At 33.9% G+C, this 72,089-nt stretch overlaps 4 protein-coding genes across 5 annotated transcripts; 2 read left to right on the plus strand and 2 right to left on the minus strand.

The window, feature by feature from the left end:
• Positions 1–19,673: 19,673 nt before the first annotated feature.
• On the minus strand, positions 19,674–35,737 carry LOC135845269 (protein fem-1 homolog B-like). Of its 2 annotated transcripts, XM_065363737.1 has the most exons (15): positions 35,284–35,737; positions 31,110–31,178; positions 27,142–27,273; positions 26,788–26,965; positions 26,510–26,713; positions 26,228–26,389; positions 25,911–26,103; positions 22,357–22,503; positions 22,019–22,193; positions 21,625–21,768; positions 21,320–21,537; positions 20,593–20,709; positions 20,401–20,507; positions 20,180–20,320; positions 19,674–20,099 (listed from the first exon to the last, which is right to left on the minus strand). In XM_065363737.1, the coding sequence occupies exons 1-15, from the start codon at positions 35,317–35,319 to the stop codon at positions 20,038–20,040; spliced, it is 2,085 nt and encodes a 694-aa protein (XP_065219809.1). In that variant the 5' UTR covers positions 35,320–35,737; the 3' UTR covers positions 19,674–20,037. The 2 variants fall into 2 exon arrangements, with proteins under 2 accessions (XP_065219809.1, XP_065219810.1); XM_065363738.1 differs by lacking the exon at positions 31,110–31,178 and having other exon boundaries at positions 35,284–35,735.
• On the plus strand, positions 27,609–34,207 carry LOC135845270 (uncharacterized). Its single transcript, XM_065363739.1, has 3 exons — positions 27,609–28,326; positions 28,975–30,228; positions 33,927–34,207. The coding sequence occupies exons 1-3, from the start codon at positions 28,212–28,214 to the stop codon at positions 33,938–33,940; spliced, it is 1,383 nt and encodes a 460-aa protein (XP_065219811.1). The 5' UTR covers positions 27,609–28,211; the 3' UTR covers positions 33,941–34,207.
• Positions 35,738–36,477: 740 nt separating the features above from the next.
• Positions 36,478–45,749, minus strand: LOC135845271 (uncharacterized). Its single transcript, XM_065363741.1, has 6 exons — positions 45,336–45,749; positions 39,260–39,396; positions 38,860–39,124; positions 38,369–38,766; positions 37,215–37,358; positions 36,478–36,996 (listed from the first exon to the last, which is right to left on the minus strand). The coding sequence occupies exons 1-6, from the start codon at positions 45,346–45,348 to the stop codon at positions 36,913–36,915; spliced, it is 1,041 nt and encodes a 346-aa protein (XP_065219813.1). The 5' UTR covers positions 45,349–45,749; the 3' UTR covers positions 36,478–36,912.
• Positions 45,750–57,514: 11,765 nt separating this feature from the next.
• LOC135842728 (uncharacterized MFS-type transporter C09D4.1-like) lies at positions 57,515–69,843 on the plus strand. Its single transcript, XM_065360322.1, has 10 exons — positions 57,515–58,021; positions 59,403–59,642; positions 63,353–63,609; positions 64,058–64,282; positions 64,530–64,671; positions 68,328–68,542; positions 68,792–68,895; positions 68,987–69,097; positions 69,185–69,342; positions 69,422–69,843. Exons 2-10 carry the CDS (start codon positions 59,606–59,608, stop codon positions 69,553–69,555), a joined length of 1,383 nt encoding a protein of 460 aa, XP_065216394.1. The 5' UTR covers positions 57,515–58,021; positions 59,403–59,605; the 3' UTR covers positions 69,556–69,843.
• The last annotated feature ends 2,246 nt before the right edge of the window (positions 69,844–72,089 follow it).

Here is a 72,089-nt window from a genome sequence, read left to right on the forward strand (position 1 = left end):
CTACACCGTGCTTCAAAACTCGTTGAAAAAATTAAGGTCCTCTTACGAGGTCAAATTCGCCAACCTGCCAGCTAAGCAATTCTTTCAAAATCAACAAATTGCCAATTTACGAGTAATCCCTCAAAATTGCAAACTTCAACATCAGCTGTCAAAGTTGATGAGTCCATTAACCCAGTTGCCGCACCTCTGGTTACATATCTGAACAAACTGATCCATCCAAACAGGCACCTACCAGATGCAATCAACCTATTTATATTCATTACTTAGAACACATTTTTTAAAAGTTCATTTGAAAAATTTGCAAACCGAGTTTCATAAAAATCGGTCTGGAGGCGGAACAAAGCACTCTACGGAAAAATGAAGTCGAGGAAAATTGTAGAGAATTAAATTTCCAATCGACATAATGTCATTAGTTATTTTCTAGAATACTTATAGTTTTTGAGTTTTTTTTTTTTTTACAAAAAACTAAAACTTTTTGAAATTTGAAAATCGAAATACTAACTTTTGGGCCACTCTGTATACGAGTACCTATATCAAATATAGAAGAGTATTTTAAGTAGGTAGCTCATGTTTATGTTACGTTCTACAGTTACATTTCAGTTACATAATGTTTGGTTCATTATTATTTATTTTTGAAAATATTTCCATTACTTATAAAATTTTAGAAAACGGTCTGGGCCTCTAGACCTTCTGATGGGCACCCACCCATCCCAAATCAAGTGCCACTGGAATAAAATAACATTATTGGCGAACTTCGTAGGAAGAAGTAGGAATTTTTTTTTTTTTTTTTTTTTGGGTGTTTATAATTACAAGATTATTACATCCGTAAGGTAACGATTCAGTGATCGAAAAGTATACTTCTCTAATTTTTTGAATTATGTAATAATCGAATAGAACCCCATATTTTTTTACAAGAGGTTACGATCTCACCTACCTATTTATTTTTGGCCTGTGATAGGTTCTTCCTATCTCTGTAAATAGTCCCCTTTCTATCTCTTCTGATCATGGTTCAATCTCTCTTCAATTAGACCAGATTGATAAGGTTTTCTTATGTATTTTTCTGTTTCAGTAACCTCACCTTCCCCCTGTATCTGATTTATGTAAGTAAATTTTTTAATTCAGAAGATTTAATTATTAGAAAATAAATTCTTCAATTGACATTGAATATATGCACTTAATTGATAGAAAATAAATGTTTCAATTGACCTTGAAATGTATTAGCATCAACTGGACTTTGCCAAATGTAAACCAATCCATGTAACCTACCACGAAATAATATAATTCAATTAAAGCCAATTGTTTTGAAGCAAAGGATATGAGCCCATTTCCTGGTATCATCAAAATCAAACCATAAAGCAAGCAATGCGAAAATTCTCTATTAATTTGTTGGCAAAAGAATTGGAGATGGATTTGTTCATTAACAACAAAAAATACCCTCGATTTTTTTCGTTCCAAAAACCAAAAATTTCATTTTCAACCCCACTCCCTCACCGTGCTTCAAAACTCGTTGAAAAAATCAAGATCCTCTTACAAAAATTCTTCCGATACCTACTTTATTTCTATACATCAACTCTAACCATTTAATTCCTTGTCAAAAAATCTTTATCATTTTTAAATCCTTAAAGCACACACAATGAGATCGAACTTTGTGAAAAATTCAAGCTAAAGAATAAGTAAGTGTATCTTTACGAGATTCTTATTTTAAATAGGTGTCTATGAAAGCAATCATTTGAATGTTTTTCAAATAAAAATTATTTCTAATGTGAGGAGCCAATTTTAGTCAAAATTTTGCTCTCTGGAAGATGGAGATCCCCCCCCCCCTATTCGGCATACCTAAGTACAGATAAAACAAATTTTTAGTCAAATTCGTCAATCGGCCAGCATAAGTAATTCTTTCAAAATCACCAAGTTGTCAATTATTACGAGTAATCCTCAAAATTGTCAAATTTAATATCTCAGCGTGTGTACAGGAATTTGTTGACTGAAAATCACTACCTTTTCACTATCTTAAAAAAAATCATCACTTTCCAAAATATTTTCAACCTCCCCCCCTCCCCCGAAATCATCGATTTTTTCCTTTTTTTCCCCAGGGTGTCTACAACACAATTTCAAAATAAAAAAATGAAGAATTGAAGCAGGGCTTATACGTAGCAGGACGTTTTTAAAATTTTTGGCATTTTTCAAGAGGGAAAGGGGAGTGGGCGAGGCAAAATTTTACATTCTTCGCTTTTCTAATGTCTTTAAACATGCCAAGATTTTTTTCGAGCAAACGGATGTCGAAAATATAATTGTGTTATTTCAATTTTTCATTTTATTTTTACATTCAAGTTAATGATTCATAGCTGAATGCAATGAAATTGGGCGAAAAAAAAACTTTTTGCAACATAACAAATTTTTAAAAAAATATACAAAAATTTAATGCAAAATTCAAACGATTTTTGTGCATAAAAAATTCACAATTTTTTTGAAATAAAACGCCGTTTTAAATTAAAATATAAGTAAGAGATACGTAAAACAACAATTTTGTCATTCGAAAGGTATAATTCTGCCCAATAATCATATAACGTGCAAAAATTTTGATTTCTCCTCTAAGTCTGGAATTTTTAGTATGGAAAAGAGAAACAAACATGGCCCTGGTGAAGCGAGGGTAAATATTCTCGAAAATCAGTACTTCGAGATGCATAAAAAATTACGTTTTTTTGTATGTTGAGTTACTTATAAGAAGTTCATTATTTTCTTCAAAATTTTAAAATTCAAATGATGATTTTTAGTTTGAAAAATTCGAATTCAACGAGCCCGAGCGAAACGAGGACAAAAGTGCTTGCAAATTAGTGTTTTGAGTGATACATATAAATAAAAGATGATTTTTTGTGTAATAAAAATGAGGAAGTTCATTAGGTATGCTTACTTAATTTCAAAATTTAAATGATCGATTTCAGTAAGTAACCAAGTATTTTTCAAAAAAAGAAAAAATGAATCTAGTAAGTAATCTTTTTTGCCTATTTAAACACGTCGGGATTTCCATTTTAAATTTTAATGCTTAGATATAAACTTTTTTTTATGGTTCTGGCTTTAAAGTTGATAAATGAGCCCTTTTCTACAAAATATTTTTCATGTATGGAAAATTGGATTTTCCACTTTTTTTCATTTTTTTCAAGCAAAATTGCTGAAAATCATTACTTTTTCACTACTTTCACTACTGACTTTCAAAATCACTACCTTTTTAATACTTTCAATACCCAGTCGGTTGTCGCACCTCTGGTTACATGCTTGAACAAACTGATCCATCCAAACATTTTTGTATGTTGAGTTACTTATAAGAAGTTCATTATTTTTCTTCAAAATTTTAAAATTCAAATGATGATTTTTATTTTGAAAAATTCGAAACAAACGAGCCCGAGCGAAGCGAGGACAAAAGTGCTCGAAAATTAGTGTTTCGAGTGGTATAAAAAAAAAAGATGTTTTCTTGTGTAATAAATGAAGAAGTTCATTATTTTTGCTTCAAAATTTCAAAATTTAAATAATGATTTGAAAAAAAAATTCAAACTTGAAAAAGAAAAGCAAACGAGGCCGACCAAAAGCTTTCAAAAATTCATGTTTTGAGAAGTGAAAAAAAACTTTCATTATGCAGGGAGGAGTATACTTTTCTGATTCAAGCTGTGAACATCGTAAATTCGCTAACAAAATGACAAAGTTTCGCGACAACAGTAAGTATGTATCAAAGTACATGCTAATATTATGTAGTCACGTTTTAAAAAATAATAATGGTATTTTATCCTACTAGTAAAATAAAGTGATTTTTGACGATGTTTGAGGTTTATTTCCCGAGCAAAGCGAGGGAAGTAATTAAAAACCGTCGAAAATCACTTTATTTGACTAGTTGAATAACATATTTTATCCAAACGTGGGAAGAAAACGCATATTTGATCACTCGAGCGACTAGCGAGAGTGAATAAAGTAGCGTTTTATTGTACTAGTAGGATAAAAAGATAATATTTTTCAAAAAAAAAAATTTAATCAAGTAAGTAATCTTTTTTGCCTATTTAGACACGTCGGGATATTCATTTTAAATTTTAATGCTTAGATATAAACTTTTTTCTTATGGTTCTGGCTTTATAACTTGAAAGTTGATAAATGAGCCCTTTCTTACAAGATATTTTTCATGTATGGAAAATTGGATTTTCCACTTTTTTTTCATTTTTCTCCAGCAAAATTGCTGAAAATCACTACTTTTTCACTACTTTCACCACTGACTTACAAAATCACTACCATTTTCAATACTATCACCACCCAGTAGACAAACACTCTGTATGCAAATGGAAAACAGGGCGAAAGCTTTTGAATATTTATATCTCAAAAAGTAAACAACTGTGGTTTTTGGTAATTTTTTGATTTTCCAAACTTACACAAATTCTTCCCAATTTTTACCAAAATTTCTCAACTTTTTGCCAAAACTTTGCTCTCTGGGGGAGCATTCGGCAAACCTAAGTACAGATAAAACAATATTTTTGGTCAAATTCGTCAATCTGTCAGCATAAGTAATTCTTTCAAAATCACTCAATTACGAGTAATTCTCAAAATTGTCAACTGTAATGTCTCAGGGTGTCTACAGGAATTTGTTGAATGAAAATCACTACCTTTCACTGCCTACCTTTCAAAAAAAAAAAAAAATTCATCACCTTCCAAAATATGTTCACCCTCGCCCTCCCTATGGTATTCGGCTCAAGTGATGCCTCCGGAAAGGGAGGGGAGGGGTTCTAAATTTGATAATCCACAACCTAAAAAATTCTCAGGTCGTGGCTGGTTGGATTTTAAAAAAAAAATCAAAATTAGAGGTAAATTCCTAAAAACCTTTTTCGTGATGTGTGATAATGTTACGAAAACAAAAGTAAACAATTATTCCTTGAGCGAAGCCAGAGCAAATATTTTTCGAAGAAATACGTAGGTCCAAAACATGAAAAACGTTCAGTTTTGCATGTTTTATCTTGAAATTTTCACTTCGAAGGGGGAGGGGGCATGGCCAGTTGGCCACCTTCGCCACCCTTGGATCACCACTGTAAACATGACGTAATTTATTCTTCAAATGCGATTTGAAAGTGTTTTTAGGATTGAATTCTCAGACCGTGGCTGCAAAAAAATTAATGTGGGGCACAAGAAAAAACCAGCCAACCACGGCCTAAGAGAATTTGTCAACAATTGGCGTTTAAATGCCATAACGATTACTTTATGTAAGTTTTGAATAGTGAAATAAATAATGATGCATGCTACCTAATCTTTCATTTTTGCGTTTGTTCTTTTCTATAATATTCACTATGAGCGAGATTCAGTTACCCATAGACATACGACTACGAGTAATTAATAATTATTAGAAACAAAAATTTTTAAAAATGAATTAAGTATGTAATCAGTAAGTTATCAATTATTATCTATTTTGTTTGTTAATTTAGACAGAATGTATCTGATCCATGTACGTAATTTTTTTATTCAGGAGATTTAAATATTAGAAAATAAATTCTTTAATCAACATCGAATGTATGCACCTATTGATAGAAAATAAATGTATTAGTATCAACTGGACTTTGCCAAATGTAAACCAATCCATAAAACCTGCTACGAAATATGTATAATTCAATTAAAGCCAATTGTTTTGAAACAAAGGATATGAGCCCATTTACTCGTATCATCAAAGTCAAACCATAAAGCAAGCAATCCGAAAATTCTCTAATTTGTTGACAAGAATTGGAGATGGATAACTCGTAGAAAAAATTTAAGTCCTCATTCGAGGTCGTTTGGAAAGCATCCTACCAAGTTTCAAAACTTTTCATCAATTTTTTAAATTTCCACCCAAAAAGCACTGGGATGTTTTTTTTTTTAGAAATTCAAAATTACGAAATTTGCCTGAAAGTACAAAATTTGGCACGATTGTACATAGAAGGTATAATATACCTATTGTAGTGTACATAGCTTTAGCACAATCGTTCTGGATCTCTTCAACTATATCACCCAGATACCCACATATTCACAAAATACATCAAAACATTTCCTAATGAATAATGATACGTTGATATTTTTCAGATTTCAATCATTTTTCCTCCTTTTAAGAGTAAAAACATGTTGTTGGCTCATTCCGGAGATCAGTAAATGAATTTCGTGTTTATCTGACTTTGTTTGCCACCTGATTCGTTACGAATAATTTGAAACGATATAATTAAAACGGCTCTAATCAACTTTCTGATAGGTGATGTCTTTTATGTCTGTTCCGAGGTATGTACAATCACACCAGTATTCAGTAACCGTATGCCCAAATATTTTGAACAGGTAGTTTGAAGTTTGTAGTTGTGAAACTCTCTTCAAAAAAGGTAATTGACCCTTTGTTCTTAAGCAATACTCTTTTTTTGTAGGCTAGGAAGTAGGAACTATCAGGGGAGTTATCAGTACGGAAAAATAGAATAGTAGAAAATATTAGACGTTGAAATAGGTTAGGCACTTAAATACCTTGGTCGAGAGGCATCCTATTTGAAATCAAGCAAAAATCACTATCGTGAATGTTAAATTAAATCATAATTTTCAACAATATTCGGATAATAAAATTAAAATATTAGCACTTTTCAAGCAGGTGTAGATGCCCTTTCACTATATGGGCCTACATTAGTTTAAAAATTTAATCAAGTAGATTCATAAAACTCGCACCAGACTTCTGAAATTCATAGTGACCAACTCACAAAGAATTTTTGGTCAAGAGAGGACTAACTATTATTCATGCAGATGAATTTCCAACTGCTGCTTTGATAATGTTTTCCTTCAAATGTGATGGTAAATTAATGAAAATTTCATTCACAGAGGAATGATAAACTCATGTCATTAACTTTGTGAAAAATTCAATCTAAAGAATAAGTAAGTATATCTTTACCAGATTCTTATTTTAAACATGTGTCTATGAAAGCAATCATTTAAATGTTTTTCAAATAAAAATGATTTCTAATGTGAGGAGCCAATCTTTCTACTCTCTATCTTATAGTCTCAGTCAGAGAATGCAAATGGAAAATAGGATAAAAACTTTTGAAAATTTATAATTCTGATTTTCTCAACGTACACAAAATTCTTCCCAATTTTTACCAAATTTCACAACTTTTTGCCAAAACTTTGCTCTCTGGAGGAGCATTCGGCAAACCTAAGTGCAGATAAAACATTATTTTTGGTCAAATACGTCAATCTGCGAGCATAAGTAATTCTTTCAAAATCGCTCATCAATCACGAGTAATTCTTAAAATTGTCAACTTTAATATCTCAGGGTGTCTACAGGAATTTGTTGACTGAAAATCACTACCTTTTCACTACCTATACCTTTCAAAAAAAAAATCATCACCTTCCAAAATATTTTCAACCTCCCCCTCCCTATGGTATTCGGCTCAAGTGATGCCCCCGGAAAGGGAGGGGAGGGGTTCTAAATTTGATTATCCACAACCTAAGAAATTCTCAGGTCGCGGCTGGTTGGGCATAAAAAAAAATCAAAATTAGAGGTAAATTCCTAAAAACCTTTTTCGTGATGTGTGATAATGTTACGAAAACAAAAGTAAAATTACTCCTCTTTCGAGGACGTTTGGAAAGCATCTACCAAGTTACAAAACTTTCCATCAATTTTTTAAATTTCCACCCAAAAAGCACTGAGATGTTTTTTTTAGAAATTCAAAATTATAAGAAATTTGCCTGTAAGTACAAAATTTGGCACGATTGTAGTAGGTATGTAGCGTACATAACCCTAGAAAATAAAAGGAATGATGGTGCGTTATCTTGCCCTCGCCTTTATAAGCACTAGGCTAATCAGAATCACGTAAGTATAGGCACAATATACATATTTATATAGGTAACTATGGGTCACTTTTTCATTGCAAAAGATGTGATTTTTCGAGAATTCTTAGAATAAAAATACTACCTATTTAGTAATTTAGCTTACGAGTATGTGTAGCTAATGCTGAACTTTCTGATCTGCAGGTTTCCATGTCTCAAATCATGAAGATTAGAAAAATGTCGAGAGAAGTACCTAATTCGATGGACTCGATGCCATGGAAAATTCCAAATCCAACGATTCGTTTTCAAAATGATTTACCAGATGATGATTCGCCCCAACAAAATGACCTCTGCTGGATTTTGACTCTTCTTTTTACAGATGATTTTGAGCGTGTGTTCTGCATTTTGCGAATGTCGTGTCAATGTCGATTGAATAGTTCACAACTGCACTTCAGAATAGGAATGCATATTTACGGCGGGTATGCGGATGCACGATAACATTTTATTGCTAACATTTTCTAGCCGAATTGAAATTGATCTATACAGCTAAAACGATAACATATTATTGTCAAGAATGAATCGAATTTTTGTTTCATTAAATTAAGTAAGTCGAGCCAAGAGAAAGAAATTGAACACTCGATGTGGATCAAAATTAATACGTAATATTATTTACCTTGCATTGTCTCTTGTGCAGATATAGTCATGTAAAGATGTAAATAATGGAACTTGTTTCACATCATCATCAATTTTTTGAAACTTTCAAGCAAACTTTACACATAATTCGTAACATTTTTTTCATTCATTTAAGAAATTCAACGCCATAGAGCTCGACGACGTCCACGAACACAGTCTTCATGTCACATAGTCACAATCAGAAATGAATACTTGGTTTAAGAATATGCAAACGAATGTAAGGTACTTTTTTCTCACTGCGATGGTTTCTCAAGTACCCTACGTATTATAATGATGCGCATATGTACCATACTCCATGTGTGCTTCAGGCACAGCTTGTGGCCAAATGGTGCGTATCTATCGTATGTACATTCGATTGCAACAGTGAGAATCTGCATTAGTTCAATACATCTTTCAAAAACAACCATGTTTTAAAATCGTTCCATTTCGTAACCATCTTCAATTTCAACCCACACGTCGACTAAAAATAGTCCTCAGTTTAAATCGGGCTCCGGAGTTCCTGGAAATTTTATTCGAACTCCAACTGAGAACAAATGTACTGTTTTGAAATCTCTCATCTGCTCCTCCTCTTGCAGTTGGTTGAATTTCTCACGTTAGTCACAATTTGATTTTTCGTAGCGTTTTAATAAGGCTCAATTTCGATTTGAAAAACTCGAAAAGAATCATTTTGATTATCCTTTTGTGTTTTCGAGGGCATGAAAATGGCAAAATAATAATTTGGGTTACAGTAGTTAAAAAACTTTTTCTTTCTGATACGATTTAAACTTTTTTTTGACATTTTGGGTTCCACGCCTAAGAAAGGTAACATTGAGGGGCCCTCTTCTCGAAAAAATTACGCAAAGCACATCTAACAGGGTATTTTTTGGGGCCCAAAATTTTCAAAATTGCACAAAAATGGTCGAAAAATGTGATTGGGCAGCCAAAATTCAGAGATGAATCGTCACTTCTAGTCACCAGTCTTTTTTCCTGAGGTTTGGGCGTGATTATGAGTCTGCGTGCCTGGAAGGGTATTTTTTGGTCGCAAAATTTTCGAAAAATTTCTCAAGAAGGGTCGAAAAATTCGATTGGGCAGCTACAACTCTAGGAATCTCATTTCTAGTCACAAGTCGAGTATCCTGAGGTTTAGGAAGAAATTTCGAGTCGTAGAAAGCGTGTTTTTTTGGGGCTAAAATTTTCAAAAAATAGTCGAAAAATGTGATTGGCCACTATGGTCAGTTACAATTTTGGGAACCATTTTTTCTATGCACAAGTCTTGTTTTCTTGGAGTTTAGGTGTGATTTCGAGTTCGCGTATCCAAATAAATACATTTTTTGGAGTCAAAGCTTTTTTTTTTTTTCAAATGCACCAAAATGATCAAAAAATGCGACTGGGTAGCTACAACATAGAAGTCGTCATTTCTAGTCACAAGTGTTATTTTCTGGAGTTTGTGGGCGATTTTAAGTCCTCACATCCGAAAGGATGCCTATTTTTGAGCCCAAAACCTTTGAAGTATTGCCCAAAAATGACCGAAAAATGCAATTGGGCAGCTACAACTCTGGGAATCGTTATTTCTAGTCACAAGTCGAGTATCCTGAGGTTTGGGCGCGATTTCGAGTCTGCGCATCCGAAAGGGTAGTTTTAGTTTTTGGGAACGAAATTATCAAAAATAATTACCTAAATATGATCTCAAAGTACGATTGAGTAGCTACAACTCTGAGAATCGTCTTGTCCAATCACAAGTTGAATTTCAGACAGTTTCAAAAGTTGTATAGCAGCTCAATCGCATTTTCCGACCATTTTTGGGTAAGTAATGATTTTGAAATTTTTGAGGCCAAAAAATACGGTTCGGACTCTTATTTTTTTATGCTTGATATCTTCCGAAAATTACTATTTAACAGTTTCATACACTTTTTTTTTCATGACACCGCGTCACGCCAACTTTCACTCGACAATCTCAAATTATGCCAGACTTTCAAAAACTCGAAAAAAAAAATAAATCGACTTTAAGAGACGCTGACTTTTAAAAACAAATAAAAAAAATTGTCGACTTTCTGACATTGTGCCAGAATTTTAAGATAAAAACTTGGGGAAAAAATGGTGTAAGATCTCCTCTGCAAAGAAAGTTTTAAATCATGGATATTATGTTTTCTGCTAAAGTTGACTCAATGTTTAGAATTTTAAATTATCTGTAATAAAAAGTCTGACAAAATATCAGAAAGCAAATTTTGAAAGTTTGATAAGCACCTCTGACTGACTGACTGACTGACTAACTGAACAGACAAAAAGACAGACGACATCAGAAAGCTACTTATACAGGCGAATCAATAGGCTGAAAACCTGGTCTGGATGATCAGACCAGATCAGATCAAATTTTGGTTATGACTTGAGGAGCTCATTGCAAAGGTAGCCCTTGTCACATGAACTTTTAGACCCTTTTCACTCGATTGCACCTATTTCCAACTGCGGAGATGATGTTGTAATGATGAAATGACCGTCAAGTTGGTCTACCCTGAGTAGCCCTGAGTAGCCCTGAGAGGAATTGCGTTATAGAGTTTACATTCATGATACTGGGTACGCTCAAGAGAGAGCTTTGGAGATCGCATAGGTTCATGTGACAAGGGCTACTTTTGCAATGAGCTCCTCACATGCATCCGTACGCACACAACTGACCGGAGCTAAGGAACTACCGGAGCCGGACGTCATTAAGTCAACTTGACCAAAAACTTGTAGGTACATGATTTATGTAGCAGTCTTTACACCCACTTTTTATTTGCAAAATTGGCACAAAATCGAAAATTTTGAGACCTTTGAGGCGTGGAATCCTTTGTTTTGCGATTGGGCATGCCATACATTTTGTAGTGGACCGCCTCACTATGGGCCAGGAGGCCCCCTAAAACGGGCATAATTCAAAATTTTATCCCTATATAGATATTTATAAGAAAAAGTCATCGACTCTTGTGTTTTCGAGGTCGTAGAATCCGAATTTGGTAATATTTCTTTCGTTGGGTGGGGGGAGTGGGTGAGGCGTTGGAGGGGGGAGAAATGAAAAATTTGAGCATATCAACGTGCGATACATCGATATGTATGTTTTTGAGGTCGTAGAATCCGAATTTGATAATATTTCTTTCGTTGAGTGAGAGGGCTGAGGCGTTAGAGGGGGAAACATGAAAAATTTGGGCATCAACGTGCGATACATCGATATGTATGTTTTTGAGGTCGTAGAATCCGAATTTGATAATATTATTTTCGTGGGGTGGAGGGGTGAGGCGTTAGAGGGGGGAGAAATGAAAATTACTTTTTCCAAATTTTTTTTTGGGGGGTGTTTATAATTGCAAGATTATTACACCCGTGTAGGGAGGGGTTTAGATTTGATTTATTAGGTTGATTTTTTTTAGTAGGGTTATGAATTTTTGGATTTCAGAAGGGTTGTCTGGGATAGTCATTGAATTTGAGTCTATTTGGAGAGATAGTCTTGTTTGCTGTAATTTAGGACAGGTGAATAATAAATGTTGAATGGATGTTGGTTCATTATCACAGAATTGACCGGGGGGTTTTGGAATTTTTTGGTAGAGGTGGTTGTGTGTGATTTTAGAGTGACCTATTCTTAGGCGGGTTATAATTATTTCTTCTCTTCTGTTTAAGTGATCAAGGTTCTTCCAGGGGTAGATTGTTTTTTTGTGTTGAAAGAGTTTGTTTGATGTCTGTGATGACCAGAAATTTTGCCATTTTGAGTGAGTATTTTGTGTAAAGAATGATTTTATATCGTCAGGGGTGAAAGAGGTGAAGGGTGGGGGGTTAATGGCTGATTTTGCATAGGTGTCAACAATCAGGCGACGCGGTAGCGTTGCCCCCCGCCCTCCCACGGTTTCAAGCGCGTCATGAAACGCGTTCAACCGTAGGCGGCTCAACGCACACGGAGTTATATTCTGTAACTATTTCGTAATGCAATTCCGGGAGTTTTCAAACGTAATTTTCTCAAAAACTAAGCGTTTATTTAAAAAAACGCAAATACAGTTTTTCTTATTTTTCAACGACCTTTCAGAATATATAAGAATAATTTTTGTACGATGAAAATTCGCGAAGTTTCAAGTACCCTGTTTTTTGTCATTTTGGGTAAAATTCTTCTTCAAGTTCCACTTAAAGTTAGAAGGATTGGCCGAACCAATTTCGATGAAATTTGGAATATAGCTTTGATTTGTCAACCATTACTGACTAAAAGCAAAAAATTGTAAATTTTTTGAAAATTGACCCTGCACCCCCCCCTTTTTGGGCTCCAAAAATTTTCAAAATTGACCCAAAATATCAAAAGGCACTTCTCCACCATAAACTTGATGTTCATGCAAAAATTGAGCTTTGTAGCCCAATTACATCAAGCTTGAGTGGAGTTTAAAGATGCTGAAAAATGACAAATTTTGAAAAAACGAGCAGTGTATTTATCCAAAGTACAATCAAACCAAAGCTGGCATAGATGTACGTACATCAAAAGGCACATCTACGATGTTCAAAGTACATTTGAACAAAATTTCAGCGTGATTTGTGCCCTATTCGAAGCTGTAGCTTTGTCTAAAGAAACAGTAAATTTATAATACTAATTCTCGCCATTTTTGATTCTTTAGACAAAGCTACAGCTTCGAATAAAGTCCCAATCACGTTGAAATTATGTTCACATATACTTCAAATACCACGGAAGTGCCTTTTAATATTTTCAAATTGATATGAGCTTTCATTTATGCGCAATAATAATTATTATTGCACATAAACGTTCAATATCAAAATGTCCGTTAAATTTAAAGCACAACACGTGTTGGCGGCGTTGTATGCAGTTGAAATGCGCTAAAACGTTGAGCAGCCAAGGCTGAATGATTTAAGCTTCCGCTCCCCACGCAGTAGACTCCGGTTCGAACCCCATCAGAATCAAAAATTTTTTTTTAATTTTTAATTTTGTAAGCTGATTTTTTCAATATGATTTTTATTTAACATGTTCAATTTTTAAAAATACATTGTAAAAAAACGTTTTTCACTTCTTAAAGTACAAATTTTCTTTTGCCCTTGTTTTTTTTAAAAAAGTAAACATGGAAAAAATTTCATTATGCATTGCAAATTTATTTAAAACAAACAAGATACATTTTTTCACCTGAAAAAACATGTTTTTTTTTACTTCTTGAAATGACGTTTTGCTTTACTTTGTTCAGGTTTGTTTTGTTCTCATTTTCAAAATTTAAATTTTTAAAAAGTTGACATTTAAATTCCAAAATTTTGAAGCCAAAAAATGGAACCTGAAAAACACATTGTTTTTCACCTCTTGAATTTTTGAACGTTTTTTCACTCGCATCACTCAGCTATTTTTTCTATCCTTTTCCTAAACTAAAAAATTCCATTTTGAAACTTCAAAAAATTCAAAAAGGAAAATAATAATTTTTTAATAGGTATTTTTATCAATTATTGGTAAACTTGTCATTTCATCTCTCATTTCATTTTAGAAATTTATATTCGCTATTTGTCATTTTATTTGACAAAATTGAAAGTCTTTTTTTTACTGATCGGCGAATTTTTCAACCCCTTCCCCCATCACCCTTGAAAACCCACTGTTTTTATTCCAGTCAGTTTAATGACAAATGTCCAGTAATCTGTCCACTCTCTGCATGCTCCTGCCACCAATGCTATTTTCATTTATTAGATTGAACACTTCATCACAATAATATAGAAAAAAAAGTACTGATATCCTCCAAAAAAACTCTTCAAAAAAGAATTACACCCCGCCCTCTCCACGATTCCTAATGAACCTACTCCATGAACAAAAATTAAAAATTTCAGTAAGAAAATGTTATGATATCATGGTGGAATCCGCCCCTAAGAAAAACAACCTACCACTTCACCATTTATTGTATAAGACAATCTATAAAACAGCTAATGAGCCAAAAATTTGGGCGGACAGATCCCTCAAATAAGTTTAGTAATCTAACTTGACTCTGGAGTGTGGAAGATTTGCCAGCCCCCAAATTTTTGGCTCATTAGCTGTTTTATAGATTGTCTTATACAATAAATGGTGAAGTGGTAGGTTGTTTTTCTTAGGGGCGGATTCCACCATGATATCATAACATTTTCTTACTGAAATTTTTAATTTTTGTTCATGGAGTAGGTTCATTAGGAATCGTGGAGAGGGCGGGGTGTAATTCTTTTTTGAAGAGTTTTTTTGGAGGATTTCATTTCCTTCAATGCCTACATGACTAGGGGTATACATAAGGTGGATGGTGTGGTTTGAGTTTTGGAGATCTAGCAGAATTTTGTGAATATTTTGAACAATAGGGTGATCTGAAAAATGTTTTGTATGGAGATCAAGGAGCTAAGAGAGTCACTTTGTATTAAAAAGTTTTTGTTTTCAAGCTGTGTGGTGGATATGTTCAAAAGACGATGGTTAATTGCAAGAAGTTCGGCAGTATATAGGCCTATTGAAGAGACCTCATGAATTTTAAAATTGAAAATTTTTTCATTTATTGAGAAAGCATATCCGGTATGTAAGTTCGAGACCTTAGAACCGTCAGTAAAGCATAAATTGAATTCTGTATAGTTTGATATGAGTTCCTGATAATGGCTCTTAATTTCTAAAGGAAAATGGTTTCTTTTTGAATAATTTCTCAGTTGAAAATCAATTTGTAGAGGTTTTAATAGCCAAGGAGGGTGGGTTATGGGTTTTTGAATGAGATTTTTGAGATCAATTTCAAGGTTTTTTATTTCAGAGATGAAGTTTACTAGAGGGTTGTCATTTTGTTGGAAATGATGTAAGCTGAATATTGAGATAAGATTTTGAAGGGGATGTGATGGATTAGCTGAGGCTGATGTAATGAATATTTTCTGAAATGTGAGGGTAGTTCTGTAGCTTTGCAGTAGATACTATCAATGGGTGAGGAGTAAAGAGCGCCAATAATTTTTCAAAGTGACCGTTTTTTACATAATTTTGATTAACGAGTTTTTATAAAATCTATCGAATACCGTCGAATTCCACGTACTTTTTGACTTGGGCAGGTTCAGTAGTATGTGTAAGAATAGGAATACATGATATTTGGGTGCACGCAGGTGCATCTAAGTTTTTTATGATATTTTTATAGTTTTCAAAAATACATAATTTTGATGAAAATCGCTCCAAACCTCACGTACATGAATTTTTCTCTTCTCTCCAAGTACACGCTTCACCCCCCACCCCTCAAAAAAAATATCATCAAAGATTGTTCGACCTCGAAATGAAAAATTTAAACATACAAACGTTCGATACATCGAACTGCATGTTTTCAAGGTCGTACAATCCGAATTTGATGATTTTTTTTTTAGGGGTGGGGCGTGAAGCGTGTATTTGGAGAGAAGAGAAAAATTCATGTACGTGAGGTTTGGAGCGATTTTCATCAAAATTATGTATTTTTGAAAACTAAAAATATCATAAAAAACTTAGGTGCACCTGCGACCTGCGTGCACCCAAATATCATGCATTCCTATTCTACACATACTACTGAACCTGCCCAAGTCAAAAATTACGCGGAATTCGACGGTATTCGATAGCTTTTATAAAAACTCGTTAATCAAAATTATGTAAAAAACGGTCACTTTGAAAAATTAATTTTGTAAAAAGTAAATTTTCATTTCTCCCCTCTCTAACGCCTCACCCCTCCACCCCACGAAAATAATATTATCAAATTCGGATTCTACGACCTCAAAAACATACATATCGATGTATCGCACGTTGATGCTCTAATTTTTCATGTTTCCCCCTCTAACGCCTCAGCCTCCTCACTCAACGAAAGAAATATTATCAAATTCTGATTCTACGACCTCAAAAACATACATATCGATGTATCGCACGTTGATATGCTCAAATTTTTCATTTCTCCCCCCTCTAACGCCTCACCCCCCCCCCACCCAACGAAAAAAATATTACCAAATTCGGATTCTACGACCTCGAAAACGCAAGACAAGACACAAGAGTCGATGACCTTTTTCTTACATAATACTGGGATAAAATTTTGAATTACGCCCGTTTTAGGGGGTCTCCTGGCCCATAGTGCGCCCTAGGAGTTCTCTAAGATCGGCTCAAATCGGTTACTGCACACTTGTGAACTTGTGAAGTTTTCATATTAGTTTCGTTCAAATCGTGGAGTGTGAGTTCAACTGATTCCCACGAAAAAATATAAACCTGAAATAGGATATAAAAGCGTTCAGAATATAAAACCAGGTGGTTAATGTCATTAATAATTTCAAGCAATCACGTGAAATAAGTTGCCTACTCAGTTTGCCGTAAATGCTGAGATTGCTGACATCTTTATAATAACCGCACCAGTTCTTGAAGTGGTAGGAAAGAGAAGGGGTACAACGAATTCACAAAAGAAATGATAAAAGAATCAGAAAAAGTGGTCCACTTGAATACATGAAAATATTAAGTGTAATTGTACCCAGAAAATAATTAAACCACTGCACAAAAGTCAAAACCTAAAAGGTGATTCAACATGGTACAGAAAAAAATCCACTAACAATCTGTACGAAAACCGATGAAAATTTTGATAATTCACTTGGATAGGTATCTACTTATAAATAAGTAGGTAAGTAACGCATCAATTTTTTTTAAAAAGTAGGAATTTTTTCTCTAAAAAAACGAGATTTGTGATTTTGTGAAAAAAATTTGCTCGAGTAAAATTAACGTATGATGTCATCGTTACATCGTCGTCGTCACAAACGCATCGGAACGTCAAACGATTCGTGAAAAAATCACATCAAGGAAACCGAAAATTTCACAGATGCATACAGGGTGCACAAAAATATCGAGTACCCCAAAGAATAAGTTTTAAAATTAGAAATATAGGTTGGCAAAGTGACTTAGATGCATATGATTGGTGAGATAATATCGCCTCAGCCCAACAACCAATCATGTGCTATCATTATTATCATTCACTGTGACCAAAACGTTTGACAAAAAAATGTTTTGGGGGTGCTGGACTGCTGGGTACTTGATATTTATGCGCACCCTGTACCATTACCTAATTCCACAGGAACGAGAATAATTATTAATTATATAAATAGGTGCGTAAATTTTGAATCAAGAACCGAAATGACACGAGATTCGTTCGAATAATATGAGAATATCTACACCATGAACAATCTCTGACAACGATTTGGTCGACCAGAGGATAAAAAACGAAAAATACGAATGAAATGCTAGCAGCATCCAGCATCATGATAGGTATTATAATCAAAATTCGAATACTTACATTAGATACTTATCTACCCAACGTAATAATTGAATACTTAAGTACTCACCGATCAAACGAAGTATTCTAGAAAATCATCATGAAACTGAAGCAAGGTGGTAGACTGGCAGACCGCCGAACACCGGAGAATGTGTCAAGAAAATGCACTGTAGTCGTTGACATCGAATGCCATTTCATTCATCTATCCTTCGAACTTCGAAGTAAGATCTACCGAAAACTAGAGAACGCGAAAATATTACCTCGATGAATGCGATCATAATAACCGTAGGTAGATGCTAGATAGCTAGAAACGAATATCTAATCACGAAATCAATTTTCAAAAGTCAAAACAGCAAATCCGTTGAGTAAGGATCTAATACATTCAGTACACTCCGAAACAAAAGTCGCGATCCCACAAAAGACGAATGTGCAAGAAAGCACACGAATAACCAACGCACTTACGTACTGAGAAACTGAATCATTACTCATCAGGCACTTATGTAACCGAAATATACGAAAAATGAAACACAGCCCTTCGAGTTCGCCAAATCAACATCCATTTTGAGGTATCATTTCAAGATTCACTTCAAAGTTGATTCACATCGGATTAAAATTACACTCGGAAAACAACAACCGAATATTATACACTCGCTTCGTTTCATAAATACCGACAAAAAATACCAAAATCATCGCGAAATTAACGAATAATTGCTTAAAGTAACGGAGCGACGTACTTGCACAAGTTCATTCACATCACACATTGATTTGATAAAGAAAAAGAAAAACAAAATGTCCGGCATTGTCCGGTAACCAAATTTACGTTTTTGAGAAAATAGTTCTTCTAATTTCTTCGAAGAAAACACACGATCACACTGATATTATTGAATAAATAAACTGTGGTTGTTTCAAAATGCACTTTTACGAAACAGTTTGAGAAAATAATATTGAAAATACCTAATACCTACATAAATAAATGAAAACTGCATCTTCAAGATGAGCGGAGTAATTTCGACATTGCGCACGGGGGTTGGTAAAATATGTAAACAAACAGAAATTCAAAACAAAATGAACTTTTATCACTTTTCGTCTAGTCTGGAAATTGAATTGAAAATTTTAAATTTTTTACTACTTTGTACTATGACGAATAAATTTTGAAAATTTGAAATCATTTAAATGATGTTAGTCAATACTTACTTTTTCAGCTTTGGTATACTCAAGTATTGATTAATTTATCATTATCAGTGAAATAACTGTGGCTGATTCTGTAGAATCATCGAGTAAATAAACGATCATCATTGAACTCCCATGTTCCAAATAATGTCATTGTTCGTTTTGCAGCTGAGAAATCTTTACAGTCGTATAACTAATTGATAACAGGCTGTTTGGCTGTAGACCGTATAAAGCTTGAATAGTTTCAACTTTCAGAACCTCACCTCGAAGAATGAAATAGTATCATTGATTATTAAAGATAGTATTATGTCAAACGTACCTTGGTACATCTTTTCATCTATTGTTTCAAGATCCAAATGTTTTATCGAAGTAAAATTATACATATTGTACTTGAAAGTTGAACATGCTATAACGTTACGAGTACGAACCATTTCATTGCTAATTTGCTATTGAAACGATTCCAATAATGCAAATTTGTAATCATTTTGAAATACAAATACCTACTAATAGTTTCAATACCATAACAATACTCAATTTTGAAAATGAAATGATTTCAAGTGGGATTAGAAATCGTTCCGATTACCCAGATATCTAATTGATATTTCTACATAAAATTTACGAGTAGTAGAAGTTAGTAAGTAGATTAATCAAAATTCTAATCCTGCAAATACTCTATTGTAACAATTCGGTTCCGTTCCAAAGCAGTAACTCCAGAGATCGAAAAGTTCACTTTCAAGATAATATCACGTAAATCTACGTATAGGTACCCGAAACAGTATAAACTTCGCAATCATCGTATAAAACAAGAAGGCGAAGAGAGATAAATGATTATAATAACGATGATAATACACAGTATGTATGTACTCTAGGTACATTCAAAAGAAAAAAAAACAAACAATACAAAATAAAACAAAAATGCAACAAAAAAAACAAACAAAATGAAAAATACGAAACATTCGTAAACGTAAACACGCGCACACACATTTATAGGTACGTAAAACAAAGAAGGTAACGAAAAACATCGTGTCGTGAATTCATACGAGTACTACGAGTACATAGAACAATTAAATAAATACAAATCACAGAGTTATTGCAATAAACTTCGACATCGAACCATCAACGTATAGAAGTTTACATCGAACATGCATCTGCTCCGTTTACAGGCACTTGTTTCACTTCATTCTCGTTTATCTTTCACACACGTTTCTGAAAACTTATTCGGTCTTTGGTCGTTTTTCTCTGAAAAATACGTATCGTCAATGATCAGTTTATTATTCCCAACGTTCAGCACGATGAATAGACTGATTATTAATACGTACCTACGCCGTGCAAACGAATAAAGCTTTCTAAATGTTTGGGTACCATTCCATTATAGGGAATTGAATACTTTTGAACTATTTTCGCCGATAAACATTTTAAATTAAGTTTCGTTTGAGTACGTAGAATTATCTCAGCTACGCCTGCAAAATTATAGTAACATTCGGAGTAATAATTCGTATTCGTTCGAAGAGTTCGTAATCGATAGTGAATGATTTTTTACCAGTAGTAGCGACTTCGATTGGTGTTTTACCGCTAGCGTTGACGGTATCGATATGAGCTCCAGCATCGATTAAATCTATTATTATAGAGTGAAGTGTCATGAAATCGCTGTAATGTAAAATTTCACATAAATAAACCAATGTAAGTGAGAAACGTGAGTAAATCAGAATGAAATGAGAATCAAAATCCGTACTTGGTAGATCGTTGATAACAGACGATAACGTGTAGTGGAGTATTACGAAAATCATCCATCGCGTTCACATCAGCACCGCATTTGATGAGAAATTTCGTAGTTTCTGCGCAAGGATATCTAAACAAAATGATGAAATCAGATTACTTTTTTGCTTACTCGAATAAACTTGAAATTTATTTTGTTCGTTTCAATACTGATAAACATTTCAGAAGTACGAACGATTGTCCAAAATACGAAGTATTCAAACCTTCAGCACCGATCAGAGATTCTGTTTATTTTCAGCCCCCCTCCCCCTTCTTAACGCTCATGTGTCACGAAAAAATGCATTTTACGAAGGAATATGACTCAAGCTCGTAAAATAAAACACTTTAAACCCTCGAAGAATTCGAAAAATGAACTGATTTTGATCAGAAATTATTTCTGATCCAAATCAGCATTCAAGTCTACGGTTTCTGGAGTAAGAGAGTAGAAACTCGTAATTATTTTCAACACATTAGGTAAAATAAGTTCGGTCACGTGACCATTACATGGCTGAGCTGATAAGCAGAGCAATTACCCAAGCCAGGTATAATTTATTTACAATCTTGAAAATAATTGAAATACTTTGTTCGTGCCTCGTGTACAATCACGTGGCAGCCTAGAATGACCATGTAACATCACAATATGACTCTAAACTTACGAAGAATAATACCTAACGAAACACGAATTTAAAAGGTAAAATAAATACCTGCAGACTTCGATTATGTGAAAACTATCGATAGGTGTGTCAGGATCGACGCATAAATGAAGCAAGCTTTGCCCGTGTCTCGACGTAGCGTGTATATTGACTAAATTATGAACAAGTTGATGAACTCTGTATTCTTCATCGGGGATGAATTTGGATTTTAATTTGGTAACGATGCCGATAATATACAACGAAGAGAGCAGATTACTTTCCATTTCATCCTGCGTTAATATTCAGATTAGAAATCGTTGATATGTGTGTATTTCGTATCAGCGAACGAAATTATGAGAAATGTGAAGTAAATTTACCTGAACCATTGCGATATCGTCTTTGGTTGTGACTGTTTGCATTTTTTCTTTATTCCTACTCAGTTCGGCTACGGCTGCAGATAGGACGGTTTCTAAATACGAAAATTTGATCGTCTCTCTGTTGGATACCATTTGTGAAAACACCTAGAACACGATTATAGATGAGAATACGAACTTAAACAGTTAGTTTTACAGCATATGCTACCCTCCGCACTCTACCATCGTATATGGTGAGATTAAAATGATTCTAATCGTTTATTTCCCTATCCCCATCTCAAAATGATTAGAAAAATTTGAGAGTGAGAGGACCTAGGGCATTGCAGCACCTCTCCCCAAGTGAAAATTAACGTCCTCGTTCGAGAAGAGAATTAAAACGTTCGAATTTCCAACTTACTTGTGAAAATCTGAGAAGATCTTTGGTAATAGATATTTTGTTCAGCTGAGACAAATACAGAGCGTGTAACCATAGCATAATGCAACGATCGAATTTCGAATGATCTGCAAAAACTGCGCCTCGAAACACCACCGAATGAAGCACGTCTGGATTGTGTTTACCCAAAATACGCTCTCTACGAGAAAAAAAAATGAAAAGGTATGAAAATAGAGGCAAATAAATGCAAAATAAAAAGCTAGTTAGCGACTATAACTAATCAACTACCAACCAAAGCGAATTACTCATACTCGTAATTGTTATCGAATAAAAAGAAACGCAGCAGAAAGATAATAATCTACCGTATAGTTAAGGATTCCATGTGCAGTTCATCGGCGTTATTCTTAATTATTTCCAATTCTTCCATATTTTGACACTCTTGTCGATTGTTGTACGCAGCAACGGGTTCAAATTTCGGTTTTTGTAATACATTGTTCGAGTCTAAATACCTGCAATTAAATTACAACGTAATTAGTTAAGTACTCATTACTCAATCACTATCCATGTTGGGAATATGTCGGAGGCGAATTTAATACACAGCAAAAACTGCAAAAAGAGCAGTAGAGGGGCATGAATAATTGTCATGTTTTGTAAAATGGGCCCTCTTAAATTATCAAATGTTCAAGAAGACCTCGAATTTCCAACAAAAAAAAAAATTTTCCCAAATGTACAAAAAAGTATTGAAAATGCGCTTAAATGACAAAATTAGAATAAAAAGAAAAAAAAACATTTAATTCACTGAAAATAGTGAAAATTATCAAAAATAGTTGAAATTTCGATAAAAGGTTGTCCAAAACGTACAAAAAAGTGCAAAAAAACTCATCAGAATAATGTAAAAACACTCAAAAAACGCATTAAAATGACAGAAAATTGTCAACATCTGATAAAATGTTGCTAAGAACAATCTTTTGCAGTCAGAATTATCCAAAATACTGGTTCTTTTTCATCTAAATGGCCAAGAAATGTCGGTTTTTGCCAAAATCACACCAAAACCATCTATTGTCACAAAAAAAATTGCAAAAAATCTTCCTATTTTACAGGTAAAAATGTAAAAAGGGCCAATTTTTTTGGCGAAAACTGCCCAAAAATCCTGATATTTTTCTCGAAATTGCCAAACAGTCTTATTTTTCCAAAATAAGCCAAAATAAAACTTTTCTGGTCACAATTTCCAAAATTTGTTGGTTTTTTGGCGCCAAAAAAATTGCTGATTGTGTCGTCAAAGTTGCAAAAAAATTACCGTGTTATCAAAATCACCAAAAATTTTTAAAAATCCTATAAAACTTGCAACCAAATGCATTGTTGTTATCAAAATTTTTGATAAGTTCTACTTTTTGATACATTGCAGAAAAAGTGGTTGGTCAAAAATGCAAAAAACTGTTTTTTATCAAAATTGCAAAAAAAAACATATTTTTTCCAAAATGAAAACACATTTTTTTGTCAATATTTTCTCAGAAAATTTTGCATTTTTGTTACAAAAAATCTGTCAATTTTTATCAAAATCAACATGTCATATTTTGTGATCAAAAATGGAAAAAAACTGTGTTTTTTCAAAATTGCAAGAAAACTGTTTTTCTCAAAATTGCAAAAAAAACTAGTTTTCTTAATTAATACTGAAAAAAAAACATTTTTTTAATCAAAATTGCAAATAAATGTTTTTTTATTTTATCAAAATACAAAAAAAAATATTTTTTGCCAAAATGAAAGCCCATTTTCTTGCAAACATTGCTTCAGAAAATCTTGCATTTTTGTTGCAAAAAATCTGTCTGTTTGACAGAATTGCAAAAAAATCACCATGTTATCAAAATCACCAAAAAATTCTAAAAATCTTATAAAAATTGCAAAAATTGCCTGTTGTTATCAAAATTTTTGGTAAGTTTTACTTTTTGCAACATTGCAGAAAAAGTGGTAGGTCAAAAATGCAAAAAACTGTTTTTTTATCACAATTGCAAAAAAAAACATATTCTTCCCCAAAATAAAACCCCATTTTTTTGGTCAATATTTTCTCAGAAAATCTCGAATTTCTGTGGCAAAAAATCTGTCTGTTTGTCAGGTTGCAAAAAATCAATTTTTATCAAAATTAACAAGTCATATTTTGTGATCAAAAATGGGAAAAAACGGTGTTTTCTCGAAATTGCAAAAAACTAGTTTTTTTAATTATTATTGCAAAAAAACATTTTTCAAAATCAAAATTGCAAAAAAAAACGTTTTTTATCAAAATACAAAAAAAACATATTTTTTGCCAAAATAAAAACCCATTTTTTTGCCAATATTTTCTCAGAAAATCTTGCATTTTTGTTGCAAAAAATCTGTCTGTTTGTCAGAGTTGCAAAAAAATCAACGTGTTATCAAAATTACCAAAAAATTACTGTGTTATCAAAATTTCCAAAAAATTCTAAAAATCTTATAAAAACTGCAAAAAATGCCAGTTGTTACTAAGTTTTACTTTTTGCAACATTGCAGAAAAAAAGGTTGATCAAAAATGCAAAAAACCGTTTTTTATCAAAATTGCAAAAAAAAACATATTTTTTGCCGAAATGAAACCCCATTTTTTTGTCAATATTTTCTCAGAAAATCTTGCATTTTTGTAGCAAGAAATCTGACTGATACAGTCAGAGTTGCAAAAAATCAATTTTCATCAAAATTAACTAGTCATATTTTGTGATTAAAAATAAAAAAAAAACTGTTTTTTCAAAATTGCAAGAAAACTTATTTTCTTAAAATTGCAAAAAAAAACATTTTTTTATCAAAATACATACATTAAAAAAAACATATTTTTTGCCAAAATGAAAGCCCATTTTCTTGCAAACATTGTTTCAGAAAATCTTGCATTTTTGTTGCAAAAAATCTGTTTGTTTAGTTTGAGTTGCAAAAAATCAATTTTTATCAAAATTACCAAGTCAAATTTTTTGATTCAAAATGCAAAAAAAGTTTATTTTTCAAAATTGCAAAAAACCAATTTTCTTTTAAAATTGCAAGAAATTGTTTTTTAATCAATATTGCAAAAAAAACTGTTTTTTATCAAAAAATTTAAAAAAAAACAGTTTTTTATCAAAATTTAAACAAAACATATTTTTTACTAAAATGAAAGCCCATTTTCTTTCCAACATTTTTTCAGAAAGTCTTGCATTTTTGTTGTAAAAAAGCTGTCTATTTCGTCAAGTGTTGCAAAAAATCAGTTTATTGAATCAGAATCGTAATGTCATGTTTTTTGTCAAAATTGTTCTGAAAATCTTGCGTTTTTGACCCCCAAAAAAATCAGTTCTTTATTAAAATTTGAAAATTATCAAAAAAGAACCTTCTATCTTTTTTTGAATTCCTAAATGGTCATTTTTTTGCTATTGCTACATTAATGCAAAAACTGCTGAAACCCCTTTCTTCATGGTTAAACTCAAAATTTTTAGAGAATCTTGCTTTTCAGTTAATTAGTCACAAAAAAAATGTTCATTCGTCAAGGTCAAAATTACAAACAGAAATCAAGTTTCATTAAAAGGTACTCATCAATAGTAAATCTTACTTTTTTTGGTCCAAATTGTCAAAAAAAATTTAGGAATACTCACGCTTTTGTAAAAATTGCAAAAACACATTTTTTGTCACAATTGCCAGAAAATATTTTTTTTTTCAAATTTACTACAAAATCCATTTTTCTTCAAAAAATTCCAAAAAGACCTATTTTTTATCATAATTTGCCTAGAAGTCTTTCGAAATCCAATTTTTAAATTTTTGATACGAAAGAACAAGAAAAGAAGGGATAAAAATCACAATCACCCAAATGAGCCCTTCTGAAGCGTTTCGCCGCGTGTTTTTCCCCCTTAGATCCTTCCCTATATGTAACCATGAAAGAAAAACTACAACGAACCTGTATTCCATGGCTCTTTTGAGAAAAACATACGCCAACTCTAAACTGTAACTATCCTTATCGTTAGCGAACGATGCTCCTAGTAATTCCAAAGCGTCGATTTTATCTGCCAGAGATACTTCGTCTTGTTTGATGAGAAATTCAACGATACCTAATCGTGTTCTTTCGGCACCGGCTAATAATGGCGTTAAACCTGCACATAATCGAACAAATGGAATTTTAAAAACCTCTTCTACGTAAAAATTGAAGCATATTTTGAACACATTATTCATAAAACTTCTAGTGTTGAAATGGTGGATGGAATATCGACTACTAACCGTGCTCATTTCGAGTCATTTTCGCTCCATGTTTCAATAATTCTTTGACTATTTCCAAATTACCGCATTCGGCAGCAAAATGCATCGCAGTAGCACCACATAACGCTTTTTGATCAGGATTTGCGCCTTTTTCCAGCAAATATTTCACAATTTCCAAATGACCTAAACATTTATTCGTCGTTAATACTTCGTTTGGAAAATCAAACTACTCGAACTTTACTCTAAACTCAAGTCGTTGGAACGTAAAAACGAATCCTTTGATGAACTTTCTGACCAACGAACCTTTATAAGCAGCTATCATCAAGCACGAGTTGTTGAATTTGTTTAATTTATGTAGATCTGCTCCATGATCTACGAGATATTGTACGATATCCAGACGACCATCGAAACACGCAGCACGAAGAGGAGTAGATTGAGTCAGAGTAGCGTGATTGATATCAGCACCAGCGTGAACTAGAGCTTTGACTACGTTTATGTGTCCGGCACCTAAAACAATAAGTGGATGATTACAATAAGAGTAAATCAACCCAAACAGGATGGATTTCAGGGCGAATGCGAACCTGCAGCACACCAAAGAGCACTTGCTCCATCTACGAGAAAACTATCAACTTTGACCGATCCTTCTTGCTCTAGATCAACTGGGAATCTGTTTATAAACACTTTCACCATTTTCTCATGGCCATTTCGTGCAGCGATTATCAAGGGCGTACATTTCTGTCCGTTGTCATCTTCCATTTCCTAAACACAAGCGAAATTTGAATACCATTAAACATTTTGTTATTGAACTACATCAGTGCTGAATAAATACACAAATTTACTGCAAACATAGTGCAATTTTACAAGCATGATGAACATGTAGCTCGAGTTAGGTTGAGGTATCGTGTAGGTATACGATTGAGTATTACATCACTTACTCTGCTCAATAATTCTTTAACTTTATCATGCGGCATATTCTCCAACAAGGAACACATAATGCGAACCATTCCATCCCTGGCTGCGAAATATATCTGATCCGGAAGATACTGTATTTCTTGGATCATCGCTTCCTTCATAATCACAACAACAAAGACACAGTCAATACAAAGCAACGATACACACGAACCTTACAATACAAAAAACGCAGCGATTTAAAAATCCAATCTGGGGTAGATTAAAACAGCTGCAAATCGACGATATTGATCAGTACGATAAAACAATAACCATCGAATTACGACGATATTGCGAATATAAAATCATACGTTTAATTGGAACACATACAGCGTCGAGTACGAGACTAAGCACTAAGCTTCTACGCACATTTTCATCTATTAAACAATGAACGGTATTTTTAGATTCGATTTGTATGCGCTAAAATGACGCATTAAAATAATTGACCAAAGAAAAAGAATGAAAAAATCAACATCACCGCGCGAAGGATACTTCAAATTTGTGTTCGAATCCGCAACGAAGGAGTTTCGAAATTGAAACGTACATTTCTCGACGATGATTATTTCGAATTTTTAGTACGTTCTGATGATAGGAGAAATGTTAATTGCTCGACTAAACGATCGTATTCGGACGTAAATTCACAATTTTTTGCCCCTTTTCTTTAGGTGAGGTGATAAAAGGGTATTAGAAGGAGCGATTATCGATGTCGTCACACATACTGATATTAATCGATTATTATATCGATAGTTACTTATATCGATTTCTATGAAACATGTCCGATTGTAGTCGATCATTTCTTATTACAATATATTCGTTTTATGACAGCCGAGCTGTATTGTTTACTTATTTTCTTATATGGTAGCAGAGCGTAGTTAATAAGGATTAATTCCATTCGTGATATTTTATATACATTCGTCGCGTTTTCGAAAAAATTAAATTGAAAAAAAAAGTGCACTAAAATCGATTTTGATCGAATTGAATATTCAACTTTTTAATTTTTTTAATAAAAATTAATTTTTCGAATTTTTTGATCGTGTGACCGATTTTTTATATTAAAATGGAACGAGATCAGATTAACGGTTCTAATGATCAAGGCGGAGAACAAGGAGATCAATCTGGTGAACAATCACAGCCATTAAATGGGGAAACGAGCCGGAACAATGTTCAGAATGGTCTGTAATAATTATAATAATTGGTACCTAATGATCAATATTTTTTAGAATTTATTGAATTTATATGAATATTCGGATCTCGAACAATTTAATTTTGTTTAAATTCCTAATACCCCTGGGTGACGTGCACCAGAATTTATTTTTTGAAAAATTTTTTTTTGAGAAATTTGAAGTTGATTAATTATTATTAAATTTGAGTGACAATTTCAGTTGATAGGTATTTTTTAGCGAGACCCTTCACTGAAATTGAATATTGAAACTGAAGAGAATTTTTATACTCACGTAAATTGTATATTCTGATCATCTGAATGTGGATTATTAATTTTTTTAAAAATTGAACTCTCTTTTTAGATTTTTTTGACATTTTCGTGATTTTTTTTCCTTATTGGAATAAAGTTTGATAAACTGAATTTTTTTTTTGAATTTTTTTAGAACAAAATCTGTTTTTTTCTTACGTGAACGAATTTTTTTTTGAACAAATTCAAGTGATCAGGTGAATTTTTTGAACAAAATTTCGAGTGAGCAGCTATTTTTTTGATGAAAAATTTCTCAGTTGATTTTTTTTCTAAAATAGAAGAGAATAAAATTGAATTAAAATTTTAAAAAAAAATAATAAAAGTAACACAATGTTTGATTTTATTTTATTAGGTACTGAGGATTCACCTCCACTATCGAACGAACTTGTCTTTACCATCTTAACTGACTTCCGAGATGAACTTGCTTCAATTAAGGCAGAATTCGAATCCATGAAAGACAATTTAAAAAATATGCCTTCCTCTACTGAAAATCGCGATCGTCATACAAGATCCTTTTTAAAATTTAATACTCCAACTTCTGGTAGTGTCTTGACCAAAAATACTAACTATGATCTTTGGAAATCACGTTTTCTTTTTGAATTGAAGGCGCAAGGAGCGCAATATTTGATTGACAAACTAATAAAACAAAAGAAAACGAAGGATGAGAGAGAAGCCGATGAAGCTGCGGCTCTTCGTGCTTTGATTGATCGTCTGGACGAAACTCATCATCGAATGATTCAAGGAGAAAATACTGTCGAAGCTGCGCTTCAAAAACTTGATTCTAATAGGGCCCCAAAAGGTGTGTTGACTACAACCACCTTATGGGAACAGTTATACTCGATCAAGTATAGGGTTGGTGAGGAGACTGCTCCGGAATTCATGGTTAGGTTTGAGAATTTGGTTAAACAGATAGACGATGCTGTGGTCAATACTCCTGGTTCTGCAACTACTGAGAAGGAGACTGTTACTGATATTGAAAAGAAAAGGATTTTAATGTTAGCGATCGGTACCAGCAGCCAACATCTCCAGACTAGAGAGGCTGCCAAACAAATGTTGAATGATGGTAAAGGTATGACTTTTCTTGAGATGAAAACGTATTTTTTGAGCGATGAGCAACAAAATAACACTCTGAAGGAGAAGGAAACGCACTCCGATGCAGCTTTTGCGTTTTCGCAACGACAGCAGGGGGCTGGCGGGGGAAAGATGAAGAACGACAGGTTTCACTGGACCAAAAGTGACCAAAATGCGAAAAATCGAGCATCTCCTAATTCGAATCAGAACTCGAACTGTCTGTGCACCAATTGCGGAATGAGGGGTCACCAACGTCACAACTGTAAAAATGGTGAAAAGAAATGGTGTTACAACTGCTTTAGGCTAACCGATCATATTAGCGTCTCGTGCCCTCACAAAAATAAGAGAGCTGTCACTGTCAACTCCAAAAGTGCACCACCTCCACCCAAAAACCCAAAACTGCGGCCAATTTTGAAAAAGAAATCCGAAGTCAAGGGTCAAGCGAATCTGGTAGGAGCTGAAACTGTAAATGTTGGAGAAGAGGAGTACTACCTTTTCTACGTTGATGATCAAGAGAAGGAACCGGATGTTGAAAGTAAGATTTTAATTTTTGATCAAATTAATAATGATATGGTTAGATTTATTGCCGATTCAGGCGCGACTGAACATCTGATTAATAATAAATCAAAATTGAGTAATATAATTAGATTAGAAAATGTAAAGAGACTGGGTAGTGCAAATAAATCTGAGTGTGCTGACGTAATTATAGAATATAAAGGTGATATTACGTTTCTAAATGAGGGAACAAATAAGGTAGGGAATTTGAAAAATGTTTTCTTCTCTGAAAATGCCTCAGCAAATTTATTTTCTCTGAAAAAGTTAGTTCAAAAAGATTTGTCTGTTACTTTGAATAAAAATGGCTTGATTATTTTTGATAAAAATGGAAAAATTATAAAAACTGGAAAATTTGATGGAAAATTTTGGCATCTTGATTTCAAAATTTACAAAACTGATCGTGATTGTGATGAAATTTTTCTCACTAATGGAAAGGGAGGGAGCAATTCTGATCATTCCTATTATAGAAAAAGACCAATTTTAGATCAAGGTGATAAAATAGCTAAAAAGATCAGATTAGGAGGGAGAGATCAACCTTCCGGTTTGGAACATTCTTATAATAAATCTCCCACGAAAGAACCCTCTAAAAATGTTAAAAATGATGAAATAATTACCCAAAATGACCCAGAAAAAAATGAAACACCCCAAATTGAAAATCAAAATTTTGAAAAAGAAGAAATTATTGAGAATGTAAATTTTAATAATATTGACTGTAATAGTACACTTAGACATTATCTTGAAAATGAATGTGAAATGAATTTAAAAGATTTGTATGATCTAGATCAAAAACAAATTATTAGTTTGAAAAGTAGGGTAGGTTTACTTTGGCATCTCCGATTAAATCATGCTTCAAAAACTTACTTGGAAATTGCATCTAAGGTAATTCCATGTTTGAAAAACGTGAAATTCGTGGATGAAATTTCTGATTGTCTGGAATGTAAACGAGCAAAATTAACAAAATCACCTTGCAAAACGACAAGGTTAAGGAGGTCTGTGCCATTGACCCTGGTACATTCAGATCTTATGGGTCCGATCAACCCTACTGCCTATGGTTCAAACTCAAGGTATATTGTCACATTCATTGATGATTTTTCTAGATTTGCTTGTGCATACTCGTTGATTGATAAAACTACAGTTCATTTTGCCTTCAATCAATTTTTAAGATCTATGAGAAGTATTTTAGGAGTAGGCGTAAAAATTGGTATGTTAAGAATTGATAATGGTACTGAATACCTCACTCCTATGATGAAACGAACTTTAGGGGAAGAAAAAATTGAACCTGATAGAGTAAATACTTACACTCCTGAACATAATTCAACTGCTGAACGTCTGAATAGGGAAATTCAAGAGAAAGTAAGAGCTTTATTATTCAGTGCAAAAATGCCAACTTTGTTCTGGAACTATGCACTTACCTACATGATACATATTTATAATCGGACCCCTAAAGTCTCAACAAAATTCAAAACTCCATATGAACTTATTTATAATAGAAAACCAAACCTGAAATATGTACGTCGTTTTGGTTGCCTAACTGTTGCTCTTGATCTAGCCAACAAAAATAAACCAAAGTTTCAGGAACGAGGTAAAGTAGGTTTTTTAATTGGCTGTAATGACACAGGTTATTCTGTTTTTATTCCTCAAACGAATGAAATAATTAAAACTAAACACATTGAATGTATTGAATCGCGAGTATATGGTGATTTTATTGATGAAAATTTCAAACTAAAAATGCAAACTGCTTCACAAACTGGATCGTTGAGGGAAATTAGTTGGAACGAACGCGCAGGAGGGAGAAATGGAGCTGAGATCATACATTCCTCTGTGGAGCTAACTACTCCATCATCCACTCAAGATCTCAACTCAGTCCGCGTTGATCCAACCTCAAAAGAAACCATAGACTGTCTCAAAAATGCAATTTCTGAAAGCTGTGATGACGAAGATGAATTTACTTTGAAGTGTGAGGAAATTGAACAAAATTATGCAATGCATTTGAGTGATGCATCCGATGAAATTGAGCCAGAAACTTATCTTGAGGCTATGAATAGTTCTGACAAAGAAAAATGGAAAATTGCAATTGAGAGTGAACTGAAATCACTTGAGAAAAATGAAACTTGGGATTTGGTAGATAGGAACAGCCTACCAAAAGGAACTAAAATAATAAAATCTAGGTGGGTAAATAGGATTAAAAGAGAATCTGATGGGGGAAAAATATTTAAAAGTAGATTAGTAGCTTTAGGTTATGCTGATAAAAATAAATATGATTTAACTGAAACTTATTCACCAGTTTCACGAATTAGTGATGTTAGACTTCTATTATGCCTAGCTAATAAATTTGACCTTGATCTTGAGCAAATGGATGTAAAAACAGCGTTTTTGAACGGAACTCTTGAAAAGAATATTTATATGGAAATACCTGAAGGGGTTAAATGTGATGATCAAACTCGTAAGGTTAAAGTTTGTAAGTTAAAAAAGGCATTATATGGTTTGAAAGTAAGTCCTCGTAGGTGGTATGAAAGATTTAGGAATTTTATGCTTAAAATGGGATTTACTGTATACCCATTTCAGTCATGTCTTTTTATCTGGAGAAAAAAGGACAAATTTGTCATTTTATTACTTTATGTAGATGACATTTTGATCATAGGGAACTGTAAGGATAAAATCTTAGAAACGAAAAGACAATTAAATACTGAATTTGAAATGAAAGATCTAGGGGAACCAAAGAGGTTTCTAGGTATTGATATTAAAAGAGATAGGAAAAATAAAATTTTAAATTTAAGTCAATCTCATTATATTGACACAATTTTACACAGGTTTAATATGAGCGAATGTAAACCTACCAAAATTCCAATGAGAACAAATGAAGCTGAAAAAAAGAGCAAAAACGAAAAAATTGCTCAAAGTGAATTTATTGAAATACCTATACCTTATCGTGAGGCTATAGGTAGTCTTCTTTATTTGGCAAATGGTACAAGACCTGATTTAATGTATGCAGTAAATACATTGAGTCGTAAGCAGAGCAATTATAATGATGATGATTGGACTAGGGTGAAACATGTATTTAGGTATATTAAAGGAACTAGAAATTTTGGGCTCAGTTATACTGGAAAATTTAAAGAAAATAATGAAATAGAATGTTATGCCGATGCTTCTTTAGGCACTAACGATAATGAAGGTAGATCAACCAGTGGCTATGCAATCAAGGTATTTGGTGATCTCATCAGTTGGCGGACAAAAAGAGCTAATCATGTTGCTCTTTCATCTGCCGAAGCAGAATTTATTGCTATGAGTCTAGCCTGTCGCGAAATTGTTTATTTGAACGAGATATGCAAACGTATGATAAGATTAGAAATTATTCCAGTCTTATACGAAGATAACTTGTCTGCAATACGGCTTGCAAAAAATGATGACTCACAGAGTTTTAAACACATAGTGAAATTATGCTATCACTATGTCAGACTAGAGATTAAAAATAAAAGATTAAAAATTGAATGGCGAAATACCAACGATCAAATCGCCGATATCTTTACAAAAGCGCTTCCAGATCAGAAGTTTGCTTCGTTCCGACAGTTCTTAGTAAAAGAACTGATTAATTAAAATTAATAAAGATAAAGATATTAGATAGTCTGCATTTTTAATCTTATTTTTAACTTGTATCTAAATCATGTTTAATTGTTTCAGGCCATTGGGATTAACGTTGTTTTGATACGATTCCAATTCCACGAATATATATTGAAAAAAGTTTTGACCGGATACGAGCAGCTGATAGTTTTATACTTTATTTTTCATCATCATTATGTGTGCCGAGGAGGGAGTATTAGAAGGAGCGATTATCGATGTCGTCACACATACTGATATTAATCGATTATTATATCGATAGTTACTTATATCGATTTCTATGAAACATGTCCGATTGTAGTCGATCATTTCTTATTACAATATATTCGTTTTATGACAGCCGAGCTGTATTGTTTACTTATTTTCTTATAAAGGGTGATAAATTTATTTTGAAATTTTTTTCTTCTTTTGGCTGCAGACTTTAGTGACAACACAAGGCGAAAAAAATAAACAATGGGAATCAGTGTGACCATTTTTAAGAATAAAAATTACCGAGCAGACGATTTGCAAATTTTTATTTTTATTTTTATTTCAATGATTGATCGAATGATCAATTATGGATTGATCAATTTTTCTTCAGATCTAAGATCATGAATTGGGATAGGAGAAGATCGAGAATCATTCGGAGTCATCTGACCTTGAACTTCTAACCTCCCTAAGCCTCAAACTTTTAAATTGACTAGTGAGAAGAACAAAAATGATTTAGCTTTTGCCTTTATCCTTATCCATTATAGGTAGAAAGTTAGAAACTTGAACCTAATGAATATTGAATAATAAAGTTTCAATAGGGAGTAATAAAAAAGATATTGAGATCATCATCCTTCTATAATAATAATGATTGAGAATGAGAATTGAGACTAACTGATAAAGTGATAAGTAATCAAAAACCGAATCAAGTGCGTACCTATACAGTAAGTTTGATTGATTCCGTAGAATACCTAATTGAAGAAGAACTGAAGAAGAACGTAATGTATAATGTAGTGGTATTTCAACAAGAATAATATGTAAGAAGTAAGAATCCATGAGACGACTTACTGATGAAAAAATAACATCTACCTAGCTTCAAAGATGAAGCTCCTGCTTCAACAGTAAACCTGTAACCTGCTATTAGAAGTTTTGCCCTACTCTAACGTCTCAGATGAAATTTTAAATAAATAGAATACAGGTTTTCGAAATCAAAGCTCATGTTTCTTCAGTTTTTTCTTGACTTGAGCATTCGAGGATCGAAAGACATGAACAGGGAGTACCTTGTTCTAATCATTAAGCGCTGACTTGTGAACAAATCAAAAAATTACGTCGAACGCCCATATGAAAATGACATCCTACAGTACTCAGCTTAATATAGACTTCTACATATCTACGACTAAATACTGAGCTAAAAATGCAACTTATTTCATACAAAATAAAACCATTAACTTACGCGCTCCGATAAGGTAGTATATCCGTCAAACATCATTTCGACACGTTTTATTTCCAAATTCCGAACAGTTCACACTCCGATTTACAAAAAAAAAAAAAAATATCATACACTTGCCAACACAGCTTCGACACTTGCTATTAAATTAAAACGCGAAATTAATCGAAAATTCAGAACAGAACTGTTACTCGTCGAGTGCAAGTGAAATCCTCAATTGTAGGTGAGGTACCTCCTACCCGCACGATATTACATACACATAGCTTAATCGTATATTTGATACTATAAGAGAGCGCATATACGTTGATTTTAGCCAGCTTATCTGTATTTTTTAATTGAAAGTTATACCTATCAAAGCTCTTATCTTACGAGTTTAAATAAACTTGATTCTCTGATTGTTCATTAATGAATAGACTCCTTTATTCCCATTTTTCATCGCGATATCGCTCCCTCGTTTTTATTCGTACTTGGATATCTACGTATAGGTACATTTATTATAAGCCAAGCTACATAATAACGAATTCATAAGTACGGTCATTAGGCTACTGTTTAGGAACCAGTGACGAGTGACGATGAAATAATGATCGATATGAGAGCATAGTGGGTCTTTTATCTGTACGTTGGTAGGTAAAGGTATAGAGGCAGATTATCCTACGGTAGGTACTTGAAGAGTTTTATACGTAGTTGGAATACGACGTGTTTGCCTCGAGTATTATAATTAAACAGTATACCTAACTGTACGGTTAGTTGTTAGAACAACAAGGCAGGTATTTTTTTATTGAACGAGTTTCGTGAAATGTACTTCGTTGGAATAAAAGTAGTTTTCAGCGAAGCTCGCAGTGCGTAATGAAATGAGATTTGGTTTGATTAATTTTTTCGAAATCAAAGATTTTAAAAAAACAAGTTGGAACATCGATTAAGTATTTTACACAAAGTCGATTGAGAGCAAAGCACAAACTCATAGGTGCTAAAAAATCTTTTCAAAAAAAAAAAAAAAAAAAAAAAATGGAGGACTGATTTAAAACATTATACTCTTCATTTGTTTTTTCTAAAGTTGGAATTGAATAGAAGAAATGAATTGACTCTTCATATAAAATGCCGAACAAATTGTAAAAAATAATAAAGGAAAAAGAGAAAGCCAATGGCTGAAATTATCATTCGGTTAACAAAAACTTTGCTAATCTGTCGAACAAACAATAATTATGAAAATGGAAATTTATGTATTAAATACTAAATATCAATATCGTTAGTATATAGATTTATCATCACAAATCTGCTTGGAGTAAATATATTTACGTATGAGCACCATCACTGAATAAACCTTCGTACGTATTACAAGAATACAATACAGCCTAACCCATAAAGATTGTTTAGTGACCTACGACAAAGCACACAGGAGTGACTTTAAAAGCCATAAGGGTACAAATACGTACATAAAACAGGTAGGTATACTTAAAATATACAGCATGTTATATTAAATTTAGATCTACGATCATATAGGCACTTATATAAATACGTGTAAGCTGAATAAAAATACAAAAAAGTACTCTACGAATACTTCAGGCATAAAAAATGCAGAATTGAATCATTATACGTTGGTGTGAGATACTGAATTCGAGTTGATCACGATAATGTTTAAATGGTTAAAATTTCATATTGTTGTTTCGCAACTTCTTGTCCTCCGAAAGGAATATAACATACACCGTGACTTGGCTGCACCTGTAGACACGAGTATGGTAATTAGCTGGTATTTCAGTTTTAATTTTTTTTTTAAATTAAATTTCGAAGTATGCTTTTGCGATGGAAAATTTATGAAAGTTTGACGATGAAGTAAGCTTCTATTTGTTGGGCAGTGATCGATATAGATAAGCAAGTGTACCGAGGTACTGTAGACTAATTAAAATTAAACACACAAATAAGGGAAACTTGAAACCAACTTTTCCAGGGGTTGTAGAACCCTCGTGTTGGCTTCGGCCGATGAACAATCGTTCGCCATTTTCTGAGCGTCCTCCTTCAAAGGCATTTGGTGGGATTTGGGAACCGGTAACATGAACCCACGAGGGAGTGCAATCACACAGCACCTGAAAATCATAAATATGCGATTAGAAATTTAATTAAAAAGGATGAGGTGATACAAATAATTCTAACAATATGATTTTATTACAAATTTAACAATTTGGATGATGTTTTATCAATTTTGGGACTTATTCTCAACAGTTGTTTGTTGCCAAAACAATTTATTTGAATAGGAATCTCGTTGAAAAAGACGATAAAGTGCAAAAACATGGTGAAAAAATTGTTTGAATTAATTTTGATTAAGTCTTAGTTTTTCTTTAAAATTTTGGGAAAATGAAATTATTAATACTTGCTTTCTTAAATTGAGTAATGAGATTTCGATTTTCAAGAAACCAATTCAATTTCAATTTCAATTTTAATTCAGGCAATTCCAGAAGTTGTAGCAACCAAATTACATTTTTCGACCAATTTTGAAAAATTTTTTAAAATTTTATTGTGCTAAAAAAATATTGTTTTGAATGTGCATACTCAAAATTGCGCCAAAACCCTAGGAAACTCGACTTGTGACTAGAAAAAAATATTCCTTAAGATGTAGCAGCTCAATTCCATTTTAAGACCATTTTTGAGCAATTTCATAAGATTTGTAGCACAAAAAAAATACAATTTCGGAAATTCAAACTCAAAATATAGCTCAAAAATCCTCAAGAAACTCGACTTTGGACAAGAAAAGAGATTCCCAAAATTATATCTGCCTAATTGCATTTTTCGACCATTTTTGGTCAATTTTTTGGAAATTTTGGCTCCAAAAAATCTGATTAACTGATCGAACATAAAGAAAAATGATGCAGTGAGCTTCTATGATCTAAGTTGAAAAAATTTCAACACTTTAAAATGAATAAAAATCGCAGTAGAATTTAAAAAAAAAAAAATTCAAAAAATTGGAAATTGGGCACATATTTAAAAATTCAATGAAAAAAAACCTAAAACATTGAAATTTTTCAAAAAAATCATCTTCGATTCGAAAAAAAAGCAAAAGCAACAATTCGCAAGGAATTTCCCGGTTTACCAAGCTTACCTCGTAGCTATCCTTGGGATTTTCCCTGCCACCCCAAGCAACATAGGCAGCACGATGCGACGGTACTAATTTTCCAGGTATCAGGGCTCCTTCGTGCTGAGCTCTAATTACGTATATCAATTCTCCGCTCACATCAGCCCCAGCAACAACAGCATTAGGTGGAAAACTGCCATTGTTACTCGGTACCCATCTCGGAGCAGTGGTTGGATGATGATGATGGTGGTGAGGTTGGTAAGGTGGTACTCCGGCGGGAGGAATTTGGGGATACATTGGATTCGGTGGTTGGAATGGTGGAGGATTGAAGCCTGGAGCTTGTCCTGGGATAGGTGCTGGATAAGGCATATTTGGGTTCGGTGGTGGTTGTTGAGGATATCCGGGTATGAAAGACGGTGGTGAATCTGCAAAATATTAGAAAGGAAATCAGATGTACGAGGAACATATAAATATAGGTAATTTTATAACTGATTGATTGATTGATCGCCATAGCTTACTCTCAATAATCCAATGTCCAGAAGCACCCCATCCGGTGCAAACGCCGAAATATTGAATGGGAAACATGGCGCTGTCTTGCCACGACATCAATGGGCGGAAATCGCCTTGAACTCCGGCCGATAATGTTCCATATTCCCATTTAATCCAAAATGATTTATATTCGTTGGGATTCAGCAAATTAGGTGTCGGGACTTCGACCACGTCTGGTTGAGTTTGATCTTTTCGAATAACCGATTTCGTATTTTTCCAACCTCCGAAAAATACCTGCGAAAGTAAAATATTGAGTTGTTAGATTGCAGGTTGCTGTGGTACATTTTAGGCAAACACAGTAATACAAAATGCACTAAAATTGGGCGACAAGAAGAGTACATATTTTATTAAATATGTATCAATACGTACCTCGTACATGGGTTTACTTTCGTATGGTGTTGATGTAAGAGCAATGTGCGCATCGTGAGGGGCCTTTATTTTGAAATTTACGTAATTTGCTTGGACCGGGTAGAACTGATAAACCAAACGGTCTTCCGTGTACAAATCTGTAACCAATTATTTCAAATATTATTCGATCATAAATAAAAGTAATTTTCTAGAAGTATCATCTATAGATTAAATAGGTATTCAATTTAATCAACTAAACATGAAAGCTACCCATGATCAGAATCAATTCTTCAATATTCTTTAATTCAATCTGAATTTTAAGAATCTTTCATTCTTTGGCTCTTTCTGAGTTAGGTAATCAATTCATTTTAATAAAAAACTGCCAATACTGTTTGAAAATTTATGAAATCATATATTTTTTTAATTTTTGAAACGCAGGAACAAATCAAAAGTATATTGTAGGTATCAGATGCAGTAAATTCTTGTTAGGTACCTATTTTCAACAACAATAATTTAATTTATTTAATTTAAGATGTATCACCTACTGATATTGAGTCACTTATGTACTCTACCCTACTTTGTAACATTAAAATAACAATTTTAAAAAAAAAATTATTTAGGTAAACTTTCATCAATTTTAGGAAATTTTTATTCTATTTTAATGCAATTTTCATCAAGTTTTTTCAACAATTTTTTCGCACTTACTTAGCATCAATTTTTGTACTGTATTTTTTCAAATTTTTCACAATTTCACGGTAATGTTTTTGCAATTTTACATACCTATTTTATTTTTTTTCCAGATATTTTTATCAAATTTCAGATGGATTTGCACCAATTTTTATAGACAATTTTGCAAGTTTTTAAGTCAATTTTTGTGATTTTTTTTTTTTTTGTAAACTTAGATTATCTATTCAACACCGTGCACAATTTTTTCAACAATTTACAAAATATTAGCTTAGATCTGTAGACCTTTAAGCAACTTTTTCAAAAGTTTACGGTTTTTTTTTTTTTACATTTGGCAAATTGTTTATTTTTTGGGTTTCTGATTTTTTTTTAGGAACACTTGCATTATTCATCGATTATTTTTATCACTTCTCCATAATTTTTGGGTTTTTAAAACTAATTTTCTGATGATTTGGTAATTTTTTCAATATGTACTTTACAAAGCGTTAATTTGTCTGTGATTTTCGACAAATTCATAATGAATACTACTGGATTTTTTTTTATTTTGATGATGAGAGGTTTATTACTTGGGTCAGTCCTTTTAAATTTTTTAAAAAAATAAACCAATCTTTAAGGTATTAGGTTATTCTAATACCTTCGAAGAGGGAAGGGGAATGACGCAAACAAATTACAACAACCTCTAATAATAATGATTATGTTCTGATGAAGTTCAAAAAAATCCCCCCCCCCCATCCTTCTCTCCACCTTTCTCCAACTCATCAAACATTTCCAAGACTCCAGAAAATTGAAAATAACGTTGAACATGACGTTGGTTTTCATATGTACAAGAGTAGGTCATCATCGTGGGGCACTATAGATAAATTAAAAAATCTTCTTATTTTTTGGATTTGATCGCCGAACGCTCTTTATGACCCCAATTTTGAAAAAGTTTGAAAAACTGTAGAAAGGCAACTTCAACTACTTCAACGTGAGTCATTTAAACAAAATTTGATCTGGTCTGATCTTCCGGATCAGGATTTTGGCCTTTTGACTTGTCTGTCTGACTGTCCAAGGTCGACTTGTCTGCCTACCTAGTCTCTTAAGGTCATTGACCCATCTGTCTAGCCTCTTAAGGTCACTGAACTATCTGCCTAGCCTCTCACAGTCGTGTCCTGTCTGGCCTGTGGAGGTGTCTGGGAGCCTGTCTGGCTTTTCAAGGTCATGCCTACCTATCTGTCTCTCCTCTTGAGGTCATTGACCCATCTGGCTGTACTTTCGAGATCATTGACCCATCTATCTAGCCTCTCAAGGTCGCATGTCTGCCATTTTAAGGTCATTAACTTATCTGACGGGTCTCTTAAGGTCATTGACCTATTCGTGTAGCCTCTCCTGAATCTCTGTCTGTCCTCTCGAGGTTGTCTGTCTGTCTGTCTGTCTGTCTGTCTGATTGCTTGTCTCGGCTCTTAAGGCCATTGACTCGTCTGTCTGTTCTCTTAAGGTCATTAACCCATCTGTCTGTTTTAAAGATCATTGACCAATGTGACTGAACTCTCAAGGTCACTGACCAATCTGTTTAGTCTTCCATAGTCATCTGAATGCCTTTCTGATCTCTTAAGGACGTTGATCCTGATCCGTCAATATGGCTTCTCAAGGTCATCAACTCATCTGGCCTCTCGAGGCCTTTGATTGGTCGGTCTGACTTTACAAGGCCGTTTGTCCATCTGCCTGTCTGGCCTCTTAAGGTCATTGACCCATCTGTCTGTTTTTAAGGTCATTGACCGATGTGTTTGAACTCTCAAGGTCGCTGACCAATCTGTTTAGCCTTCCACGGTCGTCTGAATGCCTGTCTGATCTCTTAAGGTCGTTGATCCTGATCCGTCAATATGACTTCTCAAGGTCATCGACTCATCTGGCCTCTTAAGACCTTTGATTGGCCTGTCTGACTTACCAAGGTCGTTTGGCCATCTGCCTGGTTGACCTCTCAAGGTCATTGACCAGTCTGTCTAGCCTCTTGAGGCCACTGACCTACTTGTCTTGCCTTTTATGATTGTCTATCTGCTTGTCTGACCTCTTAAGGTAAATTGCCCCATCTGCCTGACCTGTTAAGGTCATTGACCCGTCTGCCTGACCTCATAAGGGCACTGAACTACCTGTCTAGCCTCTTGTAATCGTCTGTCTGCCTGTCTGGCTTCTCAAAAAACCACAATTTATGTGTTGCACATATTCCCTCTTTAAGCACCAATTTCTGAGCGACTTTCAACTCGAAATTAAAGTCTCCACTAAAGTATGTAGTAGGTATCCCAATCGGAACCAATGTTTCTGAACCGGATAGAGGGGAATCAAATAAGAAGGCCCCAAAATACGCCAGCAGCCAAAATTTCAGGCGCTGAAATTCATTATTCTATTTTCAACAAATTTTTGAAAATTCAAATTTGAGCCAAAAATGGGGAAAAGATTGAGATTTTTCTCAACTGACCAAGAAAGTCGAAATTTGTTTCCTATTTTCAACCTCCCAAGTCAATTGGTAATAGTTCTGAACCGTTTTAGAGCCTCCAGCAGATTTTTGAATTCTCGTTTAAAAAAAAAAGAAATTAGGCTATAAGAAAAATTAAAATTAAATTCAGCACCTATGAACTCGGATTTACCATCTTTGTAACCAGTTTGTTCAATTTGGGTGCAAATTTGTAGTCTAAGATATTTTTGGGCTGTTTCAAATTCGAAATTATTTATAATGATTAGGTAGGTAGTTAAAAAAAAAGAGAGAGAAAATGTATGTTTACGAACACGTAAATGAAAGAAGCTAAAATTTTTTCTTATAGGTAATTATTTCTGAAAAAAAAAAAAAAATGAAAATAATGAAAATCTACTGGGGGTTCTACAACAGTTCAAAACCATCGACAATCAACTCAGGAGGTCAAAAATAGGCTACAAACCAAATTTAGGGTCATTCCACGTCAATCGGACCAAGAAGTGGTAGGTGGGTTCGCCGATTTTTTTGAAATTTTTTCTGTGGAAAGACCTTCCAAAGGGATGACCAATGGCGCAAATCGCAGCCCTGTAGCCCATTTTTAACGGCAGCCAGGGGGTGTCTAAGTTTTCAGTGATCCTAAAATACCATCCATTTCAGCAGTGGATTACTCGATAACCGCAATACCTATCAAAATGGAACTTTTTCCGATAGTTAGGGGTTTTGAAAGACTTTTTGGTGATATCATAAAAATCAGTGTTGCCACTTTTTTTCGTACAAAAAATTAGCTGAAAAAGTTTCAAAACGTAGTTTTTATATCGTCCCGACTCTCAAAAATTCTGAAAAAAATATATTATGGACAACTTGTCATGCTGAACAACATATTAAAAAATTGGGATGGTAACTTGGCGCAAAGTCTATTTAATAAAATTTAAAGTTTGCGAAAAAATGCGATTTTTTTATTTAAAACATGAAAACAAGTTTTGATAGGTAAAGTTGACCCATTTGACCCCTATTTTTACGTATCTGTTGAAAAAGTTGAAAAAACCCTTTCACTCGATGAAATAAACTCCTCACAAGAAAATCAAAATTCGAAAAAATTCAATTTTCAATTTCAAACATCAAAAAAAGTTTAAATTTATTCAGTTGTCTTATTTTGACCTCTTTCTGACGTATTTCATGAAAAAGTTGATAAAAATTACATTCACAACAAAAAAATAAAAATTCGTTCATTTTTTGAATCTTTTCGAATTTTGATTTTTTGTGAGGAGTTCATTTCATCGAGTGAAAGGGTTTTTTCAACTTTTTCAACAGATACGTAAAAATAGGGGTCAAATGGGTCTACTTTACCTATCAAAACTTGTTTTCATGTTTTAAATAAAAAAATCGCATTTTTTCGCAAACTTTAAATTTTATTAAATCGACTTATGCGCCAAGTTACCATCCCAATTTTTTAATATGTTGTTCAGCATGAAAAGTTGTCCATAATATTTTTTTTTCAGAATTTTTGAGAGTCGGAACGATATAAAAACTAAAGAGCTTTAATAAAAACTACGTTTCGAAACTTTTTCAGCTAATTTTTTGTACGAAAAAAAGTGGCAACACTGATTTTTATGATATCACCAAAAAGCCTTTCAAAACCCCTAACTATCGGAAAAAGTTCCATTTTGATAGGTATTGCGGTTATCGAGTAATCCACTGCTGAAATGGATGGTATTTTAGGATCACTGAAAACTTCGACACCCCCTGGCTGCCGTTAAAAATGGGCTAGAGGACTGCGATTTGCGCCATTGGTCATCCCTTTGGAAGGTCTTTCCACAGGAAAAATTTCAAAAAAATCGGCAAACCCACCTACCACTTCTTGGTCCGATTGACGTGGAATGACCCTTTAGTGACATGTTGATTTTTTTTTCATTTTTTAGTCCTCTCAATTTTCAAAAATTCGCCAAACATCGAATAATCAATTTCAGTAGGTACCTAATAAATTCCCCTGTATTGTATTTTGGGACCCTCTATCAATTCTCCTTCCAGTAGTTGAGATAGTTCTTTTGTGAATATACATATCACTGCCATTGATAATCAAGAGTAAAATTTTCGCCCTACGTGACCGAAAAATTCAATCAGATTCTGATCTAAATCACTCATCTCGACGTTGATCGTAATCAGTGACCAGATTATCAAAAAATACACATTCTAGGACCCAACATCTTCAGCTAACTAGCCTAGATTGTCCATTCCACATCACTGACTACGGTTCAAACAATGTAAGTTGCGAACTACTGGCACAGTGGCACTTGATCACTGCTGCACTTACATTGCACATGATCATCCGCTTAATTATAATTATCATATTCACGAACGATTCATCGGTTAATTGGCCCGTTTCTCTATTTTTACCAACTACGAGATGTCGAGACGACGCCTCTTAGCCTACCACCTACACGTCCGCATCGACTGGTATGCCCAAATCAACATTTTAGGCGGTCCAGATGACAGTGGTCAAGAGAGACATTCGTTCCACTCATTCGCACTGATTACCAACACAGTTAGTTTGCTCATTACATTAGCAACAACGATACTTTGCTCCTTGATGGCTTCGATCAAGGTTATTTGATGCACATTCCATCAATTGTTCGATCCATTTTTCGAATAATACCTATATCGGCGTTATACAGCGTCAGATTATGCACACAGGTGCCTATTATGACACTCAACAGGTGGCCCATCCATCTAGTATGAAGCACCAGACCAACCAACCGTTGCAAAAGGGGTGCAAAGTGAAACGAACCCTCAATGCCCCTGCTCTGTGCCTTATGAGCCAGAACCAAATTGATGTGTGGGCTTACAGGGGCCATAGGATCAGTACGCTAATTTATTATGCACCTCCAACGTGTATCTATAACTTTACTTACACGTCTACACATACCTACCTACGTTTATTGTTTACATAACTTATATTATACATACCTATAGTACTCATCGCGCCGATTCGAAGATAGGTATTTCCGTTTCAATACTCCAAGCCGGTAAAATAACTACGATAAGCACTTTTTCCAGCACACGTTCGAAGCCTCGAGCAATCCACTACTATAAAAGACCAAACCGGACCAAAAAAATAAAAATAGCCGGCAAATCGTACCGGGCCACGCAAAATAAAGATAACACACACACGAATAACTCCGGAAATTATACGTTAGATAAGCTCTCGCTTCTACGAATGAAGATGGCCGCGTAACTAAAACCGAGCCGAGTATATGAGTAAGCGTTAAATTCTGCACGATGAATTTTTTCAATTTTCATCGAAAGTTTGCCAAGAATGCATACAGATCGAGTACATTATTAGTTACACTACAACAATGTATCTCTAATGGCGTAAACTTGAAAGCGAATTGGGTAAGAGGTGAGGTGTGGTAGGTCGAAACGTCACAGTTGTACAGTTTCGACGTAGACTTTACGGTGTGGAGTGCGATGCGGTGTGACGCCAGCGTGCAGTAGTATGGGGAATACCGCCGGCCGACGCCACTACGCTGTGCCCTCCTGTCTGCTGTTAGTGCTGTTGTGGTGGTAGTGGCAGTGGCATTGAATATGTGGTACCTACCTAAAAACAAAACAGCTGTTGAGATATATTAGCTATTAGCAGATGTATGAGGCATGAGCTGTATCATCGGAAAGAATCAGAGCTTCAAAATGCTATCTTTCAATCTTTGACGAGTGTATGATATGTATGTACTATGAAAATTCATCGAAATTGAGAAATGTGAGTTGGATTGACTGGACAGTGGACTGGACTGGACTTTACGTGGTATCTGGTTAGATTACTAGTCGCTAGTTCAAGCTCAAAGCTCATTATAGTACCATTTGACGATTCTATTAACTCGACTCCTAAACTGTTGAAGTGTTGATTGCACGTAGACTGACGTGGTTTTCATTCGAAAGATGACCTGTGATCATCCGATGTAATTTCCTAGAACAACAAGACGAGGTCTTATAATAGGTATTGAAACAAAATTTAACGAAAATGTACAGTATAGGTATATTACATATGCATTCGATTCACTTTTTATGAAAAATAATAATTTTATATTTTTATCCAAATTTTAGTAATAAGTTATACTTTTTTTCATTTCCTACCCATTTGGAGCCTCATCCAGCAAGATTTCGGCTTCCTCATAATTTTATTTGCTCATCACCTTCCCTTTCAGGTGAACAATCTGAAAATTTTTCATTTTAGTGAATTTCAGCTGAAAGTCTTGGGTGTAATTCTCAAGTCCAAGATGGCATTTCTTATTGAAAAAAATAAAAATAATAATGAAAAAAAAAAACAATATTTTATCATATCACCTCTGCTTTTAAAACAAAATGCCTGCTTTCTGGCAGAGTTCGAATTTCTTTTTAGAAAAAAATAAATCAGTTTTTTTTTTGATTTAAACGTTTAAAATGATGGAAAAGGAAAACTAAGTGCGGAAGATTAAAACGTAAAAAAACAAGTTTAAAACAAATTAAGTATAACCAAAAACTGACTAAAAAATTTTAAAAAACGTGATTTTTGTAAAAAAAAAAAAATGTATAAAAAAGAACATGTTTTACCTTTTTTTTTTTTTTTTGATTTAAACGTTTACTTTTTGTTTAATAGGTGCACGTATAAAATGGTGGAAAACTAAGTTTGATTTTTTTAGAAAGGGAATCAGAATTAATTGAGTTTTGTAAAAAAAAAAAAAAAAAAAAAAAGTCTGTAAGTATAAAAAAGAACATAGGTACTTATTTTATTTTAAAAAGAGTTTGTTTTAAAACATTTTTCATTGATTAAAACTCAATTTTTTGATGTTTTAAAACACAGTTTTAAACATCACATTATTTAAAACATTCGAACTCTGCTTACTCAGTTGGTTTGGTAGTTATTTTTCCCCCTCAAATTTCAAAGGCTGTAGGTGGATAAGTATGGCGAATTTGCCCCCGAGAGCTTCAGGGTTGATATTTGCATGAAAGGTGGGTATCCTTGAGCACCTTCCGTCACGAAAGTTTCAGACCACCAGACCCCCCCCCCGTTTTTGAGAAACCTCCCCCCTTTTATGAAATTACAATAGAAATTTTTTTCTCAGCCCCATGTGAACCGATTTTTTCGATTTTTTGGTATGTTGTAAACATCCATAAGAGGTATCCCCACAAAAATTTTCACCCCTCCCCCCATATTTACCCCCAAAATGACGTTTTTTAGCTTTATTTTCCCGTTTTAGCAATGATCATGATTCTGCACAAAAATGGGAATAGCATTTTTAAATGTGTTTTCGACCCCTACAAAACATAGATATATTTTTTTCAAAAAAAATTTTTTGGTGGGTCGTGGTCAAAAATTGAAAAAACTAACAGAGGGGGTAAAAATGAATTCTGTGTAAATTATTGTTTTTGGTAAATGAGGTGTCGTTTCCGTATGAATCGAACCCCCTCAACACGAATATGATGTCCAATTTAATGCTACTCTCAACCACACCCCTCCAGTGCCTCTGCCCCCACCTCAATTTTTACTATTATATTAAAAATTGAGCTATATAATAATATTGGTGTCGTTCTCATATGAATCAAACACCCCGAACACGAATATGACGTCCAATTTAATGCTACTCTCAACCACACCCCTCCAGTGCCTCTGCCCCCACCTCAATTTTTACTATTATATTAAAAATTGAGCTATATAATAATGTTGGTGTCGTTTTCATATGAATCAAACCCTCCGAACACGAATATGACATCCAATTTTACTCTACCTTCATTCACACCCCTACAGTGCCTCTTCCCCCACCTAAACAATAAAATTTTTAGCTAACTCCGATCAATCCTCGACCAATAATTACTTCAAATCAAATCAATTACTATTAAAGGTATGTTTCACGAAGGTTGAAAACTCAACGACATAAGGGTCAAACTTTAACATTTTCGAGGAGCTGGCTGTAGCCTGGAAGGGAATAGATGCGGGTAGACCTAAATTGGACTTCATATTCATGTTAGGGGTGTTTGATTTATATGAAAACGACATCAATATTATTATACAGCTCAATTTTTAATATAATAGTACAAATTGCGATGGTGGCAGAGGCACTGGAGGGGTGTGGTTGAGGGTAGCATTAAATGGAACATCATATTCGTGTTCGGGGTATTCGAGTCATATGAAAATGACACCAACATTATGAAACTAGATCAACTTTTAATAGATTAAAAATTGAGGGGGTAGAGGCACCGGAGGGTGCTCATTTTACTCAAAAGTTGACATTTCAGAATTTTTTTGTCAAAAAACTGATTTTGGGGGGCTTTGATCCACTGTGGGGGGGTTAGCTCGAGGGGTAGGGGCGGGGGCTTTTAGTATGTTGTTCACCACACCATCCTAGGCAATATTCACCAAAAAAACCTTTGATCCCAATTATGTCCGGGTCAAATTGCATTTTGCCTAGGCTAATAGCCTTTGATCAAAGATCGAAAAAGAGAGGATTAAATAATATTGAACCCTTCAAAATTAAACCAGAATCACATTTTCAAACATCTTGATCGATTTCTATGTTTCTGAAAAAATTCAAAATAGATTTTTAAAATTTTGAAAATTGAAAAAAAAAATAATCTACGAAGGTAACTTTACCATCTGTTAACTTTAATTGAGCATGAGCAGAATTTATATTCGACTCATTGAAAGAGCTCGTAATAGTCTACCTAGACCTCGAATCCGATTTTCAAATTACCAGAGTTGATTTTTCGATTTTTGGAGAATGTTTGAAAATTTTGGAAATCATATTTTAGAATCACTGACTTTGAAAATCTAATAGACCATATTGTTACCTACACGATTTTTACAAATTTCAGGAAACGCTGGAAAGGAAGTTTAAGGCTCTGGTGGGGTTGAGATCAAAAATAGATTAATATTTGTGTTTGGTGAGTCAAAAAACTTGATACCTACTTCAATCATACGCCACATATTTTTTTCTAATTTCAGGGAATTTGTGAAGCCAAAGAGGAGAGAAGGGCATTGGAGAATCCTATTAAACGATATGCCACTGCTTTGATAATTTTTTTTACATTTTGACTAAAATTTTAAGGGCTCCATGCCCCATAATTTTGATATTCCTTTCATCAAATCTTGATTATGGCAAATACAAAAATGTACGCCCAACTTTCTGAATTGTTTATCAAAATTTTTAAACTACCTACATTCGTAACGTTGAAATTTTGTACATTTTTGAAATTTTGTACAAAATTGAAAGCTCAAAAAAGCTCAGCTTTGAGCAATGAAGACAACTAATTTTGAACATCTATAATGACAATGACTCGACTCTGACCTTTCAAAAATCGAATTTTTACTTTTCAAGAAAGATGAGCTTAAAACTTTTGGTTAAGCTCAATTGTGATTTTTTTTTAAATTTCACCTTCAAAATTTATTATTAAAAAAAACTCAAATTTGAACTTATAAAAAATTGCAACGAAACTTTTAAAAAAATCAATTTTGAGCAATGAAAATTTAAACTCAAACTTCCAGAACAGCTGAACTGAAACCTATTAAAAATTTTTAATTTTTACTCTCCTAAAAAGCTCGATTTCGATTCTTTATAAAGCTCAACATTCTCAAAAACTCAACTTCAAAGTTCCAAAACTGTTCAACTTTTTTGAATTTTCAAAAAACTCAACTTTGAACCTTCGAAAGTTCGCCTTTAAGCTTCAGAACAGCTGAAGTCGAATAAATTAAAAATTTCAACTTTTACTCTCTACAAGACCTCGATTTAGATTCTTGAAAAAGTTCAACATTCTCAAAAACTCAACTTCAAAATACTCAAATTGCCAAAATTTCACTTTTCAAAAATATTCTACTTTTACTTTTCAAAAACTCCCAGCTTTTGATTTTGAAAAAGCTCATTTGAAATTTTTTGAAAAATGTCAACTTTGAACTTCGTAAAAAAAAGCTCAGTTTTGGACGTTTGAAGGTCTAACATTGACCTTTTAAAAAATCTGAACTTGAACTTTCAAAACAGCCTACTTTGAACTTACAAAAATTAACTCTTCAAAAAAAAATCTTAATTTCAATCTTTGAATAAGTTCAACGTTGCCAGAATGTAAATTTCAAACCTCCAAAATATGTACTTCAACTTATACTTTTGAAAACATTCTTACTTTGACTTTTAAAAAAATCCCAACTTGAAAATCTTGCAAAAAGCTCAATTTTGATTTTTCAAAAAATGTCAATTTCGAAATTTTTAAAATGCTGGACTTTGAAATTTTGAAAACTTACAATACCAACTTTCAAAAACATAATAAACAACTTTCAACTTTCAAACTGTAGATAGGTAGGTATTTTAAAAAGATGAAATTTAATTTTTCAAAAAATTTCAACTTTGAACTGTGAAGAATCTTATTTGAAAATTAAAAAAATCATCAATAAACTTTCAGAATAGGTAGCTCAACTTCGAATCTTTAAAAGTTCAACTTTGACGTTTTAAAAAATATCAAAAAACACAACTTTTACCCTTCAAAAATTTCAACTTTTGCTTTTCAAAACATTCTCACTTTGACTCATTGGACTAATTTTGTACAATAAATTGGACTTCAAAGTTTACTGACAGAAGGATCTTGATTGACTCAAAATTGCTGTCAATGAATTCGAGGAATCTATTTTGGCATGAATCGATCTTTAGGGTTAGGAGAGGAGGTGATTGAACTCCCCCTCTGCCTTGTCTTTCGATCTGGCATTGTACCAACAAAAATATAAATTTCAACACGCTCAGCTCATTAAAATGTGTACTGAAATGAATTTTTTTCTTACTAAGTAATAACTAACTTAATTGTGGCACATGTCATAAAAAAAAACTCGAATGCATAAATTGTTGGGTACATGAACATGAACATATTTTGGGAAACTTCAGAAATCTCAACTGATGTTCGTAATAGAGACGATAAGAGCGCAAGAATGTATTCCAACTTAGGCAGGTTCGATTATGGCAGCCCTTCTTGAATACAGGTATAAATATCTGCGTACCCTTAATATTGCAGGGACTAAATTTTTCCATCAACTTCGCAAAAAAATTTTCCGAGTGTTACTCGACGATTAAGATTGGTGATGAGATGTGATTTGCGGCCCACAAATAACCTGAATATTGCTTGAAAATTTTACTTTTGGTTGATTGACACCCAATAACTCACAAAGAAGCAGACAGCTTGCAAAATATTGCTAAAATTTTTCCATTCATCCCGATTAAAAATAGTTATAAATACTTACCTACTCAAATCTAATAGAAAAATTGGTCATACTCGTTTACGTGATGAAAGTTCAACCTATCTAGCTCCATAAAAGCGCATCATGTTTCTCCTATCGCCTTACTCACACTCGCACGAAAATATGAATGAAATTATATATATACCTAATCAATGTTTCATTTCTAAAACAAAAAAAATAAATAAAATAATGAATGAAAAAAAATAAACAATAAATACTCGTACAATTAGATATCAATTTCTGATGCAGTATTTTTGTAACCTTGTACTTGAATGAGATAGAGAAATGAAGTTTGCTCTATACAAAATAACGAACTTTACCTCATAAGTATACCTAAATAGGAAGCATGACTGAAAATCTAAAGTTATCGGGAAGAATTTTTTTTTCAATAAGAAATAATGTCCGAAATGGTTGAATTATTTATGTACAGTACACATTAATTACGTAAATTCATATTTTTCAACCATCGGTTTTTCTCACTACTTCCTCCACCTCTCTCCAAAAAAATCGAAGTAGGTATCTCAACCAGAAGAAGATTTTTTGGATCGAATGAAAAAAATCAAAAGAGCATAATTTAACAAATAGGTACTTACACCACCAAACAAACAAGAGCTGAAGTTCAGTTCTGAACTCGTATTAACGAAAATGACCAAAAATTAATGAATATCCACCAAACTTGGGCGCGAAAACGCGTGAAGAAGAGTTTAAAACAAAGACGAAACCAATTGCCCTCGCCTCGCTTGCTTGAGTTGATTCGTTTGTCTTTTCCAAAATTAGAAATTAAAAATAGTTCACTTTATCTTCAAGCTCATGAAACAAAAAAAAGCCTGTAAAATTTTAGTTGTGAAGTTGGAGATTTTGGAAACAAGAGTTGGCATTTTTAGCAATTTTGCCCCCTCCCCCCAATCTGAGAAGTCACCTCGGTTTGTCCCTGGTTAAAAATGCGTTAAAATGATGCAAACACTAAAAAAAAAAACAAAAAAAAACATTAACATCATTAAAAATTATAAACATGTGATGAAATGTAAAAAAAAATCCAAAAATTCGTAAAATAATGTACAGGTTCAACCAGAGGAGTCAGAAAGGGGAAAAAAATTTCTGAGCTCGCATAGTTACTTGAATATTTAGTCCTCTCCCCCGGGGAAACGAAATTATGAATTGAAATTACGATAAAAAAATGGAGGGTCCATCTGAATTTTCTGTAGGGCTCAGATTTTCTCTGCACCGCCCTGTCGTGTGGGTCGGGGTTTTGGGAAACTTGACCATGTACAAGTAATTACTTATAGTAAATGCATAAAAGTGTGCATTCGATCTTCATAAAATGTATTTCCCTTACCTACCTTTATAAAAGTTTCAGCGTTGAATTGACTTCTGACTTCTGAGTGTGATAATCTTATGTTAAAGGTCAGATAATCTGTGGGTCACTAAAGATGATGCAATTTTTTCAATTTTGATAATTTTTCGCACGCTACAAAATTTGAACCACTGGAAATAACGTGTTGCAATAATCTTATTATGTAACTAATTAAAAATTTTCGTCTGTCCAAATCAATTTTTAAATCACTGGATTTACATTGGTATGGAAAGTGGTCATCATTTTTCAGCCTATTTTTTTCAAATTTACAAACACATAAATTAATTTTCATAGCTTTAATATTTGAAAATTTTATCAATAGTTTGTCAGAAAATTATCATAAATTTTCAATAAGCGGAATAAAGGCCCGAGCGAAACGAGTTTCGAAGATATCTACAAATTTTGTCAATAATTAGGGCATTTTTTGATATTTTGGCAGAAATGGGAACTTTCTGGCAGTTTTGACTGGAATGCATTAGAAAGACCTGCATTTTTTGGATGATTTCGATTAAAATGACATTATTTTTGATATCAGAAGTCAATTTTTCAAAACTATTAAAAAATTAGTAACTCTGATTTTTAAAATTTTTGAACCACGTTGACTACTCAAAAAAATCTGAAAAAATCACTGAAAATAATACCTATGGACTAAAACACAGTTTTTGGTGTGAAAATTTTACCCGCAACTCTTTTAAATGCTGAGCTAAGGCAATTCAAAGTTTTCTCACTAGATTTTTAATTAGATGAATGCAGGGGGAAAAATATCTGAAAAAATTTCCACAAAGTATAGTCTCCATGTTCCATACACATCACCAAAATTTCAAAATTGTTGGTCAAGTGGTCTAGAAACCACGATTTTCTTAATTAATGTAGAAGGAGGGGGAGGGGAAGACAAAAAAATGTTGTACTTGAAAATGTTTTTTTGGTCTCCTAAACTTATATGTATACCTTTGGATTATATAAAAACCGAGCCGAGGGTCGATTCATCACTCTTAAGCCTCGGGTAGGTACCTACCCTTTGATTTGGTGGGGGAGGGGTCGGAGGGTTCTGGTGGGTTGAGAAGGTAGGAGAAGTGCAATTTCAATTTTGACCTGATATTCGTATTCAGAGGCAACGAATTATGCGAAAAGGACACCTTACAAGGGAACCTCTTGAGTTGTTCGCCTACGATTTGAAAGGGAAAGCGATTTTTGGAAAGAGCATGTTCTAAAACCCCCAAATCTAAATTTTCAGCTGCCCAAGTTCATTTTTCGATTTTTGGCGAATTTTTGAAAATCCAAAATTGACTATTTTGGTGATTTATGCTTTTTTTTAAAAAAGTACGTACTTGATCAGTAAAAATGTTCAAAATAGGTCCTAAAACTGATATTAACCACCCAAATCCAAATTTCGCCATTTCCAGCCATTCTGGAGCCTCCAGCGCGATTTTTCAATTTCTCCATAATTTTAAATTTGCTCCAAAAGACGTGAATATGAAGTTGGGCAGCTGAAAATCGTGTTGTGTGTCATACTCGACCTGCTTAACGAATTTATCCACATTTCAGCCGATTCTGGAGCGGACACCTATTTTTTTTTTCTTTTTTTGGTTTTCCTATCATACTGCACTTTGAAACTGCTCATTTCTCCTAAACACCAACCTCACCAGCCACTCAGACCACCTCGCGCTCACTTCACCCGACATGGCCGAAAGTCCCAAGCCCAAAAACCTAAAACCCACAACTCATGCGGGGACAACTCGCACAAGGGATCCTCGGCCCCGGGAAAAGGTGCCGAGAATTTTAATTTATTTATTTTTTGTTTATTTTACTTCTGCCCCTTGGTAGAGGCACCCAGCAGCGGGCCAAACCTGGTGGCTACCGACGAACGGTGTCTTGCCTCCAGACAGCAAGGTTTGCAGCAGAGTGTGGTTCTACCTGGAACAGTTCAACATCAGATAGCATATAATTAAGTACATAACACATAAACATAACGCATAAACATATTTACAAATACAACGAGAGACTTCGCACATGGGAATGCTTCCCTAGGGTACCGGAGAAGAGACTCCGAAAAACAACATATACTTCAGACAACGAGAGACTTAACACGATGAGAGGCAGAGAGGCTTCACCTAAAAACAACAAGAGGCTTCAAAAACAACGAGAGACTTCCCTAAGCACCACAATGGCTGCCTAAGAGCCTTGGACAGCGACAAGTCCCAATCCCGAATGACCTCTGTTGCGTATCCGCATGCCATCAAGACGCTAACGGCAAACAGCGTGAAACCCGAAGATGGACTCTGTCGACTGACACGCTGGTTTGACGATGCGTAACCCCGAATAACACCAGAAGCCAAGGGACCAAGCCCGCTGCCCAGAGAGATGGAATGAAGGAATGGATGTAGACACACCGATAATCCAGCACAATGCACACCAAACAAGGCACACTAAGACGAGCCGCCCCATAACAGGTCGACTCGGACCGTGTCTCCTCCTTCTGAAAGGTACGAGGGTCGTAACCGTTGATTCCAGTTATGCATGACCTACCCTTAGAACCATGCAAATCCAAATTTCACCATTTCCAGCCATTCTGGAGCCTCCAGCGTGATTTTTCAATTTCTCCATAATTTTAAATTTGCTCCAGAAGACGTGAATATGAAGTTGGGCAGCTGAAAATCGAGTTGCGTGTCATACTCGACCTGCTTAACGAATTTATCCACATTTCAGCCGATTCTGGAGCGGACACCTCAAGAGTGGTTTTTTGACCAGCCTTTTTTCAAAATAAAAATAATACAAAAACCAAAAATTCCCCGTTTACGAGAAAATTTTTAAAATTTGCGTGAATCGCAGTATTTTATCATGAACTAACCCCACGAGGACGAATATCGCCATTTCCAGCAATTCTGGAGCCTCCATCGCGATTTTTCAATTTCTCCAGGGGCTCCAGAAAGGCTGGAAATGGGGAAATTCACCCTCGTGGGCTTGATTAATGACGAAATACAGCGATTCACGCAAATTTCAAAAATTTTCTCACAAACGAGAAATTTTTGGTTTTTGGATATTTTTATTTTGAAAAAAAGCTGGTCAAAAAACCACTCTTGAGGTGTCCGCTGCAGAATCGGCTCAAATGTGGATAATTTCGTTAAACAGGTCGAGTATAACACACAACTCGATTTTTAGCTGCCCAACTTCATATTCACGCCATCTGGAGCAAATTCAAAATTCTGGAGAAATTGAAAAATCGCGCTGGAGGCTCCAGAATGGCTGGAAATAGCGAAATTTGGATTTGGGTGGTTGATATCAGTTTTAGGACCTATTTTGAACATTTTTACTGATCAAGTACGTACTTTTTAAAAAAAAGCATAAATCACCAAAATAGTCAATTTTGGATTTTCAAAAATTCGCCAAAAATCGAAAAATGAACTTGGGCAGCTGAAAATTTAGATTTGGGGGTTTTAGAACATGCTCTTTCCAGAAATCGCGGTCCCATTCAAATCAGAGGCGGACACCTCAAGAGGTTCCCTTGTTAGTAATCAAAATTGATTTTTTCGAAAAAAATTCTATTTTTACTCGTCTTTCTCCAGTTTTTCCAATTTTTTACCACAGTCCATTAAAAAAATTTTTTTGAAAAAATACCTATATTTTTTGTGGCGATCAAAAACACGTTTAAAAATATCAGGTTCGAAGGTGTGCTCATTTATCATCATATAGTTACCTATTTTTAAAAAAACGAAGTGAAAAAATATCATTTTAAGGGAAAACTATAGGTATAAAGGGGAGGGGCTGTGAATTTTTTGAAGGTTATGACCCTCATAGGTAACTACAACATATTAAAAAATTTCAAACATCGGTTCACATGGAGCTACGAATTTTTTTATCTCTATTTCACAAAAAGGGTGATATCTTAAAACTGGGAGTGGGGGTTCTATAATTTTGAACGTGAAGTTTTCTCGATGGTACCTCTCTACCATGCAAATATCAACCCCAAAGCTCTCGGGAGCCAAATCACCATTCATAACCCCCCCCCCTCTTATAATCTATCCCAAATTTTCCAACTTTTCGCTCAAAATTTTTCTTACAAGAGGGAGGGGGTGATATATCTTTCCCACATCCCCCCGTTCAGCTCACCTCTGAAAATGGGACCTACACGTACAATAGAACATTTCCACATTACATTTGCTCATTTAACGTGGTCCACGTGCCTTTGCCACCAACACAGCTGACGTGATCGAGCTGAGTTACTGACCCTGATATCTGGAGTTACGATTACCCAAACTATAAACTATTAAAGCTCTTCCTCGTATAGGGAAAGGGATCGGGAAGTAGGAAATTGGGGCACGAGACGCGACACGCGACACGAGAGAATACGTCGAATTACGATTCGATTCGTATACGTGGGTGTCGCTAGGTAAGGTACGAGTACGTAAGTAAGTACACAGCAGAGGTACGAGTATATGGTATAGGTCTTTGCACACAATTCGGCTTAGTTTAATTTCTTATGACCGAATTAAAATTGGTAACACTGCTTATGGTTTCACCGTTTCACCTCGTGGCCTTATCACCTGAGCAGTGGTGTGGTGTATGGTGTATGGTGCTTATTTCTTCGCGCTTCGCCATCGCCTCGCTTACGATTACTACACTCGTAGTGCTCGTTTATAGCTCACATCAGCTCGGTGGAATCGACATGCGCGCTCGCGGTCGTCGTCTCCTTATTCGTATTGACATTCGAGTTTACTGATAACAATTATACAGTATGTAACTGCTGATAAGTATCTCTCACTGCTTGGTACTCGTTGTCGCAATTACTACTACATTATACCAATTTACACCTGTGTGTACCTATACGTTTACCGTGTCCGCGAATCTACACCTGACTATCTTTATACGAGTAATAACGTTCAAACTGCCAGAAATTGTGCGAAAAAAAAGTGATGTTGCGCCGTCGCATTGAAAATTGGATTATTTAATAACTACACGAAAAGATTAACGAAAGTGAACTTATATACATAATAAAGCAGCACTGCGGAAGCAAATTTTGTCAAATCAGCGCGCTTTCTCTCTTTTTCTACGCTTTGGGTATGATTATTTTCGTCAATTTGTTACCCTTTTTGCTTCTAAACTCGTTCCCCTGCCTTAGCTACCCTTTCTATTACGTATCCCTGCTTACCCGCCAACTCGGCGGAAACTAGGTAATGTAAACATTATGTTACCTATTTTCCTTTTTCCTTCTGGAAAAATAGTGAATTTTTTATCGACGTTTGCGAAATTTGACGCAATTGTTCTCGAATTAATCTTTTTACAGCTGTCTGGGATATCGTCGCGTTTCGTATGGCTATTAATGATGAAGATAATTTTCAAGTGCTCATAATATCGATATTTTCACAGATTAAACAATACAGGGGCAGGGGTAGAGGGCTGGTTGTTCTTAAGTTAATTTGCGAAATCGATGTTCGAATTGAGGAAATTGGATTTCGTCTCAATTTCTTCAGCAAAATTGTAAAGTACCGAGGTATGGGTATTTATTTCTCATTGTTCTTTAAAAGTTGAAAAAAATGTATTCCAAAAGTTCTAGAATACAAAACAAAGACATTTGTTTGCTGAGGTAAGGTGTTGAAAGTGAAGGGAGAGGAGAAATTTTTCCCAGGGTGCACCACTTACAAAAACACGTACAGCTGGTGATCCTTGTATAAAGGTTCCAGTAAAAAATTGATCCTGTTCATTTTTGCTCAAAGTACCTGCGAATCAAATGAACCATCAAAAAAAAAACTAATCAGTTCACATTGCAGTGATATAAAATTTAATGCCCTAAAATTTTGTCTCTTTTCATATTTTCCATTGGTCTCTTGGTCTCTTCATTTTTCTCAAAAATCGATTTCTTATTATGAAAAAATTTTAAAAATTTAAATTTCTCATCTCAAGCAGTTGATGCAAGTTGAACTTTTCAATTCCAGCTCAAAATAAGCATCTCAAAATTCAAAGTCTCATTTTAAAAAAAATAGGAAAAAAATGAAAGTGAATAACAAATAACAATTACAATATGAATTTTACTTCACATATTTCACTTGTACCTAACCTACGTAAAAACCCAGAGTGCAAACGTGTAATACAAATTTACATACTCACATGCCAATTCTGGTCTGCGTCTGCCGGTCAATACATAGTCAATACTCTGGTCACGTGACCTAAGCTTGTCCCTGCCGCACATTACGCGGTAGCAGTTGAGATAGGTATGGTCAACGTGAGAGGTGAGACGTTCACACGGTTCACACTTCACACACCTTAAGGTTAGAGGATCAATGTGCTATCCAACCAACCGCACTATCATTTCATTAAACATTAAATACCCCAATCCGTTTCACTGTTTGCCCTTTCACAACCTTATTTTTTTGCAAAAACAACTGACCTATATTATACATGTTACCTACATATTTTACACGTGTTTTTCTTTTGTCAACAGATTTTGTTGCGGATGATTCCATTGTTGCAGTTTACCCGCAAAAACGAGAAATTGGACTGCAAATTTTCGAATTCACTTGTACCAGTGGACAGATTTCAACGTTGTGACAAGAATTAATCATGCGATAATTTATTTAATTTTCGAGAATTTGGGATACAAGTGTGTTTCCCTGAAGAGTATAGGTTAAGGTGCTATTTGCGAAGATGGATTCAGAAAAATGTAAACCTTTTGTAAAATCAGGTAAGCTTGAATGATCGGATAGGTATATTATATGTACTTATGCACATGAAGGGGGAGAAGCTGTGGTTTTTTCAAAGTTGGATGATTCTGAATTCAGACGTGGTAGGTAGCCATTCTTCTGCCGAAAATTGAATTATTGAAGATTTAGCATCTGCCTATGTAGTTGGTTTTTAGATCCAGCTAACGTACTGAAGTGCCCCGTATTTTTTATTGAAGAAGAAGAGAGAAATGAGGTGGGGAGGAAGTAGAAAGGAAGGGGAGATTGCATATTGTTGGAATGGTTCAAATTTACAGAGAAAATGTGGCATGGCCAAGATTGTTTTACAGGAGAGGGAGTAAATAAAAAATTTTTGTAAAATTTGTGATTCACTTTTTTTTATTTTTGTTTTTTTTCTATCTTTTGTTTTTTTTTATTTTAATTTTTTTTAATTTTTTGTTATTTTTAATTTTTTGTTTTTTTTTTAATTTTTTGTTTTTTTTTATTTTTTATTTTTTTTATTTTTTGTTTTTTTTATTTTGTTTTTTTTTTCATTTCAATTGTTTTATTTTTTGTTATTTTTATTTTTTTTATTTTTTTTATTTTTCATTTTTTTCTATTTTCTATTTATTTTTTTCCATTTTTATTTTTTTTCATTTTTTTATTAATTTTTTTTATTTTTCATTTGGTATTTTTCATTTCTCTTATTTTTTTAAACTTTTTTTCAATTTTTTTCATTTTTTATTTCTGTACCTATTTTTTTTATTTTTCATTTTTTTCATCTTTTCATTTTTGTTATTTTTCATTTTTATTTTTCTAAAAAGTTTTTTTCATTTTTTAAATTTAATTTAAAATTTTTTTCTTATTTTTTTCAATTTTTTTCAAATTTTTTAAAATTGAAAATGGCTGGATCTGATTAGATTGATCAGGTCAGATACGGACATTTCCTTGATCCAATTTTAGCTGACTGAATCTATAAGCATTTTCATCAGATTAGATACACATCAGTTAAAGAAATTTCAAAGAACCTACTTGATCAGTTCAGATCAGATTCAAACACTTTTGCAGTTCTATGCAATACTACACTGATCAGATCAGATCTGACGTTACCCGGCCATGGATTCTACATGTATTTGATTTGACCATCTGATCAGATCATAGTTTTGATCTGATAAGAGCTGTTCAGATCTTGAGAGATTTTATGGGGAAACCTGACTGAATCAGAGCAGATCTGATTACATCTGATCAAACAGATCACATCCAGACATTATGTTGATCTAGTTGGGTCTGACCATATCAAAGTTTTAATCAGATTGAATCTGTTTAAATCGCATAAGATTTTATAATGAAATTTGACTGAATCTGATCACGTGATCAGACCTGATACCTTCTGTAATTACTTAGATCAGATTATATCCGGGCATTTTTTTTCGCGTTCTAGTTTGATCTGATCTGATCAGTGTTTGGATCTGATTGAATCTACTTAGATCTGATAAGATCCTATGATGAAACTTGATTGAATCTGATCAAGTCTGGTTCTACATGATTGAACTTTTTAAATCAGCAGATGAGATCACACCCAGGCATTCCCTCCATCTCATTTGATTTTACCTGATCACAGTTTTGATCCGATCATTCGAGGGGAAATGATTGGATCTGATCAGATTTGATCAGTTCTGAACAGATCTAGATTGAAACCAGCTAGAAAACGTTCGGAGCTGATCGATAACGTCTGAACAATATTAATCTGACTTCGATCTTAGCAGGTCTGATCAGATCCAATCATTTTCCTCTGAGTAGATCTGATTAAATCTGATTTGACCTCAGATCAAATCAGATCACATCAAGACATTTCCTTGATCAGATCAAAATTTTGTTCTGATTGGATCTGTTCAAATCTCATAAATCTTATGAAGAAACTTATTTGGATTTGATCAGATCTGATTCTATCTGAATTCATGAATGCACCTTTTTAATCAGATCACATCCAGACATTCTCTTTATCCAATTTGACCTGATCAGTGATCGGAGTTTTGATCAGTTACCTCGGGGAAAGAAATTGGATCTGATCAGACACATGCATCAGATCTGGTTAAATCAAATCAGACCTTCCCTATCTGGTCTGATCAGTTTTGAACAGATCTAATTGAATTTAGAGTATGACGGGATCTGATCAATCCTGTCTAATTAGATATCAGGCAGGGTTAGATCCAAGCTTGCCTGAACAGCTCTAACCCGACCCTAATTCAAAACTTTGATCTGCTCAGGTCTAATCAGACCTAGAAACGGAGACCAGATTGGATCTGATTAGATCTGAATAGATTTGATCATACCTGAGTGATCACAATTCACACTTGATAGATTGTACTAGATCAGACATCATCACATCTGATCATCATTTAATAAATATCTTTAAAAATTGAGTAAATACACACAAAAAAATAAAAATGGCTACAATTCATCCAAATTTAAAAAAAAAAAATACCATAAAATTCCCAAAAAGTTTGTGAAAATGACACAAAAACGTTTAAAAACAAAGAAAAGTTGATAAAAGTGAGTAATAAAAGTGGGTTCTCAACTAAAATGGCATAAAATTGAGGAAATTAATAGGTAATTAAAAAAATTATCTGAAATTTTCAGGGAAAATTTTTAAAACAAACAAAAAAATTAATAAAACATAAAAATTATGAAAAGCTAAATTCTACAAAAATTGCAAAAAATTGAATCGATTTAAGCATTCTGAAATGGAGTACGATTTTGAAAACATTTTACAAATTTGGTTGAAACTTCGCAAAATTACGTAGTATAAAAAGTGTTATTTTGGCGTAAAAATTTATTAAAACATCAAAAACTAATGTCAGATTATAGAAAAATAGCTCAAAATTTACCTACCAAGAATCAGTTCAGTTTATGCTAAATTGTTGAAAGTTTATGAGATTCCAAAACGGCTTGAAACCACCACCAATCGATTTTATGAAAGGTTGAGGGAGGGGGGCGTAAAGAATGGCGTATAAATCAAACTTCAGCTCATCTTTCTCTCTCAATTTGATCAAGTTTTGAGTTTTTCGTGGAAAATTAGCTAGAATCAAATTTTTTAAAAATTCTTTAAATATTGAAGAACAAAATTTAATCCTTAAAAAATTTCTGCAATTTATTATTTGGCACTATTGTCAAGCTTGAAATGTAATTTTTAAAAATTGTTCTACATTCGAAGGTTTTTTTTGGAAGTTTAGGACGTTTTCAGAATTCATCATACTTCAATTTACTTCAGAAACAAATTCTAAAAAATTGAAGATAGGTACCTACAAAAAGTTGCAAAATTCAGAAAAATTGTTCCTCGTTTAGCAATTTATCATATTTTTTGAAATTAAAAAAATGAACAAAATTACCTATCCTGGAATTAAATTGAACTAAACTTCACTTTATTTTTCACCAAAAACTCCTTAAATTTTGTAAGAAGGGGGGAGGGGCAGAAAGGTAGAAAAAATTCATAAAATACACGAATAAGATTAATAAGAAAAAAATGATTCACAACGCTCAATATCTGACATTTAGGTACGCCTGATTAACATCATTTCTAACTATATGTATAGATAAGCTGTAGATATGGCTTTACACTTAATTCAGTCAGCCGTGGACATATGTTATGTAGCAATATAATTAAACTTTCGTGGGAATTTCGAGATTGAAAAAAATTGTCTGATAATACACGTGTTCCGTACTATATTTTCAGGCGCTGACGACGAGAAACATGACGATAACGCTTTCAACGTAGAATGCAAAACGTACAAGAAACGATGGCTAATTTTGGCATTATTTTGCATGTGTTCGGCGTGCAATGCCAGTCACTGGATACAGTATGCCATAATCACGAATATCGTCAGCCGGTATTATAATGTGGACAGCGTGTTAGTCGATTGGACTTCTATTATATTTATGGCCACATACATACCGTTGGTGTTTCCGGCATCGTGGGTTTTGCAAAAAAAGGTACGAACGACTACTTTTCATAATACCCATGTAAGGTTTGCGAGTGGGTGGAATTAGGTTAGTGGTTATAACTAATGGTAAGTTCTCGAGCTTCCTTCTTTCTGTCAAATTTCAAGGTGGATTGATGAGGGGAAGGGGGGACGTTTAAAATCGATGTTGGTGAAAAGTTTTCATCATTTTTTTTTTACTCGTTATAATACAACAGAAAAATAAGTAGTCGGGTAGGAGGGTCTCCACGATTAAAATAAATTCTATAGAGTTCTATATTTTGAAGCCAAAGCTCAGGTGCCTGCTTCATCATCGCTGAAATATTTTCAAGGCAATTCGAAAGAAGCTAAATAAAACTCAAAACAGCATCGTAAAAGAATTAAATTAAGATACCGAATATTACCTACCTATTCATAAGTACCTACCCAACTGTGGATGATTGTGATTATGACCCTTGTAGGGATTACGAGTAGCAGTCATCATGGGAGCTGTTTTACTAGCGATTGGATCATGGATAAAAGTATTCTCTGCCCATCGAGATCGATTCGACGTAGCATTCACCGGACAAACGATAGTCAGCATATCACAAATGTTCACCCTGGGTGCTCCTGCTCGACTGGCTGCTGTTTGGTTTCCACACCATCAGGTATCTTCAGCAACTGCTATCGGTGTATTTGGAAATCAGGTACGTTAATTTGTCGATGAACATTTAATTAAGGTATCGATTTAGATATCTTATATCTTGTATACGTTTTGTAGTTGCCCCTGCTTGTAGTGCAAGTGTTATTTACTCATAATCGTGGTGATTGAGGCTTGAGATTTATGGTACTTCTTATCTACATAGTATGTACCTATCTATTTAATACTTGTGTATGTGCGGATGATTAATTTTTATTTTTTCTCTTTTTTTTCAACGTTGAATTGTGGTATAGATCGGAATCGCGATTGGATTTCTCATTCCACCTATGATCGTTCAAGAGAGCAATGATAATCATCAAATTGGAAAACAATTTCATATGTTGTACTTGGGAACTGCCATCGCATCCACTGTTATATTTCTTTTGATTTTGATGCGTAAGTGAAATAAATCCTACTAATTATGTGAAAACTTAGGTACCTACACTATTACACATAATCAGATCCGTGCATCTGCATGTAATATTTTAGATTAACTCGAGAAATACCTATCTGTAGGTCTACTCATTGACTTGACATGTACTTCAAGGTGACATATCAGCGTTACAATATAATTAAACAATGATTGGAGGATAAAAAAAAACTTGAAACTGTCAAATTGTAAAGACGTACAGTGGGCTCAAAAAATATTTGGAATATCTGATTTAAAAAAAGTTGTTTTAAAATTAACGTTATTGGCTTAAATTCTGAGATAATTAAGTAGGTACCTACCTAGTACCTAATTTGCCTATCTATCTGGCTTTTGAAGGCAGTCGCCCGTATGACGTACGGTGTGGCCTTCTAAGGTCATTGACCTGTCTGTCTGGCTTCCTGATTAGCGCAGTGACAATTATTTTTGTCATTTTTATTGCCACATTGGAATCTTCGGGTATAAAATTGGCACCTTCAAAATAGAAAATTAAGGTACGAGAAAATTGCCACCAAAATGTCAAAACATTGCCACGTACATATTTAATTTCGCGCATGCGCATTCTGTTGTGATTGGTAATGAATTGTCAAAAAGTTGATGATAATTTCCTTCGAAGAATAATGCCAACATTTTGACAATTTTTGCCAATATCAGTTCCATATACGCTTGCACCGTTTATGATAGTTTTTTTCAAAGTAGGTACCTACCTATTTCATATTTTTTTCAATTTCAAACAAAATTCATTACTTACACCACTCAGATTTTTTTAATCACCGCATTCACTCAAATTTAAAAAAAAAAAACAAAAAAAATTATGAAAAATAAAGTTAATTACTTATAAGTAGGTACGATTTTAAATATTTTGAACAGAATAAGTGTGCTTCTTCTTCAAACAATCTAAAAAAAAATCTCTCTAGTCATCACCAAATTTCAAAAAGGAATTAGCAAACAATTTACTGCAAAATAATTTTGATAACTGTTATAGTTAGGTAGATGTGTTTTAAAATATTTTAAACCAAATTATAAACAAAATCTAAGCAGAATGATTTTGAAATACAAAAATTTTGAAACTAAGTCCAAAACGTCTCAATTTTTAAGAAAATCACTGCAAGCAGTCACTCAAATCTCAATCCCCCCTCAAAAAAATAAAAAAAATTCCAAGAATAGGCTACCGTGAAACGAAAAAATTGATATGTACTTAAGTATTACTGAAAACGTTTCAAAATTTCATTTTGAAAATTAAAAAAGTACCTACCTACTTGTAAGTAACCGTTTAGGATGTTTTTGTTTCTTTTCAATTTTATAGATTTAAAAACGTTTGAAAATGATTAAAATTGTATTAGCAACTTATTTTTTTAAAACCAAGTACTTTAAAATATATTTATTTTTTCAATCTAATTTTTAAAAAAATTGATACAAAATAATTTTTAAAATTCTGAATGGGTAAGTATAATGATACGATTTAAAAATAAAATCGAAATTCTGATGGATCAAAAAAAAAAAGTCCCAGCTAAACCAAAAATTGTAAAGCTAAATTCAAATACCTATTTTTTAAATTTCATTTTACAAAAAAATTTACTTTTTAATTAATGAAAATAAAAAATTAATTCACAAATTTATTCAAGACCGAAATCTTAAAAAATATTTTTTAATTTGATTTTTATATTTTTATTTTTATATTATTTTTTGAAGTGAAATTTACCAAGTTTTGAAGTCTGTCTGACGTTCTGTCTAGCTTCATAAGGTCATTGACCTGTCTGTCTGGCGTTTGCAGGCTGTCTGGCATTCCGTCTGACCTTCTGAGATCATTGACCTGTCTCGCTAAGTTTTGAAGGCTATCTGGACTTCCATCTGGCCTTCTAAGGTCATTGACTTGTGTGTCTAGCCTCTCAAGCGTTTGAAGACTGTCTGTCGTCCTGTCTGGCGTTCTGTCAAGCTTATAAGGTCATTGACCTGTCTGTCTGGCGTTTGAAGGCTGTCTGGCATTCCATCTGGCCTTCTGAGATCATTGACCTGTCTCGCTAGGTTTTGCAGGCTATCTGGCATTCCGTCTAGCCTTCTAAGGTCATTGACCTGTGTGTCTAGCCTCTCCAGCATTTGAAAACCGTCTGTCAAACTTCATAAGGTCATTGACCTGCCTTTCTGGCTTTTGAAGGCTGCCTGGCGTTCCATCTAGCTTTCTGAGATCATTGACCTGTCTCTCTAGGTTTTGAAGGCTGCCTAGCATTCCATCTGGTCTTTTAAGGTCATTGACTTGTCTGTCTAGCCTCTTCAGAGTTTGAAGACCGTCTGTTGTCTTGGCCGGGTTAATAAGGTCATTAACCCGTCAGTCTGACTTTTGAAGACCGTTGGCGTCCTAATCTGGCCTTCTAAGGTCATTGACCTGTCTGCTTGTCTGGGTTTTGAAGGCTCTCTGGCATCCCATCTGGCCTTCTAAGGTCATTGACCTTTCTGTCTGGGTTTTGAAGGCCATCTGGCGTCTCGGCTAGCCTCCTACAGTCATTAACCTGTCTGTCTAGCCCCTCCAGCGTTTGAAGACCGTCTGTCATCTTGTCTGGTTTCAGAAGGTCATTGACCCATCAGTCTGGCTATTGAAGGCCGTTGGCGTCCTAATCTGGCCTTCTAAGGTCATTGACCTGTCTGCTTGTCTGGGTTTTGAAGGCTCTCTGGCATCACATCTGGCCTCTAGAGGTCATTGACCTATCTGTCTAGCTTTTGAAGGCCTTCTGGCATTCGGGCAAGCCTCCTACGATCATTAACCTGTCTGTCTAGTCTCTCCAGTGTTTGAAGACCATCTGTCATTCTGTCTGGTTTCATAAGGTCATTGACCTGTCTACCTGTCTGGAGTTTGAAGACCGCCTGACGTTCTGTATGGCCTTCCAAGGTCATTGACCTATCTGTATAGGTTTTGAAGGCCGTCTGGCGTTCCGGCTAGCCTTCTACGGTCATTAACCTGTCTATCTAGCCTCTCCAGCGTTTGAAGACCGTCCGTCGTCCTGTCTGGTTTCAAAAGGTCATTGACCCAGCTATCTTGCCTTCTAAAGTCATTGACCTGTCTGTCTGTCTGGGGTTTGAGGGCCGCCTGACGTCCTGTATGGCCTCCTAAGGTCATTGACCCGTCTGTCTGGGTATTGAAAGTCGTCTTGCAACCAATGTTGTTTGATAAGGTCATTGACCTTACAGAAACTTCAACTGTAGACACATGCACATTGTTTTACCAATCCTACAAATTCAATTTTTTCAAGTCACATTGTGAAAGTTCAGGTTAATTTCAGCTTTACATTTTCTAACCAATTTCAGTTTGTGTTTCCTTTTCTTATTTACTTATCATTTTTTTTTTAAATGAAAACATTGGGATTCATTTCACGTCAGTAAGCAGATAAGATAGGTACCTATAGGGAAGATAGAAGCAGCATTTATATTTGTACTGGTTTTCTCTCTCGTTTTCTTTAACGTAGGTATGATGAGTTAGATAAGATAGGTGCATTTGATTTCCTAGAATTAGCTTATGATTCTTGACTACCATGTGATATTAAACCTACTTGTAAATAGAATAAATTAAGTTTCTATTATGACGAATTGACGAAAGCTAAAATAAAATTTGTAAATGTATAATCCCATGTAGTCTTTGAAGCTGCTCCCGCTTGTCCACCTAGCATTGCGCAAAAACTCGCCGTCATCAAGAAGAACAGAGCAGACGAGAAATCTTTCTACACCTCTCTGAAGCATTTGATATGTAATTTCGATTTCGATTTACTGTTGACTAGTTACGGATTCAACATCGGAGCTTTTTACGCTTACTCTACGCTTTTAAATCAACTCATCACTGCTCATTTTCCAGTAAGAAATAAACTATTGATACCTATTGTTGAGTTGAATCTAGCCACCTGTCTAGATACAAATATCTAGTACCTATATTTAGATCCTAGTTATTTATGGCTACGTCGTTGTATGGTGAAGGGGGTTACATGAGGAGAAATGATTTGGGTCATTGATGGAGAATGATGTGAACAAATTCTTATAAAGAGTACGATACAAGTTTTTTTTTTCAATACTCGTTTATGAATTTTCATTAATCTATGTCCATAGATGGGTAATGAATTTGCTGGCAGAGTTGGCTTAACATTGATCATCGGAGGTGTTCTCGGATCGTTGTTATGGGGCATTGTTTTAGATAAAACGCAAATTTACAAGTAAGTAAATTCCCACTCCTGTGGCCTTAATTTGTATAAACCTCGAGTCGATAGTTACTCTGCTCACGATTTCTTATTTTTCATTTGACAGAGGAACAACGGTACTGATTTATTGCTTATCCACGTTGGGAATGGCAGCTTTCACCTACACCCTTCAGCAAGAATGGCAAGCTATGGTTTACGTTACATCTGCATTCTTAGGGTAAATTACTACCTAGTACTTATATTTGTGACTGAAATCCAAATCATTTTTATTCTCATTATGCAATATTTTAATTTTTTAAAATAGATTTTTCATGAACGGTTACCTGACAGTAGGTTACGAATTTGGAGCAGAATTGACTTACCCAGAAAGCGAAGCCACATCATCTGGATTATTGAACGCCAGTGGCGAATTATGCGGCGTTATCGCAGTTCTCGTGGCTGAAATAATTTTAAAACGTTTCTGTAAGTTTTATTTCATCACAAGTATCTACAATTTACCCATTGAACAATTTCATAATCAACTTGTTCGTTTTTTTTTCAGCTGCATTAGCCACCAACATTTCTCTAGTCATAATGTTATTAATTGGCTTATTTTTATGCCTGTTTATCGACGGTAAAAAATTGAAACGATTAGAAGCCAGTCAGCAACCAGATAGAAGTAACAGCGTGCTATAACCTGAATAATATTTCGATATTTCATTGTAGAAGTATTAAGTAGGTACTTAAGTACAAAATGAGCTCAGAATTTGTTTCGGTATCGATCTGAGATGAATAAGGCTAGAACTACAGTACCTACCTAACCAGTATAGGTGAGATTCTATGTATGACTGTGCTCATTAACATTTGTAATCAGTTACTTACATATCTATCTAGTTACCTTTTATCTACCTATTGTATTATTCCAAGTTGCCAAAAACACTGAGTAGGTTTCTTTAAGTTGCAATCCGGGGAGAAAAGAAATGGTCATGTTTGAGGTTTCTCAAGAATTTATCAACTTATCGCATCTCTTCCTCGATCATTTATCAAGAATATTCTCCTCGGAATCTTACCCTCACACAGTAGTTACCTTGAGTATGTTATACGAGCTTTGTTCATCATTATGTTACCATATACCATTAGAGAAGTACGCGCATAGCGTAGTTTAGTCTACTCTACACGTATGCTCTAAGCAGACCTAATTTTTGGTATTATTTATTTAATTACTTATTACGATTCAGTTTCAATGTACTTAAGATGAAGTCGAATATGTTCTCAAAATGGTTGATGATACAAATAAGAATTATATGTAGGCCTAATGTAATAATTTATAGAGTCGATGTTTACCTATTAGTTTAAGAAAAGAAGGAGAAATGATTGGTTTAATTTAAGTACAACTACATCTATACATATCTATCAAGACTTTTTTTTAAAGGCAAAATTAAACTGCCAATTTTTAACAAATATTACTTATTGTTAGTATTCGATTTGAATGCTAATATAATTTTTTTAAACGTAATCAAACATATCAATACATTTTTTTGATTTTTTACTTATTTTAGCCACTTACCTATCTAGATATTTTGAGCAATTTTTTTTTTTTTTTTTTTGGGAGCCGAGGTTTTATTTTGTTCTCTTTCTCGACTTTTGAGTGATAAGTGAAGGAATTAAACTGAGAATTGGGAAATTACAAGCAATAAAAATTGACCCGATCTAGTGAAAGGATTTTCTTGACATTCCTTGTAAAATGTACTCAAAATAATATAATTATACACAGAAGTCCATACAAATAGGTATAGGATTAGAAAAAAGTTGTATCCACGCCTGTGGTACATTTCATTCAATTTATGCATATCAAATTACGTACCTTACGCGTATTGCGTTAGTTCCTCCTTATTTTTGTTAAATTACCTATTTTATTCGATTTGTAATTTTTTTCATTTTTTTGTTTCAATTTCTGCCAAATGAGTTGTTTTAAATCTTCTAGAAATTAGAATTAACTTTTCGTTACTTTTCTACTTTAGATAAGTGCATACTTACCTACTTTTGTTTTTTATTTCTTTCAGTTTTTAAAGGTGTTGTTTTCTTGTTTCGTCATTATAATTATTTTAAGCAATTATAAGGTATTTGTTTCGTGTATATGTAATATTGATATTAACTACAACTTGTTCTCTCGTGCTATGATTAAATGTGATAGTACCTGTATAAATGTTCGCTGTTTATTTTCTTTTCTCAATTCAAACTTTTGGGTTATTGTTTTATTCTCTTGAAAGATTTCAAAATGCAATATTAATCTGCTGAAGTACCTACCTACTCTGCGTTTTCAAGGTATCAGTGAAATGAAATTCTATTGTTTTGAAAAGAGTTCGAAATTTAAGAATAAACGCCAAAACACCTATATAGTCCGGCTTATGACAATAGGAGTAATTGCACACCCCCCCCCCCCCGCCGATCCACCGGGGCAACATTTTTCGTAAAGGGACTAAGGAACATTTTAAAGCAAACTTGCCAAAAAAAAAAGTTGGCCTTACTTACAAAATGGCGGCAATTTTGATTGACAGGTCAGCCGAAATCGCAGATTTTGCGTTTCAACATAGGACTTCCACGAACTTTTTCAAACTTTACAAAGGTAGATCGAAAGATCATGCAAAAATTTATCACCTGCCAAAATTTCAAGTGCTAAAGTGCGTTTTTCGATTTTTGGTGAATTTTTGAAAATCGAATTTAGGCTAAAAATGAGAAAAAAAATCAAAATTTTACCAAATTGACCAAGAAAGCTGAAATTTGGGATATACCCTATTTTCGACATGCCAAATCGATTGGAAACGGTTTCAACTCGTTTTGAGCAGTTCTGGAGCCTCCAGCAGATTTTTGAAACTCGAAATTCCCACAAAATTCCATCAAATTGGAGTTGTAAAGCTAAAATTTATTCTAAAAACCAATTTAAATACGCTACGAAGTACTGCAGGTGAATTTCAAGTCGTTTTGGATCCTCCAGCGACTTTTTGAAAATTCCTAAAGCCTCCAGCAGATTTTTGAAACTTTAAATTTTCACAAAATTTCATCAAGCAAGATGAAAAGCTGAAATTTACTCTACACTCCAATTTTAACACCCTCTGAAAACGACTTCTGGTGGATTTCAAGTCATTTTAGAGCATCCAACGACTTTTTTGAAAATTACTGGAGCCTCCAGTAGATTTTTGAAACTTGAAATTTCCCCAAAATATCATCAA

Source organism: Planococcus citri, chromosome 4, assembly GCF_950023065.1.
Source record: "Planococcus citri chromosome 4, ihPlaCitr1.1, whole genome shotgun sequence".
Classification (NCBI taxonomy): domain Eukaryota; kingdom Metazoa; phylum Arthropoda; class Insecta; order Hemiptera; family Pseudococcidae; genus Planococcus; species Planococcus citri.

What these genes read in the sequence shown, in the direction of transcription:
- LOC135845270 (XM_065363739.1), top strand. Translation starts at nt 28,212, where the DNA reads ATGGAACGAGATCAGATTAACGGTTCTAATGATCAAGGCGGAGAACAA. An exon ending in CCGGAACAATGTTCAGAATG is followed by an intron (nt 28,327 to 28,974) that starts GTCTGTAATAAT and finishes TTATTTTATTAG; the next exon opens with GTACTGAGGATTCACCTCCA.
- LOC135842728 (XM_065360322.1), top strand. Translation starts at nt 59,606, where the DNA reads ATGGATTCAGAAAAATGTAAACCTTTTGTAAAATCAG. An exon ending in ATTTCTTTTGATTTTGATGC is followed by an intron (nt 64,672 to 68,327) that starts GTAAGTGAAATA and finishes AATCCCATGTAG; the next exon opens with TCTTTGAAGCTGCTCCCGCT. An exon ending in TCATCACTGCTCATTTTCCA is followed by an intron (nt 68,543 to 68,791) that starts GTAAGAAATAAA and finishes CTATGTCCATAG; the next exon opens with ATGGGTAATGAATTTGCTGG.
- LOC135845271 (XM_065363741.1), bottom strand. An exon ending in TGGACATTGGATTATTGAGA is followed by an intron (nt 38,767 to 38,859) that starts GTAAGCTATGGC and finishes AATATTTTGCAG; the next exon opens with ATTCACCACCGTCTTTCATA. An exon ending in ATCCCAAGGATAGCTACGAG is followed by an intron (nt 37,359 to 38,368) that starts GTAAGCTTGGTA and finishes TATGATTTTCAG; the next exon opens with GTGCTGTGTGATTGCACTCC.
- LOC135845269 (XM_065363737.1), bottom strand. Translation starts at nt 35,319, where the DNA reads ATGATGTTTGACGGATATACTACCTTATCGGAGCGC. An exon ending in ATACTACCTTATCGGAGCGC is followed by an intron (nt 31,179 to 35,283) that starts GTAAGTTAATGG and finishes TTTACATTCCAG; the next exon opens with ACAATCAGAAATTTCATCCA. An exon ending in AATGACTCGAAATGAGCACG is followed by an intron (nt 26,104 to 26,227) that starts GTTAGTAGTCGA and finishes GATTATGTGCAG; the next exon opens with GTTTAACGCCATTATTAGCC.